The sequence below is a fragment of the Ceratosolen solmsi genome, unplaced genomic scaffold (genome assembly GCF_000503995.2).
Source record: "Ceratosolen solmsi marchali unplaced genomic scaffold, CerSol_1.0 scaffold148, whole genome shotgun sequence".
Classification (NCBI taxonomy): Eukaryota; Metazoa; Arthropoda; class Insecta; order Hymenoptera; family Agaonidae; genus Ceratosolen; species Ceratosolen solmsi.
The window spans coordinates 1,012,101-1,084,189 of record NW_011948446.1 but is presented as its reverse complement, the minus strand read 5'-3'; the positions used below and the strand labels follow the sequence as shown (position 1 = coordinate 1,084,189).

General features: G+C 23.0%; 2 protein-coding genes across 4 annotated transcripts; both read right to left on the bottom strand.

The window, feature by feature from the left end:
- Positions 1-15,625: 15,625 nt before the first annotated feature.
- On the bottom strand, positions 15,626-36,082 carry LOC105366195 (cyclic nucleotide-gated cation channel-like). 3 transcript variants are annotated; one of them, XM_011504544.1, is made up of 4 exons: positions 35,937-36,082; positions 25,287-25,454; positions 19,567-19,902; positions 15,626-15,940 (listed from the first exon to the last, which is right to left on the bottom strand). In XM_011504544.1, exons 1-4 carry the CDS (start codon positions 36,067-36,069, stop codon positions 15,675-15,677), a joined length of 903 nt encoding a protein of 300 aa, XP_011502846.1. In that variant the 5' UTR covers positions 36,070-36,082; the 3' UTR covers positions 15,626-15,674. The 3 variants fall into 3 exon arrangements, with proteins under 3 accessions (XP_011502846.1, XP_011502847.1, XP_011502848.1); XM_011504545.1 differs by having other exon boundaries at positions 15,626-15,937; XM_011504546.1 differs by having other exon boundaries at positions 35,949-36,082.
- A 1,162-nt stretch (positions 36,083-37,244) lies between these two features.
- Positions 37,245-43,464, bottom strand: LOC105366230 (cyclic nucleotide-gated cation channel alpha-3-like). The gene is made up of 3 exons (XM_011504595.1): positions 43,446-43,464; positions 42,972-43,112; positions 37,245-37,411 (listed from the first exon to the last, which is right to left on the bottom strand). The coding sequence occupies exons 1-3, from the start codon at positions 43,462-43,464 to the stop codon at positions 37,245-37,247; spliced, it is 327 nt and encodes a 108-aa protein (XP_011502897.1).
- Positions 43,465-72,089: the final 28,625 nt, after the last annotated feature.

The following is a 72,089-nucleotide window of genomic DNA, read 5'->3' as shown; positions in this document are numbered from 1 at the left end:
AACAATATGAAACATATGAAAACGTTTATGATTATTTTATAGATAACAATTATTGTATGTTTTATAAACAGCAAGTTATATTTATAAAATAATATTTTTATTAATTGTAATTAATCTATCCGACTGCGTATGTTTTCAAGTAAATTGATTTAAGTGGTAAGGGTGATTGTTATTTTATAATCCCATTTTACATTATAAATCCAATATGCAATATATCATGTATTTTTAATTTAATCTTGATGATGTATATTCTTAAGCATTATGCTTGAATTTGACTTATTGTGATTATTAATTAATAAAAATATATATTTTGAAAATATTGTCTTATTTAATGATTTCTCATACAACCATATTTATATTCATAACAACATATTTATAATACACATAATTTTAACCTCAAACTCGGAAATTAGACAAACCGTAATACATCAACAATTAATCAAATTTATTGAGTTTATAATTTATGTATTTTAAAATTCTATTTTAATATACGTGCTACTGATATTTTTTGCCAAGTATGATTTTTGTAATTCTGTGAAAATAATTAAATGTTGATTATATCGTCTTAGTACCAAATGTATTATTCATGCTCGTCAAAATACCTACACGTTAAGTTATGATTAGATACTTACAAATATGTATATTATCTACTTATATTATTTTTAATAGACTTTTATAATTAGTTATAACATTTTTCATATTCTGTATTAAAAAGCTATTAAATATTGATATAACGTTTTTTTTTTAATATAATACTATAAAAGCAGATATAAATAAATGGAAGGTTATAACATTGCGGACGTTGCGATTGAATTAGTTTTCTTTCATTCCGGAAATTCTTTATAAATTATTAATTTACTTTACAATTGGATAAATGCATTAAAATATAATTTAAAAAGAATAGGTTTCAAAATAGTAAGTTTTTTTAACTACATATTTTCTTATTGATTTATTAAAATATATATATATATATGTAATAAAATATTTTGTATATATAATATACTTATTCTTATTATTATAATAATTATTATTGTTGTTATTATTATTATTATTCTCATTACCAGTATTACAATTGTCTTTTTCTAAATTAAATTAAGTATTTATAAATATTTAAAAATTTAGCAGTTATTCTTTTTTGAGACTTATTGAACGTAGTACTTCCTTATTATATTTAATGTTTTAGAGTAATTAATTATACGTTGCATGAGAAAACCATTTACTACAATAATATTAATTTGAAAATTTATTAATTAAAATTAATGGTAAATTAATTAGTCAGATGTATAAATAAAAAAAAAATTTTACTTAACTCTCAAAATGTGCTTTAATACACACATACTACTTTATTAAATTCAATATGTAAAATAATATAAACATAATTAAACTGATTTTAATAGTGTAATGCTCAAACTTTACTGTATAAACGAATGAATATATAAATATATGCTTATATATTTCCAATTAATTATCTGTTCAAACCTTCCTTCGTATCTTCAGTAGGTAATAAGAAAAATATTTTGGTGGGAATGTGTCGATACCTATTGAAAAATGTTTTGGTATGAAGTCACCAATAGATGACGCTTGCACTGGAGTAGAACTTGAATTTTTTTTTGTTTCTACTACATTGAATAATATTAAGTTTTTTTTAAACATCAATATTGAATATGTTAAAATTATTATTGCCGATAATAAAATGCTATTTCTTATTAAACAATAACGGTTTGATGTCATTAAATATATATTAAATATAAATTTTATATTATTATGTCAGCAATAACATTTTTTTGTCATTTACAAAATTATTATAACTATTTTTTCAGTAAAGTTTTCAAACATATATAATGATTTTTTTTCTTACTTCCGTCATATAATACATTTTTAGAGTCAATATTTGGAATATCCTATAAGAATAATAAAATAATTTCATTAGATGTCATAATTAATGTTCAACTATTCTCCATACATGACATTCATATACGCATACATACATCAATTCAAAAAATCAGTGACAAATATTGTAATACACTGAGTTATCGCCAATTAAGAGTTTGGAATTCAGTTGTACTGTATTTGAAATAATAATATTTAATGTAGAGCGATTAAAGGTTGAATTACTCGTGCTATCTAGTTATATTATTTTTTTTATAAATATTATACTATTAGTCGAGATTGATCGATCTATTCTCAATTATTGGTAATCGATAATATCTTTTTATATTGCCGTTGTTTATTTTCATTGGAAATGTAAATGTAGTGTCAATTACCGCTCAATTGTGATCCTTGTCGTCATTTGCCGTGAAATTCCTTTATTTAAAGATGATATTCCATTGATTGCTTAGACATTCGGATATGAATCATTCTTGGCTTAGGCGACATCGATATTTTGAGATGTAATTCGAGATCGAAATTTTGATTTTAGCTCTTATTAACTCGTAGATCATGATAACCCGTGACAACTGATTACTTAAATGATTTTCAATGACTTTTTTCATAAATCTACGAAATACTCCTTCAATTGAATGATAAACTGATTATTTGATCGTTCTTTCATTATTTTACTTTGTAAGTTTTCCAAATTTTGTCGATCTAAATTATTTGGATTTGCTATCGTTCAAAATTTTATTTACAATATAATTTCGTACACATGACCATCCACATGGCATTTTTACACTAAAACCAAAGTATCTTTAAATCTTCGTTTTTTACGTATTGTTGTATTTTTTGTTATATTTATAATTTCATTGTTTAGTAAGAAAAAAATTTATTAATTTTATTAAACTTTACTTTGATTTGCTACACATTATTTTTTGCTGTATCTGAATATTGGCTGTATTTCATTATGTATTAATGTTTACTGTATATCATTATGTGTAATGTATTGATGTTTGCCATATTTAAAAATTTGTTTAAAATGTACGAATATTTTAAATATTAATGGTAATAGATTTAGATTTTAAATTAAAAATTTAAAAACTAATTCAATAACTTCATTTTCATGAAAGATATTAAATAATAGAATAATTATATGAATAATTGCATTGAACTACTATGATAGAAATAAGAAGATAGGTAATAAAAAGAACTCAGCAATATTCATTTAAAATGTTTCTATGTATATTTGTCAGATTTCTATTTCGTCCTATGTCGAGATATTTAATCGTACAAAGGTAGTCGCGCACACATAAACAAGACAATCATGATATATACAATATCAACACGATACCTCCTTTCTCATTCCTTTTCTATTTATTTTGTGCATAATATTTAAATTTTTTCAAGATTTTAAATCTAAATTTATAGATATCGAAAGTAAGTACTGAAATTGAGTCTGAAAGACGCATATGTATACAATTAATTTTCCTCATATTACGTTGTTTTGATGAAACTAATGTAAATAAAAGTTATAATTTATACACAAAATTTATACACACACACACACACACACACACACATTGCATATAATATTGTAATGCTGAAAAAGATGAATGTGTAAAATACATTACTACTCATATGTGCATTCAAAAACTCGTTGTTCTTCATTCTTTACAATAAAATTGAATTTTGATGTTTTCATTATATCAATTATTATTTATAAATACGATTGGTCATGCATATAATGAATTATCTATTATTCATACAAAGAATAATTCTCTCATACTTTGCATAGATTTTTTCATTATTTTGATAGTTTCCTGTGTCACTTCACTTATTACGCACATTTGCACTTTCGATGAGTATTTGTATGTAATAATATTTTTAATCACGTATTTACAAATGATTATTATTTGAAGGTAAATTATTTATTATCATTAATATTTCGAATTATTATTAATAAATTTATTCCTGAGTAGTTATTTAATACATTATATAATTAGCTATATAATTACATTATTTCATATGATTTTTTTTATGCATTTCTTTTTGTTTTAAAATTATTCTTTCACTGATTAATTATAATTCACATTTATTTTATTTTGATGTTTATTTTTTTTCATTCGTATTCCATTATTTAATATAGGTTTTACGTAAATTATATTTTTTTGCATAATATTTTACAATAAAATATCATTAAATGGATAAAATAATTACAATTTTTCTAAAAAGTAGGAAATGTACAATTAGAATACAGTATTATTCATTAGAATTTTTTTATAAATTATTTCGATTTTATTATAATTTTTATTTGTTTTATGTTTGCAACATTAATATAAATGTACATATAAATACAATAATAAGAAAAATTATAAGAATAAAACAATATATATCATACCATAAGGCTTAATATCTATGTTATAATAAATGAATAATATTTTTCATATTAAAAACCTTTAATTATTAAAATATTGATATGAAAACTACTGTATTAGCCCCTATAAGAATTATTTCTTTAAAATTCTTATAACCCTTATAACAATTTATTGCTATTGATTTTTATTTGTTATTTAAATTAATATTTTTTATACTCTCTTTTCAGTTTTTTGATTAGCTAAAATATCCATAGCAGGATAAAATAAGAAAAGATTTATTTCTTAAATAAGCATGCGTGATTATTTTTAATGATAAATATTACATCTATAAAGTTGAAATATAGTCGAGACTTTTAGATAGTTTAAAAAATTAAAATCCCAACTCGATAAAAAGGGTATTTGTTTATTTAAACTACATTTCTATTCTTCAGATGAATTAATATTTTATTAGTAAATGTACTCATCGTGTAATTTTTATAAAAATTGTTTTGCCTTTAAGGGCTTGAGTCCTTATTATTTATATTATTTTAACATTTCTAATAATCAAATGTAATAAAAAAGAAAAAGAAAATTGTTTTAAAGAAACTTTAAAGGACCTCAAAGAGAATTATATACAAGTGATGTAGTTTTAATTACTAAATTACAAAACACTAGTTATAGAATTTTTGTAACATTATTCTTCCTATCTACAATTTGTGCTAAATCATACATAAGCAGTACATTTTATACTGTAATATCTGATAAAGGTTAAATTCTTTTCATATTATTAAAAATATTAAATGTAATTAAACTTTATAATTAACAACTTTGATATACGGGAGCTTTTTATTTATATATCTTTCATGAAGTTTTTAATTTAATGTTAATCGCAAGTAATTCAGAATTGTAAGTATTACATATATTATTTCGTAATACAAATAAATATTTCAATAATATAAATAACACTTTATGATTATTCTTTATAATCAATTATAATAATTGTTTACAATATATATACAATATATTTTATAACTTGAAATTTTATAATTATGCTTCAAGATTTTATAATAAATTATATAATTACAGTAATGACTTTGATTACTTTAAATATTTTTCTATATTTCACTATTAATCAATAATATGAGTATGCAAAAGATTTAAATAAATAACTACTTTAGAGTTCTTATTATATTTATTAATGCTTATTTTATACTTCATACAGTATGTAAGTAACAATTTGAGTACTTTTATTTGAATGACAAGAATAATCATACGAAAGTGATATATTTTTAGTATATAATCAAAATGTTCCCTATGCTAATTATGAATGTACTTATATGTTTATACATGATCATACACAAATATCAGTATTTGATCACTTTATGCCATGTTTACATTTAATAATATGTTAATAAAAGTCGTATTTTAAACATGAAATTGTTTAAAAAATGATTTAATTTTTTTGATAGTTTTATTGGTTTATAATTATTATGTATTTTTAAACGTGTTTATATATAATGTGAATGTAGAATTTTATATTATATTAAATTCAACTAAAATGTTTTCACTGTAAAGGTATCTATAAATATAATAAATTATTTTATTTTATTAAAGCTAGTTTACTTTTTTATAATTAGGATAATTTGATTATTTATATTGGTAAGGTGGCTTATCTTTATATAATAGAAGTAGTTAAAACTGAGCATTAAAATTTTGAAACTATTTTTATTACGAGTAATTGCTTAAGTTATTAACGTTTAAAAGATTTTAATTTGGTGTTATTTATTATTATTATCGTGTTAACCAATAAGTTTAAGGTTATGTTATGTATTGAAGAATGCATTGGTTCTCTTGTATTACTTAGAATAAAAAATATTATAATTAAATAAAAATATTACAATAGTGTTTTTTATTTATTTTATATAAATAATACTTTATATAAAAAACATGAAAATATAATATTTCATATAAAGAACAATGCAAATACTTTATTATAAATTATCTATTTGAATGACATGTCATAGATTAGTTCTCTTATATCGACAATTGTTAGAATTTAATGCATATTTCGTAATTGTAACATTATTATTGTTATATTATTAATCATTATTATAATTTCGCCGCAGTAATTATGTCATATATATTTGATAATCATTTGTGTAAAATATAGTAAAATGATACAAGTGTAAACTTTTAATTGTAAATGTTCATCTCAGCATGCATCTGAATGGTCTTTATATCCAAATTTATATTAGTCGCTTATTATTTACTATCATATTCTCGGTTCAATAATTTATTGTGAATCTTTCATTACTAAGTGTAAAAATCTAATAGCTTTATCATAATGAAAATGTGGCACGACACGCAATGTACGCTATATAATTTTACAACAATGTGATTACTTAATTTTCGATATTATTCAACTAAAAGTGAGTTGCTAAAATAGAATGTAAGAATGCATATAATGTATACTCGCAGAGCCACAAACGTGTATATGGATACAAATGTGTATGTATTATGTTTTTATTATGATAACATACGCAACTAAGGCGTGAATTACAAAAGTATGAAGCAGTCTTTTGATCAAATTGATCAAATTTTTTTCTTTAATCACTATTACTCAGTTTTTAGTATTGTTTTAATAATTAATTCATTGATATTTATTTATTTTTTTTAATCTCATCATATTATTTGTTATTAATGGATCGCAGATGAACTTTCGATTGGCCTGCCAACAGCATATATTTTGTAAAATAAATTAGTAAATTCTTAATGTGTAAATATGGATTTGAAATAATTTCAAAATTTTTTTTTTTTAAATGTCATTTTGACTTATTTTATTTCGTTAGTCTCGTTGGTGACGACTATTCAGTATATATAAACATTATCTATGTTGTGCTTAATTTTTCGCTGTTATAAGGAATATTTCTTAAATTAAGGTGGCAGTTAAATTATACACTTATTCGGCACCTATGGCACGTCGTCATTTAAACTTCCTTTTCCTACTAATTATACATGGAATTATATGTAAAATGCATTAAACACCTATCCTTCTATCATTTATCATTTCAGTTATAAATTCTTGCAAACAGTTATTGTTTATGTGCACGGGACTTTATGAATTTATAATGTATAATATGCTGTAATTAATCGCAATTTAATTGTATATCAAAAGTTAGTTGCTTCTTTGTCCTAAGTAAAGCATCATTGATTAATACACATATTTTATCATTCGCTCTTACACGCACGTACGTTCGCGTTTTTGTTCACATACACACGATGGCAATTTTAATATTGTAATAAATATAATTATAAACATTTAGAAATTTTATAAAGTAATATCCTTTGATGATTAATTTTATTTTAAATTTCATATAAATAATAGTATAGATCAATTTTAATACTTTTATTTATTTATACTTTTTTTGTTAAGTATTTAAAATATTTAAAATTAAACTTTTAAAATCCTTATCTATTTAAAATGTATCTACTTAAATTATAAAACTATTTTTCTGAACAACAAAACACTGTTTATCTACAATTCTTGTTTGGGAAAAACATTTTATAAAGATTACGTGACGTGCGCTGAGTAGACAGAAGAATAAAATTCGATCTGTACGAGTGTTTACGTGAATTCGAAAAGAGTTAATAATATCGTGTATTCTTCCTTAAATCACAGATTCAAAGATTAAAATTTTTTACGAATTCGCGCAGAATGCTTATTATTTTATTAAATATTTATATTTTACATACTTGTGTAAATAAAATCACGATTCATAATATTGACATTCATCTGACACTTGATGTACAAATTCATGTAGTGCTTGTCAAATTGTATATTTATTTATATTTACAATGTTATTAAAGAGGAAATATCCTAAATAATATATTCATGAATAATTAATACATACGTTTTGTAAAATCTTACTTCGGATTTATATTAAATGTGAATGCCGTCTCTTGAGATGAATGCGAACATATGCGAATTATAGAATCCTTTGAAAAGTTTAGTTTCGAAGGTCAGATGGTACAGTAATATCGTAGTAAATTGCAGTTTGTTAAAAAAAAATTTATTGGGATATACTACCCAGCAATAAAATTGTAAGTATTTAATTATATTAGTATTTTTAATATGATTTTTGGATGTATATTAAAATCACTTTGCATTTGAATTGCATTTGAAGAAGAATTTTTTAATTTATTATTTAACCCTGTACCATTATCGGATTTCTAATATAAAAATTTTTATTATAAAAGTTCGTTGATCCTGTGATATTTTTGCATATTTCAAATTTTGATCATACCTATGTTGTAATCTAATTATCTACAAATTTATTTTTAAGCATTTAAATTAAGTATGTCAATTGTTCATCTAGTCGTCAATATTAATTATGTAATAATTATTTTCGAAGTCTGTACTGGTATTGGAATTTGTATTACATTTTTATTTTTCTACCGCTTTCATATCATTTATCTCATCTTGATTTTGTAATTTATTTGGTCCCGAATAGTGTGTTTTCAAAAGTTGATTATCGTATGAATATCGTGTGCACGGGACCTGAAGTTTTGCTTTGCGTTGCTACTGTAGTTTCAAATGGACACGTTTAATATTAGTGCCTCTATAAATGGAAGAGATATTTATTTTATAATTTATATTTATTTAACTTCGTATATTTACGTGTAAATATATGTATGCGTGTAATTTGTGCCTACCTTATATCAGTTGTTTCTAATATTGTTACAGTATTATCATATAATCGTGATAGTTTTATATTTCCATATATTTTGATTTATTGTAAAATAAGAAAAACATTAGTAAAAGTATAGATACTATATCTTCGTAAATGTTAAATTTTAATGCGTATCATTTCAAAATAACTTATACATTATTTTTTGTCGATAAATCAATCATCGATCATTAGTTATTAAAAATAATTATTCATTTAAGACGTATGTTAATTTAAAGAAAAAGTTGTTTTCCATTAATCGAAATAGGGTTTTTTTTTTATTTAATTTTTACAAATAATACTTTTAAGGTTTCATATCTGAAACTTATTACAATAATGTTCTTATTAGACGAAAAATCAAAATCAAGATAATTATCTAGTCCCGATTAAGAATCAATTAAAGAAATGATATTTTTTATAATATGAAGCTAAATCCTAATTATTTATCAAGTTGTTACGCGATACAATTTAATTTATTAGATAACTATACCTTCTTATCGATGCCCATTTTTATATTTTATATTTACGTAGAAAAAAACCGAAATAGTAAATTTTATTATAAGTCATTTCATTTTCCAATGGATATTTGACACAATTTATTGATTTTTATATATTGATTTTTTTTTTTTTTTTATATATATATATATCGATATCTATTATAATTAATCACAGTAATAAATGAAATTTTCAATGAAATTGAGGTATAAATTACTTTTCAACTTGGTATTTTTATTATCGACTTGAAAATTTGAAAGATAAAAACGAAAAATTCTATAATTCTATATATTTTTATCATATGACACGCGATTAATTTTTAAAAATTACATCATTATATTTTAACAATTTATAGCCTTCAACCTTTTTAAAAATAAGTATTGAAGAAAAAACTTAAAAATAAATTCTGTAGATATTGAATTGTAAGAATAATAATAAAAACAGTAAATTGATAAATTTGAGTAATTAATTTTATAAAAAAATCATCTAATTATTTTTAAAAACTAATTGTAATTTATTTAAATTTAATTTTTTAACTTCAATATTGTAAATTGTTATCAATGCTTTTGAATATTCAATAAGTTTTGGGCTAAAGATTACTACATCAGACAAGATTCTATTATAAATTCCGTTTGAACAAAAATGTTTGATTTTTACTAAAATTGTTAAATTTAAGAGATATTTTAATAAACATAAACATTCTTATTCTCAAAGTAATGTAGAATTCATCAATCGGTATCGATATTTAATGTTTACGTCTATATTAAAGCAGAGCCTACATCATAAATATTAATCTAGTATTAAGAATGAGTCTGCGACATAGCTAGAATAAATAAAAATAGTCTAAAATAATATTTTGAAATAGTATAATGAAGTAATAATAAGAAGGTAAGTTTTACATATGGTTAAAGAAAGCATTTAAAGTTTTCGCTGCTTAATATTCCAACGAATGGACAAAGAAAGGCAAATTCAAATTTCCATCGGAATGTGGTATCAAAATAGCACGAGGCGTGAATGGTTATTAGAGGTATCGGTGAAACTTCACCCGCATACAGTAGTTTAAAGGAGCATAAGAAAAAACTGTCCGTTATATTCACAGGAGTAAGACGATCATGTAATTGACGATCCGCGATTGTGGGGCGCCGTTGAACATTTTGGGCATCTCCTCCTTATTCTCACTCGGCGTCGGGTCATTCTTGATTTCAACAATGGTCGCCAGCTTAGAGGCAACTGGCACGACTGAGGCGTCGCTATCGGTTCCAGTTGCTGCCGTCGCCTTCTTCATCATCGTTGCCGTCGTCGTCGTCGTCGTCGTCGTCATCGTCGTCATCGTCGTCGTCGTCGTCGTCGTCTTCGTCGTCATCGTCGTTGTCATCCCATTCGCATCTTTCTCGATCGAACTATTATCCAGTTGTAGTCTAATAGCGATTTGCTGGGCTTCAACTAGATCAAGGATGCAACAGCAGTTGTCCGAGCCCAGGAGCTCGCCTTGGCAGCTAAAGCATATGAGGTCGCCTTCGTCCGTTTCCGAAATCTCGCAGTGTGAGCAGCGATTTCTTATCTCGATGCCACTTTCGCACTGAGGACAAGCTGACGAATCATCCGAGTCCTCGTGTTCCAACGACCGGAGACACTATGGATTAACGGAAAGAAATACACGATTGGTGCTTAGCGATTGTCAAAGCTTATGTTTTTCTCTTTATTAGATTCACGCAATGCGACTTCTTGTTTACTTTCTCTCTCTCTCTCTCTCTCTCTCTCTCTCTCTCTCTCTCTCTCTCTACTCTCAAAATTTTCAAACCTCATTATTGAGAATATAGTTGACAGCTTTTTAAGTATAATTTATCAGTGATATGATAATTGAAGATATTAAATTGAATAATACTTTTATTTTTACATTTAAAAGATTATTTGCTAATTTTCATTGTTTGAAAAACGTAGGATATTTTTTAACTGTATAGGCTTACAGGAAATTACGTTATATATTTAAGTTTATTTAATGCAACTTTAATATACAATATCACAAAAATAATATTACTATTATGTTCGATATATACTAAAGATCAATATTCGATAAGAAATATTACGTTACCATTGTCTTGATTGGATAGAACCAAGCACCAAACATCTACTTCTGTAATGTATCGAATGTACATTAAAAATGCGGTGTAAAAATATTATTCATAAGAAACAACCTTACAGAAAAATTAAAAATATTTCTAGTTTTTTAATTTTTTTACTTTTTATTTTTATATACAATTTATATTTAAAAAAAAAAACAATAAATTCAGTGTCACCCTATTAATTATCCAATATAAACTATTTATTTATATGATTTATTATTGTCAATTAGTAATCGTATAGTGAAATAAAAAATGTAAATATGATGGATGAATGTTAGTGTATATTGACATTGTTCTATAAAGTATTGTGTATTTGTTATGTAATATTTTGATAGAACTTTGTTACATGACAAAATTTTGAGTTCTATTTAATTTCTTTTTAGTTGTCTTTGCTTTAATATTTCATATATTAATGTTTCTTGCAAAATATACGCTTCTAATACCTTTTATAAGGACCAATTCTTTAGCTACAATTTATTTAAGTATTTTACTCATAAATATATTAGTAAAATAGAATTGGATAAACTTAAATTAACCAACTTTATTGTACATATTTACGCAATGAATTTTATTATATTCTATAATACATATTTATTATTATTTTATACTAGATCATATTATATTATAAATTATATATTTAACAACATACTCTCTAATATTGCATTATTGATTTTATTTTTCACGAATAAGATTGCTTTAGAGTAAGATTCAAAGTAAGGTTTAAAGCGATAGTATTTACTATAATTTGAAATTCCAAATATTCAAAATGAATAACTAAATATAAACAATCTTTACGATATTGATTAAACTAGTCGCTTCGGTCCTTCAAATTAAGCGTAAAAATTCCAATTAAGAAAAAGCAAAATAATCAGTTACCTAATGTTATGTCGCTATAAAATAATATACCGTGGTAAAATGAATCTTTATTGTGGTTAACGTATGCGATTGTACGTTGGGAATGCAAGTTTTGATGCCGCAAAAACAAGTCGACTACGTTTTCGATAACTTGACAAAACGTTTACTGATATTTATAAAGTTATTTTTTGATAAACAAATTTTTTCATTTGACCCTTTATATACAATAATAATAACTCGACAGTACAGATTATTTCGTTAATAAAATAGAATTTGTTAGGTTATTTCTCTTTTGTCTCGTATCTAAAATATTTATCGACTTTTATTCGCGTGATAATATTAAAAACGTCCGTAGTTCTGTGTAAAATAAATTTCTACTTTATTCATTCATATAATATCATTTACATACAGCCAAGAACTTCCCATATAGATTAAAATTTAACGATATAGCGGCCATCTTTGTAGAATTTTGCTATCTATATGACTTCCATTTACGCGCTTGCATTAACCTTATGCAATGAAAATCAATAACTAGAGAGGAAATTTTGCTTATAAACCTAGAATTTTAGGATTACATATTTTCCGAAGACGCGTTTTCCAATTTTGATTGAAGCAATCTTGAAGCAAGAACATTGAATGAAAAGAATAAGGATTGTCAAATGCTCGCCCATTAGAAGCTTATATCTCGAGCGTTATCTAGTGATACTCACACAGCCGTGTTGAAAGCGCTCGTTTAAGTAGTGGCTGGCCAAGGCACTCGGTGCCCTGGGCCTGACATCGCAGCCGCGATTCCTCAAGTTGCATTCGCTGCATAGCAGAGTCTGGGAGGAGTTGGAGTAGTTGCTCGAGAGCAGATCGACTCCAACTCGCCCGTTCATCTCGACGAGCTTCGGGGCCTCCCTCCGGCCCTCTTGCTCCATCCCGTCCTCATCGTCGCTTCCAAAGAGCCGCTGATTTAGGCTGCCGATGGATGCTTTGGTGTCGCTGTTCGTCACGGCCACCTCCAAGACGCTTGCCGACGTCGGCCGTTCAACCTGTTGCTACGGCATGAGCCAAATTACACTCGCAGCTCTTACTTGGTACGCTATGATATAATCGAGGCCACGAGAGAGTGAGTTAATTGCTCTGAGAGTCCAAGGTAACCAGGACCATTAACAATTTGCATATCTCCATAAAAGTAAAAAAATTTCTCAGTCCTATATTCAATTAACTATGGTTTACTCGCTTAGTAGATTATCGATAAATATAGAAATCATATTTCCAAAAACACTAAATGACCCTTATGGCAAATAATTGTTGTCATAAATTTTTTATTACGATTAGGTATTTGATTTTATTTATCCATTTAATACTTATTCGATCTACACGTGAAAATGATTGCTTATAAATAAATATATATATATATATATTGCAATTTTCATATTTCATTTAAAACATTTATTATCTATTATTAACGTTCCAAATATTTTTGTAAATTTAATTTATAATAATTGCTTTTTAAGATGCAAGATAAAATATTAATTTTAAGTTAGTTAATCTATATAATAGTATGAAATATGAGTATACTAATCGAGTATAGCCTTTAATGCTATGTAACATATCGTTAATTTAAATAAAATTTGCAATTTAAACTAAAAATTTTGATTATATTGAGTAATAATTATTTTTATTTCTATTCGGTTTTTAATTAACAAAATTTGGCATCAACATGCATATAAAACAATATTTTTTTGTTTTGCTATTTATACAAAGAGTAATATATTATGCAATTATATTCGATACCATATTTATCATTTCTCTTCGTGTAGTGTCTATTTAAAGGAAACAAATGATTATTTCCAGTATATGCGATATCGTGATATGTAATATCGTAATACAATACGTAAAATAGAATGAAATGAAGCGAAATGAAGAGAATTTCTAATTATTGTCGAAATTTGATAAGTTAATTCGTAATAATAAAAGATTTTTTATTAAATTGTATTTTTATTTAAAGCCCTAAACATACATGGTACTGAATTGAATTTCGTAACACTATAGGTAAGGAATTTTTAGGCACAAAATTCCTAAGAAATTAAAATGTATTTTATGTATGTTTAAACACTATATTCCTTGTAAAATATTTTCATTTTTATCACATTGAAATTGTATTTAATATTACAAAATATAAATACAAATGTTAATTATACAAATGCGGAGAACTTTAGAAATATTGAAAATCTAATTAAATATAATAACATCAGCAATAGTATGTAAACTAAAAAACCAATTATAAACATTGCTTTGCATATTAACAGTATGTTTTTATATCACTTGTTTTATTATATATTTCTCTACAAAATATAATATGCTATTTTTCGTATCATGTGTATATAATCAATAATTTTTTATATATTGTTTAATTTAAAACTATCATTAAGGGACTCGATGTTTATTAATTGATTTTTAAATATATTTTGATTTTATTGCATTTACAAGAGCACAGAGAGAAGTGTATAAGCAATTCATTTATTTTATTTTTATAATAATATATAATTAGTAATATCCATTGTAGTTGACGTCAATATGAAAAGCTTATTACTACAATCAACACTATTGACACGAAACAAATAATATTATATGATTTTAGAAAATTATGGTTATTAAAGCGACAATGAGTAGAGAGAATAATTTGATTTTTATAAACAAAATTTTTTATACCTAAATATCTTTAATAAATTTAAAAAATTTAAAACAAACTGTTACATACATTATTAGTTTTTTTTTTTTTAGAAAAATACTACTTGTTAGAAGATATCTGAAAAACGTTAATTTTGACTTTTTTGCCAACGAGTAGGTATCATAGTTTGAACAAACAATAATTTAGATTTTTATAAGAAATTTATCTTACTTTAGTACTTTAACCAATAATCGATTTATCATTGTATTATCAATATATGATAAATATATATTAAATTTTTTATATCCAATTGGTGTTCATAATTGTCATTAAATTTCAAATATGTGCTCAATATGTCAGTTAATAAATTAAATATATCATAACTGTAATTATACGTCAGTAAAATTTTGACAGACATTTCACTACGTATTAAATTGTGAAATATTTTGATTCGCAATTATATAGATAATATTACCAGTTTAATAAACATTAAATGCGTCCCTATCTCTTCGTCTCCACATGAACTCACCGTTTGACGGATGCGCTCGAGTCTCGAATTGCCGCGTTCCGCACGCGGCCCTGTTTCTTGTTAAATGATGCTCTCGCGATTGCGCTCGTTGTCCTCGACGCTCGAGGATGAGCTCGCCCCGCAGATCTGCATCTCGATCTCGGCTAGTCTGTGCTCCACTTCGCTCTGCTTCTGGTTCAGCTTGAGACTCATTGAAGCGTTCTCGGATTCGAGGCACACTAGCCGATCACGGAGTCGTTTGATCTCGGCAAGGAGAGGCTCGTGACCGAACAATGGTGTCGTACCTTCACTCACTAGCTGTGTCATACTGTTGCACGTCATACCTGCTGATACACACGAGCTTATTATTGAAGTGATAAAGCGATTCCCTATCGTTTGCTTAAATAGATAGTTAATTAGCTATTGTTGGATTTACTTTGACGCGCATTCAAGGCCTCCTGTATTTGACCATCAAATTTAATGGGCCATATTTACAGAATGCTGGCTTTCATGTTTTTCGAGATGGACAAAGATTTTTATATATTTGTACATTAATCTTTGAATAGATTTTCATTAGCGCACTTGAATATTAATCGGTTGCTCTAGTTACCTTTATTAAAACATGAGTCTTGGTCAGATTTTTTTTTCTTTTTCTTTTGCAACACTCTTTTGTTTTTCATAGCAATTATACGATTATGCAATTAGGTATATTGTAAAGGCCATTGAAAGGGACGATAATTTTCTATTTTAGTATGAAGTCGTCTTCTCAGAGCTCATAAAGTCACCAATAAAGTACTCGTTTACAATTATATAAAGAATTCAAAATGAATCCGGTAATGTTATTATAATGCATTTCTCAAAAAATATTCATTGAAATTCTTTTAATTTTATTGCTGCTACTAAAATCAGAATACGACATAAACCAAGTTTTTTTAACAAAGTTAAGAGTCGATTAAAGGTTTTTTGTTCTTAAATTGAATTTACATGCTAGTACAGTCTTCTACATACTATCTAGTCAGTATCTACATACTAGTACATTCTTTTTACAGATTAATTCAATTACACTTTTGATATCTAGTTTCTGATTCGATATTTTTCGTATCTAAGTAATTTAAAGTGTATATTTTTTATTTTTGACAATGTACATATAAAAACATGCTCAAATAATTATTATATAATTGTAAAGCATGTTTAAGGATGCTTTGTTATTTAGTCTCACTATTTCGTCTTACACTGGTATTTCAATCGAAATTTTTATAATTCTATCAAATATCCAACTTACTTTCAATCATTTATTTAACAATATTAAAAATATCATATGTATATGAAAAATTATTTATTTAATTATGTAAATAGTTTAGTTAAATAGTTTTGTAAAAAAATTTATAATGACATTTAAATTTACAATAACAGAATTGTACGTTACTAATGTTTATTCTATTTTTATTACTTATTCTTAATAGTTTGCCTAATTATAGTAAATTATATTAAATTATATAAAATGTGGGATTGTGAACGAAAATTTAGAGTATTAAATTTTTTTTAAATTATGTTATTGATTTTCGCGCTTGATAAATATTAATATGTAATATAATTAATATATCATAATACTTGAATTATAAATTTCAAATTGATTATCCAGCTATTTATGTTCTGTCTACATATATTTTATGTAAAAGTATATCATTTTAATTTTATGTATTTTCTTAAATTAGCTTGTAATTTGTCGTATAGCAGTAAATTTATTATAGGATATCACTTGCTATGTATTTAAATAAGCAATATAAAATATTAAATAAAAGAATATTAAATATTGATGTATTTTATATAACGAGTGAGATTTACTTTTATACGACGGTAATGTTAAGAAAGATCGGTTGTATGTTTATATCTTCTGGCATTTTACATTATTTTTAATAATTTTTTCTTATTTACCATGATTTGATAAAATGAAAAACAACAAAATTTAAAACTGTCAAATTAAACTTATGGAAGCAAATAAACCATCGATTAAATTTTACTTTATTTATGTATTTATGTAATAACATACACTATTTATATATTTCTCAATAATAATAATAATAATAACAATAATAACAACAACAACAACAACAACAATAAAGATAATAGCAATAATAATAATAATAGTAATAGTAATAATTACTAATGAGAGATTCGATATTCATTATTCAGCTGTACTTACATATGGCTTTTATTATTCATTATCTAATGATTTTTACCTCATTAGATATTAAATACTTTGAGTTATTTTAATGTTTATCTAAATATATTCATAAATATCATGTTTTACTAATTTGAACTTTTTTGCGAGCCAATTGAACTGAGAGCTACCCTCCTGTCGTGTTCTCTTTATTATTTTATATTAATCCGTTGTTTTTATAACTTTACGACAAGACAACGTATTGGTAAATTAGCGCTACTTGATCGACGGGCATAAGAAGTCAATCGTATTGACGAGGACGCAATTTCACTCGCATCGATCCCCCGGCGTTCATTGCGCTTGTCTGTCGTTGCCAACGTTCCCATAATTACATCGGACTAACGCATTGGGATTGGTATGGGATGGCCGATTGGGGTGGGGGTGAGAGTGGTTCAGTGCGTAAGCTCGTCTCACATTCAACGATATGGTTGATCCTCGGTGTACCAACGATTTCTGGAATCGCCTTGAGTACGTGACGTGGGATTGGATTTTTATGGTCACCGAATGACACGTGAGCGCGAACATTTACGGATATAAGTCACGTATCGTTGTTTTTACGGATTTCGTTAGTGTCTGGTATTGAGCGCTTCAAGACCGAACTAAGCCCATATTACAACGAAATATTCCTAAAGGGCGATTCAATGATTGCCATACCTGACTAGAATTATCGCAATTATAATCGCTTTTCCTTTCTTTCTAATATCGTTTCCTACTCAATTATTATTTTTTTTTTTTGCATTCGATTCATTTTTATTATTTGTATTTTATTTCCTTTACAGTTCTCAATGTTTAGCCACCGAAAAATTAAAAATGTATTTATCATAATTTTTAAATCTGCATTCAATTCATCACTTAATTCAATCCTAGAACCACCAATCAATACAAAGAATGAATTCAGCATGTATGTAAAGTCAATGACATTTAATTAATTTTATATTAGCACGATTATTTAGAGTGGGTTTGTATGAAATAATGATTGATTTGATTAAGCAAGATTCAATGAGCTAAAATATATTTTTGAATATTTTAAAATTTACTAGTGTATGTTACTCGTAAAATGACATTTCATATTTTTTGTATACAAATTACGGAATTTTAATTAAGTACTATACAGGTAGATATAAATCTTATATATGCTTTATGAGTTTTTGTATAAGATGGAGTAGACTAATTACTAATAAAGTAACTTTTTGCGTTGTGGCATCATAAAAGCTTATTGAAAAAAAAACCTTTTCCTATATAATAAAGATATGTTTTCAGGAATTTGATAATTTGTCAGGATTATTTTTGAGATCGACTGATTCAGCATAATAATATCATATTACTTTTGGCTCAATGAGAAACATAATTTACATTTCAATATATTATTTTGTGAAAGTTATGAACTCTTATTTGGCTTAAAATTACATTATATATTGAATAATTGATGACAATTGCGACGCCGATTTACCCGTTAAAGCTGTTTAATATTAAAAGAAAATACAATGAATGGTAATAATAATTATGATAATCAGTTTAAAAGCAAAACATTGCATTAAACAATGTTACGTATGATATCCTATATTGAATAAATGTATGAAATTTCTAGTATGTGCCTAGATCGAATTTATCAAAATGTAAATATTTGTGTGGGAAAGTGGAACGGGGGAAAACTTTCATCGTGAAGGATCAAGCTCCGAGTAAAGTGACCGGTGATTTAACAGATCAAATGGTAAATCAATCGAAATTGAGAAATAGTGTCATAGGACCGACCGGAATGAGTGGACTGTCGCCCAGTGGACGGCTGCGTCGCTCCGGACTGTGGTGCTCTAGCCATAGGGTCTTCGCTGCTGTGACCGCTGCTTGTGGCACTCGTTGGGCTATCTGCTGTTCTGGGTTGGCTGTTCCTGGGGATTCCGGAGGCTGCGTGAGTTACGGAGGTCCGAGCTGGGTCACGTGAGTCCAGGGGACTCGGGCTCGGCGAGAAAATCGAGTGACCGAGAGAGCGGGTGCCTCGCATGTCAAGCGGTGAGATCAACATTTCTTCTAGGGGTATACGTCCGTGTGACTCTACCAAGCCCGGGGTACTCTGACATCTGCCCATTGCCGCTGCAATAGTTTTTAACAACTATTATAAACACATGTATAGATATGCATATGTTACACGCGCCTACGCACACATCCCTCCTCCCCCATGCACATAAACAAACAAACATGAACTTATTGTATATTATATGTAATTTGTTGTTTTTAAAACTGCTATGCTCAATATTTCATATTCCATAATTTCCCTCAAGATTGCTCTATCAATTATACTTTAATTATCTATTCATTTATTACAGTCGATGGCTCATTTAATCAATAAATTTAATAGATTTAATTTACAAATCAATAGATTTAATCAATAAATATACATTTTAAAAAATTGAAACACCATTTATATGTACTATCAATGTTAGTTGAATTATTTTTTAATACCGATTATCATTATTTTCATGTTTGATTCAAAAACAATACTAAACATAGTAATTCTTGTAACAACATAATATAAAACAAAATTGAACTATTGATTATTTGGAAGACAATAATATATGCTTTAAATTTTGAATAGATGGTGATCATCTTGTATTTATAGTTATTTTTCTTTACTAAATATATTTTCAAACATAAAATAATGTATAAGCTTCCTTTTGTAAAAATCAAGCAGTATGGCCATGTTATTTAATTAATAATTCACGTAAAAGTTATATTTTCATAAGTACTGTATTTTAATTATATTATTACTATTTATAATTGATATATTATGCAAAAATCATAACTTTCTCTATAAACAATCATCAATAAATAAACTACTAATAATTTATATAAATAGATTTATACTATTTATTATTTCGATGTATTATTTTGATGATTTTGTTTTTGATGAAATATTTCGTTGTCATACTCATTTTATTATATATATTATTAAAAATATATATGTTATTTGTAATATACCATCGAAATATTATTAGAAATACATTTTATAGCAATATGTAATATTTTGCTAGGTTATTAAAACAAATATCTCATTTCTTATTATGGATATTAACGTAGAAATATTTCTATAATAAATTTAAATAATTAAAAATAAACTAAATATTATAATAAATATATAATAAATAGTATAATAATAATAAATAAAAGTATATTGTAAAAATTGAAATTGATAGTAAATATTATGTTCCTAAAATCAATCCATTATATCATGTATCATAATAAATATGCATATATATTACACACACACACACACACACACACACACACACATATATATATATATATATATATATATTTTTTAGATGAACATATTAATATATTAAAATCGAAAAATATATTAATTAAAATATACGTGATAATGTATAATATAAATTACTTAAAACTATTTGAATTTTTATCTTTATTGATACTTGTATGTTATTATTCTATCAATATATTCATTGAGCGTATTACAAAATAATTAATCGATATGATATTGAAAGTTTATTATGGTTTGATGATGAAAATCTAAGGGATCGTTATTTTAATTTTGAATTATTAATTAATTAAATGTGGCAAAAATGATCAAGGTCAAATTTTCAAGACAGCAATTATTATATTATTATACAATAGCTCGAATGGATTACTAGCTAATCAAAAATAAACACCAGATTTAGAAGCAAATGACAGTCGTTGGTTGTTAGCAAAATATTCGCTTTAGCTTTTACAAATATAGTTTACATTCGAGTTTTCGACGGACGTGCGTATGTAACTGATTAAACTATTTTGACATTCTGACATTAAACTAAAATAGGTTCATTCTGAAAAGTAATGAATTAATTAATTAGTATGAGAACTACCGAAGAAATACCGACTATGAGGGATTAAATACATTTGCGAATTTCGAATTTGGACTTACATTTACTTTTCTCTAGCTTATCCGACATATTGGAAAATTTGCTTCATCCAAACATAATGTCATAACTATATTTATATATATTTAGCTGCCACAATGGGTTTAAGGTCATATTAATTAATTAACTTCGTATATACCTATATATGTTTTAAAAAAATTATATTGGAAAAAAAATACTTCTATTACCAATACATTGACTTTTATTCGAATACTTTAAAAAATGAAGGGTATTAGAATATATACGATCGTGTTTCGATTGTAAAAGGCAATAGCGTCATCGAAAGTATTTATTACATATTGTGTACCTCGAGGTAATTTTTATTGAAAGTAATATAAATTAACATTATATTTACAGTTAGTTTTATAACATTCACGACTTCTAACTCGTTCTAACACAAATAATTAATGAGATCCTCTTTTCGGTTATATATCAGTACTACCGAATATTTTGCAAGGTATGTCATACATCCGGAGTAGTTTCATTTTCACTGAGTTTCCTAATACGTAGGTAATTAGGTACCTTCTACGCCTCAAATGCCAGCAGTTAATTAATTATTCTGAGCGAATGTTGAACGAGTACATACAAGTACTCATTGAATGTGCTTATGGTAAAATATAGACTGTCAAAAGCGGTTTAATTGAAGATCTTGTATGATATAAAAAATATAAAATGTTTTTATTATAAAGTGTTTATTTATTTTAATGTGTTTCATAGATACACATACATACATCATATTCAATGTCTGATTAACATAAGCAACATAACGTTGTTTATTGCATATTGTAAATAATTAAGTTTTATATAATTTACAAAAAAATAATATGACTTTTTTTATTATTAAAACTCACAGATCATTTTACTGAAACTCATAACTTATAATAACATATATTACAATCGTTTAATTCGTTTGAACATTATATTTTATGAAACTAAGTACGCATCAATATATAAACTAAAACATTACTTTTACGAATTTTTGAATAATATTTTACATTTAAATCTACAGTTTTTTTGTTCATATTATGGTTAAAAGAATCTATTTTTTCCGCAGAAGAAATTTTTATTATAAAGTCATGAATTTTACCAATTTTAACAAATAGTCATTATTTCATTAGAAACTAAATATCAATTTCAGAAGATTTAAATTCTGATGCTTTTTGAATATAATCGATTAATTCTAAAATTCACAGAATATTTTGCGTAATATTAAATAAACGGTCAGGGATCTTGAAACTAAGAGATGGGTAGTATTACCGATTTTATCCATTTCGACTGATGATCGATGTATATATTTTATACTTGGAGAATAGTGTTCACGTAAGGAATTGAAGGTTTTGCCTGTTCTCGTTATTTGGATATGGGTTTGTATGGATTTTTTATAAATACGGATGAATTGATTAATGTTATAATATAAATACAAAAGAAACAGATCCGATTTTGTATATTTTTTTTTATAATAAGTGATAATGAAATTAAAAATTAAAGAATACTTCTATTTTGCACCTAATAAATGTTCATTAATTAAAATGTTAAATATTAAAAGGAAATAAATAAATTGCTTTTAATTTTGTATGCAACGGAAACATACAAGTATCATTATACATACTTGGATGTTGTATTGATTTAGATATATTTAATTAAGTATTCTTATAGTTATGTATAAATGTTTTAGTATATATTTTTTATTAACTTAAATTTTAGTAAGATTTATTAAATTTTATTTTATTGTTTTCATTATTTGTTGAAAATTCTTATTTATATATAATTTTAGGATATTAAGATATTTTAACACTTTAAAATATTTTTAAAATGATATTGAAGCATGTTTTATATATTATAGCTATTGATTATCTATAAATGTTATGGTTTTTAAAATTTCATACAATGCGTTTCAGAAATTTCAATATTTGTTTATTAAAAAAAATCTTATAATTGCGTAATTTTATAAAAAAATGTTTCTCTAATATTTTGTATTTTTTATTTTCCTACCTGTGTTTCATTTTTATATATAATTACACTCAAACTAAAAGAGACTAAACTATCTATGTCTCTTATTATACGTTTATTGCAATTAACATTGCGTACCATACGCGTGTACGCATTCATATATATATTTTTTAATTTTTATTTTATTTATATATTCATAATAATTTAAAATCTTTTATTGAATGTAATTAACTGCGTTTTAATAACTTTTTAAATAAAAAAAATTTTTAAGTAAGTATAATAAATTATAATAAATATAGAAGCCGCTTAATTAAAGTTTTAAATAAAGATGGTTGTAAAATTGTCAGAATAACTTTTATATTAAAGTATTTAACAAGTGCGGCTGTAATAATTAAAAATAATTATTTTTAATAAAAACATATATAATTCAAATATAAATGTTACTAGTCATCTTATATTTCCTTAATATAAGCATGCTTAATGTACGCAAGTTAAGTTTAATGAGTGCAATGAGTTAATTTTGTATCAGATCGTTAAAAATTTGTTATTGCAATGTGATTGGGTGCGTGTAGATGTACTGATCAAAACCTCAAAATACCATTTAAAGTAACAGTTTCATTTAATACCAAAATGCAATTATAATTTTATGAGCAAACGGGTGCTAAAGGAATGGTTTATTCATTAACAGAAACAACATTTCATTCTTATTTAATATTTATATATGCATATATCATTCCTTGATTTATATTAACAATTTTTATCCGAAAAAATAAGAGACATAAAGCGATGTTGTTTTTAATTTAATGACATTTTAACTTGATAATATACAATGAAATTCTCGAATATAATAACAACTGCGTATCGGAGAACAGTTTTTGTTAATTTTTGATATTTTTTTTTATCGCGATATATTTGTATGTAACTGTTATTTTTAGTAATTGTGCTTTAATAGCGATAATTATACATATTATAAAAATATTATCGCGAACGGGAATAAACAAAAATTAGAAGATAATCAATTATAACTTTTAAATTAAATTTAAATATTTGTATATGCAAGTTATATTTTTTATGGATTAATTTGATTAATTAATTATGATTTAAATATTTAAATTTAGTTAATATGCACTTTATTGCTTTTATAATATTTGCAACAATATAGTATCGGTAATGATTTTGATCATATTTTTTAGCGAGGTGAAATATTTTATGTTTCGTAGCAGATCGGTTATTTTGATCATAAATACAATCATATTTTTCATTATGAAGTAATTCATATTTTTTTAGTCGAATAATCATAGAAGAAATTATATGTGCAACTATTATCTTTTATAATTCATAATGTTTGGTAGCATTTCTTTTAAGTACGTTGCAAAGTTCAATTGCCGTTGTTAAAGCGTACATTAATTATTTTAATTAGTGATATTAAAAATTAAATTTTATAAAAAAAAACGTAAATGTTGTTATTGGAATATAAGTTGTTAAAAGGTTCAAGAATGTGAAAATTGCAAAGTTTCTAAAAAGGAAAGAGGGCTAGAAAATTCGAAAGGAACAGCCCGACACAGATATAAGTGAGAAAATGAAAAATGTAGGGGAGAAAATTAATTGACTCACCCTTTTCTAGTGGAGCTCGCTTATATTTTTCAAGCCTCTTCACAGCGATTGCCTCGAGGCGTACCCTTGCAGCTGGATACTCCTTCAGCACATCCCACATGTCCTTTTTGCTGAGTACGAAGAGATCGGAGTAGCCGACCGACCTGACACTCGCTGTTCGCCGGTTACCTGCATCGATTTAGCGATTTATCGGTTATTAAAATGGTACGCGAAAGCCGTTCGCTCGTGCTACATTTGCCATCATTTCATACAGAATGAGTAATGCGCGGAAAATTGCAGCGTCTGCGTACGTAACTCTAATTCGTCTTCAATATATTTTTGTACACTGCTTACGCGGTTTCATATATTTAGTAGCTCACAATATTTTTCACTATTTTATTTCATTTCAACATTATGCTACAATTACTTTGAATAATTTGTATTTGTGTTCGTACATACGTGGTCGTTAATACTTGCACTCGTAATGTGAGATATTGCTCCTTTTATTTCTTATTTTTATAGATAGATATTTCCTACTATCTTAATAACAGGCTCCCTTACGTGTATATGATTTTTCATATATTTACACGACTGCATATCGTGCCAGATTTAAAGTTTTAATATATCAGCACTATGTAGCTGGTTTTCTGACACTTTAATTTCAAATGGAAAGAGAATGCAAGACTAAATATACATGTTCATATAATTTTCGAACATCATGATTGTTAAAAATAAAATTACGGTCGTTTTAATAAATAGTTTTTCCTTTCGTAATTCTTGTTCGAAAATATTAAAAATTTAATTTTGATATGAAAACAAATTATATTCTTTAAAAATTTCTAGATTAATTTGAATAAACGAATCGCTATAATAAAAACACATAGGTGTTTTTTTATCTAATTTTTTGTATACTTCAATCTCAAACTCAATAAACAATTATGATTTCTATACTTGTATGTATTAATATATATATAAGTAATTCTTCAAAGCAAATTTTCCCTAATTTTATTATATCTATTAGATAAAAAATATTTTAGTTTTTAGATTTGACAACCAATAAATAATTGAGTAAATTATATAATTATTGAATATTCAAAAATTAAATTTTTCATTAAAACAAGTATTTACCTTTAATTTTTATTAGGCGGTATGTAAATGATTGATTTTTTAAAAAAATAATTTTAGTTGAGTTATACATTTATATCATGTATATTTTTAAAATTATAAGTATTTACACATTTGCACGAGCTTAGACATATGAGCTTTTATCTGCTTTTATATCAGGGATAAGAACAGGAAGAGGGAAAACTCTAAAAATATCGAGGTATTATCCAAACTTTATATATTGACTTTTCGATAAGTTTCAAAATGTATTGTCGTAGCGATTGACCGCTTCAATTATCTTGCGGTTGTTATCGAAAAGCGCGTATTCTGGTTAACTTGCGAATAAAAACTTTCATAACTTTTATGCTTGATGCTCCATCTCTGCAGAACGAAATTGTGTATAATTAAAATACAGCTAAGCGAAGATTGAATTGTTGAATTTTGAATATCTTTTTCAAATAATTTAATAATATATACAGATATATATATTTTTTTTTAATTAAAAAAACGATTCCCAATATTTCTAAATATTTAATTTCATTTAATTAATTAAAGTGTGAATTTCAGAATAATTTTTATTTTCATCTAATGTACAAGTATTAATGAAATTATATATAGTAATATAGTAATATAGTAAACTAATTTGATAAAGAATTATAAGTTGTACGATGCATCTTGCAGGAATTGAAGGATGCAAAAACATTTTAAGTTTAGATTAAATATACTACATTTATAAATGAAGCATCTTATTGACAAATTTTGTATTTTGAGAATAAAAAAGTGATTGAGAATTCTCGCATATAGATAGAATTTTCATTTTGTAGAGTTTCAGATATAAATATAATTTAATATGATGATTTATTATGGTACCATTAGTTTTTTAGTAATTCTTTTCTTGATACGAGTAAATAAAGTTTATTTTATTTGAAATAAGAACCAGATACTTGATTGTTTTTTTTAGTATCATTTACTACTATAAGTTGATATGTGTTCAAAATTTGAAAAACTTATAATAACAAAATATTAACAAATTAAGGATAGATTTACCGCAAAACCATAAATAATATAATAATGCTAGTATCGACCACATAATTTTTTTTTATTTCAATTTGTAGCAAATAAAATTTTTTTGAAACTCTTTTTTTAATTATTTTTGAATTGTCAAATTGATTACCTTTTATTATTATTTTTTTTATGTGTGCCAAATTGCCAAATTAAAACAGAAAATGTATTATAGAAAATAGTACAAACTAAAATATTGTGCGAAATACTGAAACATTATATTTCTGTTTAGTAATAAAAATAATATACTGTTTTCCAATCAAAATTATGAGCATTTTAAATAAAAATAGAAAAGCTTACAATAATAACTAATTTATTAAAAAGTTTAACCAGATCTTTATCGGCTTTTAGTAAAAATTTACTTATTTGTTATATTGTATTAATCTATTGATAATAAAAAAATTTACAAATCGTAACTATTATTTCAGAAAAAAAATTCTAGAATTTTCGAAATTTACATTATATTTATAATTAATAGTACAATGTGATATAAAGTTTTATTCCATATCATTTTATACAAAATTAATCAATATTCATTAATACAAAGAAGTTCTAACTTCTGAGAATAATCGCAATGAATGTGCATGTACAATATTCTTATCATATAAAGGCGAATCAATGTGAATGTAAACGAAATTCTTCATAAGTTGCTTGAGCACGAGCGTAACGGCATATCGGTCTATTATTACATTATGCGTATATACGTATTTAAATATGCACGCACGCGCACACACATATACAGAAATACATGAGAGGTATTGTAATGAATAGAGATAAAAACAGTTATAAAATAAATAAATCCAAGGTCGGAATTCTTTTTTATTAAATACATATGTTGTATGTGGAATGCAGCAGGTAAAAATTTTCCTTGTCGTATTGTAATTATTATTATATGATTAATTAGCATTTATTTTAACGTCTTATAATTGTAATTGTAAGATGCTTATTTCCTACATGTGAGCTTGTATTAATTATAATTAAATGTGTAATTTATGTTGATATAATAAAAGTTTATAAATATGTCTTTCAGGTAACTGGTGCAACCATATGCATATACAATTATTTTGAAAGTAATTATTTTATAAAACAAATTTATATTGAGCAATATTTTGATTTTTCTTTTAATGTACATTTTCATGAAACCAATCTTATTGTCTTTAATGTTCTCTTTCTTTTAGTGTTATTAATATTATTATTTATTTGAAGTTATTTTTATGATAACTAGAAGCAAGACAATGTTTTGAAACATTATTTCATATACTTGTGAATAAAATATAATATTAATTTACTAGTTTCACTATGAAGTACAGTTTTACCTTTGCAATTACTTAGTTATAAACAAGTTCATTAAAAAGAAAACATTTTTCTTTTATGTTAATATTTCTTATGATTTATATTAATTTTTCTAATAATAATTTTTCTTTATTTAGTTATATGACACTTCTTGCTCTTCAGTGTTAGTTTACCTAAGAAATATATTAAACATTTATAAGAGTAATTTAAAATTTTGTTAACCACATTTTATTTAATTTTTTCTTAAAAATCATGTAAATTTTAAAAATTAATTTTTAATTTATAATACAATTGTTGGCACATAGATATTTCTTTTATACTATAAATACTTGTTTATCATATTATTAAAAACATAATAAAATATATGAGTAAAAGGAATATTTTTGATGATTCAAATAGTTATGTATACAAGTTAGGCACATTTGCATATTTACATTATTGCATTATTATTATTGATTCAAAGTGAAAAGTATAATTTGCTATATGAATTTATATACGTAATTCTTAATAAGCTTAAAATATTGTTGAAGCTTTAAATCAAGGATTCACCAACTTGATCTTTAGTGAATAGATAAAGATAAAATTTAGACAGTAATGTCATTTTGTTATACTGGATAATTTTTTCATATTGAATTTACAAAAATATGTATACAAAATAAAGATAAATTAAAAATAATAGAAAATTCAACACTAAAAATATTAACATAACCAAAATAATTATTTCATGAATTATATAAAAAATGATATAATGTACGCATTAAATTATGAATATTATTAAAATTATATATTATATATTAAAATTAAATATTGTCATATACTAGAATTATAATTATTTCAAAAATAAAATATCATAATTATAAACAATGCTACTATTCATAAAGTATTTGTATCAAACGAATTTATCGTAAATAACAAAAATTTTTAAATATTAAAATTTGTATAAAGTTAATTCAATTAATGAATCTTAACATTAATATGATTATATAAAATGACTATGAAAGCTTTTAAGCTTTATCTTTAGCATTAATCTAAGTTTAAATTATACAAGTGCAAAATAATAAAATAAATATAATTCCATAACTTCATTATATGTCATTAATTTTGTATTAGATAAAATAAAAGTAACGATTTGAAATATTTAATTAATTCGAATGTTCATATATTTTTAATCTTTGTAACAAAGTGCATAGTACCTGTAATTCTTATTATTGTAAAGATCCTTTAAGGTTTAAAGACCTTATTTTACTTAAAATAAAATAAACGCATTTTTAATGAGTAACGATAAAAAATATATTTTATTAAATATATATAATTTATATTTTCTCTTAGTGTTACTTTTTGACTCATGATTTTGAGAAAGATCATAGTTTTTGAGTATTTAATATAATCTGTTATTTTTATATGCTTTTATCATTATCGACCATCAGTTTATTATATGAAAATCACTTTATTTATTTTACGATTTTATAACGTTTTTCGGTTAATTTTAAAATTGGTTTAGGAATTATATACATTGCTTTGTAAGATTGCAATTATATAAATAAGAGAAAATTACATTGTTATCATGCTATCATGATAAAGTTATTAGCTTGTGAATCAATTTTTTGAACTCACAAGTATTTTTTATAAGTAATTGCGAAAATATAATAATAAATCGATACTTTTATATTATAAAAATTCCACATACATTATGTACAATATATTTTTTTATCATCTCTATAATTTATACAATACTTCTACAAGTGAAAGCTACGTAATTGAAAGATGCAAATGCTACACTGTTTGAAAGAATTTACAATAGATGTAATAAGTATCATAGGGATCGAAGCAATTTCTATAGTTAATAGACAATACCTATTACATAATATTATTTATTATACTTTAAACGAATTATATTTGGTGTAATGTGAAAATTAAAACTATATATGAATATAAAAAAATATCAAAGACAAATCTATATAAAAGAGCCTCCAGGGTTTATATTTTCAAATTAATTTTAATTGGAATAATATATTATATAATCATGCGTAATGAATTTATTTATAGATATTTAACACATATGTATTGAACTCAAAGGAGTATTTATTACGTAGTTCTCCTTATAAATAGCACTACGGATAAATTGCAGACGCATCCATAGAAATACTAGGAGTTTAAATTAAGTATATTCTACTTGGTAAATCTGTGTAGTTGGATAATAATTTTTATAAAGTATGAAATTACAAAAATTATATCATGCATTGATGATTAGGATTTTAAATATTATACAATATGTAAATTTTAATATATATTATATGTAATACATAAATAATTACTCTAAAGATAGTATATTTAATACATTAACGAAGTAGGCTTATTCAAAGTTAAATGTTAACAAATTCCTTTATGATGTATCCATTATTGAGAAAACTCTACCAGAAGCTGGTTACTTTAACTATATATAAAGAATTACAAAACATGTAACTAGGCTGTAATTATATGAAGAGATGCTTGCCAAGGAAAATGAGGTTAATAATAAGTAATATATACTACATTTTTATTTTATTATATACGTAGTAGTAGAGAATGAGTATTTTGGGACGAGCAACATCCATTGCTGGTCATAAAATGTGACAATAATTTGTTCACGCATCATAATTATATTGTGAAATTATATGAAAATTAAATACGTTCAATTATAACCTAAATAGTTACTGTCTGTACAATTTTATTTTCAAACGAAAGATTCTGCTCTTATTATATATACTACTATATAATATTTACTATTTATACTGCTGCTGAATTGAAAGCGATGAGAATAGAACATATAAAAATTTTATAATTGGCAAACATTATTTAATTTATGGTTGAGATGTTTACTAACTACATTCTAGGGCTGTGAAGAAAAGTCTATAATAGCATAAGGTGTAGCAATTAAAACTAATTTAATGCTTTCTCATTCAATTTGTTAATTAAAATATTACATATGATATTAAAATATATATTTAATTATGTACTAATCTTTTTTAAAAATATATTATTCATAGGCTTGTTTACATATTAAATATTGTAAATATTAAAATAGTAAAAACTGAACTAATATTCTACGATTTATTAGAATATTTGTGATATACATTATTTAATCTAGTTTTCCTTATTTATAAGTTTGTTTATCATCATATTTTTAATAAAAAACAGTCCATATTGAAAATTATAATTTCAAGATTTGCGACATTTTTTTGGGTTGATTGATCTAATATGCATATATATATATATATATATATATATATATGAATTAATATCATTATTCTCATGTAAATTTATAGTTAGATTATATCTTATAAAATATAAAAAAACTAAGATTTCATAATAAAAGAATATGTATAATATATGTATAATATAAGATTTGAAAATGAAAAAATATGTAGAAATGCATTAGAAGGATATAATGAACAGGTGCAATGAAAGAAAACATTATAATACTAGATAGAAGAGCCAAGCTTAAGCTGCCGATCTTGGATTGTTATTTGCAAGCAAATTTCTTCTTGGTATGAAAATAAATTAAGAATTTTAAAACGAAGTTTTTACGTACAGAAGGTAAGAAAAATATAAAAAATTTAGCCTAGTATAGGTGGATATAAGAAAAATGAGTGAAAATAAAGATTAGAGAGAAATGTGAATATTATAGTATATTGATGGATCAGTATTAGATTTTTGACCTTGAATTTGTTTACATATATAATGGGTTTCATGAAATTTTTGTTCCTGAAATTGTATTAAATATTCATTGGTAGATTGGTTTCAGTAATCTAATTTAGTAAAATTTAGCATACTGTTCTATAAAAACTGATACATATACATATATACATAGGTATATATATATATGAAAGAGTGAGAGAGAGAGAGAACGTATAATAGTTTGATTCAGAATTTATCAGTATTCCTGAAAGAAATTTTCCACTTATAATTCTCTTTCAAATTTTCATCCTATATTTTGTACAAATAATATAAATTTTGAAAAATGAAAATTCATATAAATTAACGATCATTTTAAATTATACAAACAAATTATATTTTATTACAAGATTGTAAAAAACATTTAATAAGTATTGTAAAAATAAATATTCAAATTTATAATAATATAATTACTTATGTTAACGCTAAAAATAATATTATACAAATAATTTATTTGTATCTAACAACTTATATCCAAGACAACACATTATTATTAGTATTAGTAATTTAACACATTAAGTAAAACGTTCGTTTAACTATATGAAGATTTGAACATAAAAATATATGTTATCAAATAACAATTTCTATAATTTGCAATTTATTCTTAGTTTTATTAATTACCAATTTTTTTTAAATAAGAAATTTTTTTTAGTATAAAAATATATTCTATTTTCAATTTTTAAATATCTTTAAATATATTTCATATAGAGTTTATATAGTATATTAAGAGATAATAATAATTATTATTAAAAAAACACATATTAATCATGAACTTCTATAAAATAAAATTCAGTAATATGACTTAATGAAATGTAATGATTGAAAAATGGAAAATAATCTCGTTTTATAAATAAATTTAAAAAATATATTAGGAAATAATTATAAATATTTATTATGAAAAATGCATACCATTCTGAATTTAATTACAATTATTTTATAATATAAATAAAAGAAGAATAAAAGTTGGAATTTCTTTAAATACTGTCATAATTACTGGACAATAAAAGTTGGTATTTTTATTCGTTGTGTATAAGTTTTCATAAGTTTCACGTGTATCAAAATCAAATACTCAACGTCGATTAAAACCATTACAAACAATGCTTTGAATAATTTTGAATTAAATATAAAAATGATAACGTTTTATAACTATGGTTAAAAATTAACTTATAAAATGTACAAAAACTTCGAGTTAATAAAAAAGCAAATAAAAAGTAAAACCTACTGTATGCAAAATCAACAATTATTTTATAAATGCCTTTCAAAAAGAGAAAGTATATAAATAATCAAATAAGTTTCGAAATTGATAAATGAACTTATAATTGCATAAATAAATATATAGTTAATTATAAACAGTATGTGTACAAATATCAATATTATATTAAAGTCAAGAAGTTTAAAATAACTAATAATCATTAGGTTCTGTGGATACTACAACATTCGTTATTTTTTTTATAATAATTTTTTTATTTAAGAAATTTATGGGTAAGCATTTGAATATTATTCGCAATTAGTTATAAATTTTATTTTTATTATTGTACATGTATTAGAAATTTTTTCAAATATAAATTAAAATGTTTCTTTACACATGTTAAATGTGTCTTTAAACATGTTAATTTATAAATTAAAATGTTTAAAAGAAATATCTGTTAAAAATTCTTATTGTTTCTTATTATATGTGTTAACATAATCGTATTTAAATATGTTCATATATATTGAAACAATTATAATAATACTTTTAAACAAAAAACATAGAAAAATAAATAATTCTAATGAATTAACATAACATATTATATTAGTTATATATTTCTAAGTATTGGCAAATATATTTAAAATAAGCTATACATATCAAAATTCAATGTAAACTTATTCAATATTTCAATATGCTCCTTACAATCCTGTCAATATTCATAAAAATTCTAATGTTATTCTTATTATACTGATTATTATACTGATAGGATACTGATGACAAACTAAATAATGAAATATATTTATAAATTTCAAATATTTTTAACTAAATATCCTCTCTTTATTCAGAATAATATTAACATTATATACTAGTTACCATATTACATTTTAAGTTACTATTACACTATTTTTCATAAAAATAATGTATTATTGAAATAATAAATTTTTTTATTTATTTATATCATAAACTAATAATAATAATTTAATTTAATTTTTTCATTATACATATAATTATTACTTTATCTTAAATAAAAATGAATTAAATTCGCAGAGATGATTTGTTTAAATACAATCTTTTATATTTAATGTGAAAGTAAATTAAATTTGCAATAGAAAAATGAAACATTGAAATTTGAAAGATAAAAGTTAATGTAATAAAAAAACATTGACGATAATTAAAAATGTATATACTTCAACGAAAAATATAAATGAATAAAAGTTTTTGCATCTTCTACTTAATATTATAATATGTATATATAAACATAATATTTATATATAAACATGTATAAATAATTCATATTAAATTATATCTTTACTTTTCAATAGTAATATCAAGTAATTTCTATTTTAATCAATTGACAGATACGGAGAAATCAATAATTAATTGTGTTAATGAAATTCTGTATGGAAAGTATATAAAATAAAATATAAAAAGTAAATTATTATTATGAAATAAGAAATTTGAAAATACTAATGGAAATTTTCTTGTAAAAAATTAATTGATTAAAAGTAATAAAAGGTCATAGTATACTAAGTCAAATGTCTTGATTTGAATTTGATATCGACTTCCTTAATGTAATATATTTTATGATATGTTTTAATTAATATATTTCATAATAATTTTTATAGAGGCTATTTTAATTCTATTAGTAAAAATATAAAATATAATGTTACATTCAAATTTTTATCAAAATAATTAGATATTGCTTTTTATTGGATGAATAGATTATTTTTCTATCTATTTATAATATTTATATACATGATGAATTAAAAATTCTTTTGTTATAAAAGTACTAAAGATAACAAAAAAAATGAAACGAATTTTTTATTACGTTCATCGAAGTTCTATTTGTGTTTAATTGAAATTTGTATTTAAATGGATCCATTCTTTTAATAATAATGAATTCAGATGTATATGTTGTTTTTTTTTTTAATAAAATATTGAATAAATCTTTAAATAAAAATACTTGATAGAAGAAGTGAATGCAAAAGAAAGAGTGAAAATTTTGTGATAATTAAAGTACAATTTGTGTTATTATACAAAAGCTAATAGATTGAACAAGTGATATTAGGGTAGAAGTTGATATGATACAGCTAAGAGCTGTAGATTAAATTAAAATAAGCGATCGTTAGAAAAAAATAGCATGAGAGAGAGAGAGAGAGAGAGCGAGCGGAGTGGATGTTTCTTGGCTGTTAGTGGTGTTAAGGAGGTCGCATATATTTACGGAACAATAATCTCGTAAGACTGTCTGGGGTTTTTATTGGTGGGCAGCTTGAGTTTGGATCCGCCCCCGGTTCGCTTGGAATATTTACCGCACTCTTTACCTGCGGTCCCCATATTGAGAATGCTGATTTCGCCAAAGTAAGAGCCGGCCTTGAGAGTGGCCAGCACCGTTTTCCCGTTATCCGCTACCACTTGCAGTCGGCCCCGATTCACTATGTACATCTCCTTACCAACTTCACCTGCGAATACAATATTACCGTACGAGTCTCGGACATGTATTATATGTTATTATAACAGGTTTGTGAAGAGAATAGAATTTACGTTATTGTAGGATACTTTACTGAGTGAAATTCCAAGTCGATATTAATTTAAATTAATTGCGTAAGGTAAAACTAAAAATTTAATTTCTTTTCACTAAAAAATATTTTATATTGATTAATGATTCGAACGAAATTATTTGCATACCAAAATATTTTATTATATTAATATTTAATATGTACGGAATATTCTGTAAAAACAATAAAATAAATAAATAAAAATGAAAATAAAAAGAATATAATTCTGCTAAAAAAATTTATTTAGAGATTATAATTTTGCAATGAAATAGTTATAACTTGAATTTAAAAGTTTTTTGAGTTATTAGTAAATAAATATGAATATTAAATATATGAATATACATATTTGTCGACAATGATGTATATATACGTATTTCAAAAATCTCATAAAGTTTAATTTGTTGAATATTTTTAGGTACGCAAGCGTGACTTAATAGTTCGATGTTATAGCAATTATATGAATTTAGATCGTCGTTATTTCACGTATAATTTGATGTGTATACCTACCATCAGTGAAAAAGATAGGGAAGTAAATTCTTTACAAATTTATTCAATTTTTTACATATATTCATACATGTATAAATAATATATCTAACAATAAAATGTAAAGTAAGATTATTTTGACAAATTATTTTTCAGTGTATTTGCGCTGGCACGTATGGCATGAAAGATCTTTAAAAAAAATAGAATTAAATAATAGAAAATTACTATACAAGCTAAATCTTTCAAACTAAAAATGAAACTTAGATAAAATAAGCAGATGTAATGTAAACTTTTGATATATAAATATTGTACTAGAAGAAAAAAAAATACATATATTTATTTTGGTTTTTCTAAAGAATTTGTACAGAAATATTGTTGAAGAATTGGACATTGAAGAATTTAAGATTCTTTTATGTTAAATATACAAGAATATTCGAGGGATGGATGCAACTCGAACAAGTTAGACAAGAAATTGTAATATATCATCATTGTTTAATTTAACTGTCTGTTTGTATGTAGACATTGTATTTTTTTCTTTTCGCCGAATTATCATTGATAGTTCAAACATGTAAGAATATATTAATTTCTATTACCTTTCCGACAGATATAGTCTCCGGGTGAGAAAAGAACTGGGCGTAGCCTCAGCACGAGTTCGCATAAAAAGCCAGCCTCCGTGTTTTGAAAAATTTCAACCCTTTTAAGCGTGTCCAGATGAACATTTATAGCTATTTCTGCCTTCAATTTATCTGAAAAAACAGTATATATATAGTAAATTAAATTTAACGGATCTGTTAAAAAAGCTTAAATTATGTTTTCTCATAAATATTCTTCTATCAATAATGTTTTTTTTAATTACAAATATCCAAATATTAAATATATATAAAAAACAACAAATTTTGAAAAAATTTTGAAAATCTTTCATACAATATGACTGGTTTCAAATATTCTGTTTACAAATAAGAGCAGTACCTGCTTTATATTTAGATAAATTACTATATAAATGTTTAAAAAATTGTCAGTAACATATTTTGTTTTTATAATTAATCAGTTAACCATTACATTATTAATATATAAATCTTATATGTAAATTTTAATTGAACTTCTTTTATATTTCGGAAAATATAAGTTAAGAGTTTTTCCAAATTTTGAATATATCTTTAAGATAAATTAATTTTAAAAATATATATACGGTTTGAATTTAGTAAATGGTGCTTTTACTCAAAGTTTATCCTATTTAGTAACAAAACAATTTATTATTTTACAAGAGGAAAAATGTTTCATTCATAACATTTACAATATTTCAATATTTATTAGGTAAATATTAAAAATTTAGGCATATTATTAGAATAAAAAATCGTGCAATTAAAATCTACATATTACTCTGATAGGTTCGGATAAATTTTGATTAAAACAATTTATTTGTTAACATTTAACATGTTTAGAAATCAATTCGTTTTAAATATCATCTTGATAGTGAAGTAGCAATGAAGTAGGTAAAAAATTATGTATATACATATATATATATATATTTTGCATTGGAATTGGAAAAATTTTAAAAATACCAAATGAAATTTGGTTCGGAAAAAAGCAGTCTACAGTATTTATTGAATTCCACTTATGTATTATTATAAGATAAATCTTACATATTATAATGAATAAATTATATTTGATATATAATGATATAAATGATGGAAAAGATAAAATTTGTATTCGACAGATATTTATGTCGAAGTTTGCAATACTATAATTTCAATACATTTTAATTAAATGATCGTATGTTTGCTGTGACAATAATATATGATATTAATAAATTTGCTAATGTCTAAGGAATCTTATATAAAATTTAAATAAAATTTTTGGATAATAAGGGAAACCTAATGATTATTCTAATCGAATTTATGTCTTCTCAGTCGAGAAATTTTTATTAATAAAATATTTTACATTTTGACATGATAAATTTTTTTGTATAGTAATTTAAATTAATTTATTATTGAATAAAAGGAAAAGTCACGATTTTTCTTCTTTTTAAGCCAATAAATCCATGTTGAAAATTAAGGTGCAAAAGCCAAAGAATAAAGGTTTTTCAGTGAAAAGAAGAAAAAAGATTGGACCCTGTTTACGCATGAGAAAGATAATTCATTCCATTGAGAGAATTTGACAAATTTCAGTAAATCAATCGTATATCGAAAGAACTAGAATTTCGATTATATTTACATATTTCTGAGAGTGAAGAAAAGATATGGAAAATTAAATCGATGACTATATCTTTGGTTTTTGGCACATTGTATAGCCATTGAAGATGATGAAAAAGTCAATTATTTGATTTACCAAAATTTTTAAGATTGTTAAATCGACGTATATATAGTTTTGATTCTATACGAAAAAAGAGCGTAAACAGGGAGAATGAGATAACTGAAAGCTTTTATATTAATAAAATTATTATTATTATGACTGCTATTATTATGATCGTTATTAGTTTAACATATATTATTACTGTTATTACTGTTATTATGGATATAGTCGAATATGAGAAGTATATATTATATACAAATTTTCCATATTTATCATTTTATATCATTTAAATTATTTTATATTTTTACTTAATGTATTTTAAAAGATTTTTTAATGTACTATTATAAAAAAATTGTAAGGACATTAAAATAATAGTATATTGGTAAAGTTAATATTATATTTATTAAAATATAATGTAAAGAACGGATGACTGAAAGTTGATATGTCATCTTACATAATATTTGGAATGACACTGAATAAATTTACAAGCATAGATTCTTTTATTGATATAATTGAAACCTTTTCTTTATTATACATCTAAATTCAGTAGTCTTAAATCCAAATTTCTTTTGAATTGAAAGTTTAAAATATATTAAATGCTTTTTTAAATAAAATTGTTGAAAATATTTCTTTATTATAATCAACCCAAACAAATTTAATTCGTTATTTAAAATTAGTAATAATAAATCAAGTTCTATAATGTTTAATAGAAATTTTTATAATTTTATATTTAATATTATTTAACGAAGTGTTTATATAGTATTTATGTGCCAACAATTATATATTAAAAGAACCGTTTCAGATGTACAATATTTTTCATAAATTATCGTATTTGGTTCAATGAGCACGAAATGTACAATTTTTTTCAAATTTATTTAATATATCACAAAAAGCATATAAAATAATAAATAATAAATACAATCAAAATAATTTGTAAATAAAATCATATCCAAATACAAATAATATATAAATAAAATAAAATCATATAAATTAACATATAAATATAAATAATATATAAATAATGATATAATCTATTTATTTTTATTATAAATTTTACAAAAGTTTTTGAGCGTTTTTCATTTAACGCTCCGCTTTTATCTTTACTTTCATTTGTCTTACAATTTTTCATTTTTCCTCACTTTATTTTTTTTATTTCTTTAACTTACTTTTTATTTTATTTTAATGTTTTTTCTCTCCTTGTATGTTTGGCGTATTTCTTATCTGCTTTGGGTGCGTAAAGACTCTGTTGATTTTTTAGTTATAATCATACATCATGGTAATACCTTTTTTTATAGGTAATGAGAATAATTAAAAATAATTATTGACTCTTTTAACTGTATGTTACATTTTATTCATTAATATATTGCAATTGACTGTAGAATATTTAACAAAAAAGAATAAATTAGTATTAATATTATTAAAAGATTCTTCTTATTGTAAAATACATTTATTAATAAATGACTGGTATTAATTGACAAATTACCGAAGTATTTAGAATTGAAATGTAACAGAATTCTTATTTACTTTTCATTTTTTTTTTCATATATTTTTATATAATTGAATTTTTAAAATTGAAGTTACTCGATTGATATTTTAGTAAATTGTTCGTACATGTATGCAAACGAGTTTGTACATCAGTTTATAAAGATATTTATGCGATTAATCATAATATTTTTCTAAATGTTTCGATCGTCTACTGTCTTATAAAGTATAATTTATTCTTAAATATAATATTTTTATTTATTTTATATCATATAAAAGGAGCAATTCATACAAAGCGATTAAAGATTTTTTTAAATATGTTTATTTATTATGAGCAACGCAGACAGTGACTTCAGGAATTAGCGGGAATGAGTCGAAAGTAGTTAATTGGCCTTCGATTTTTTTATTCAATCGGTATTTGATAGCAGTCGATTTCGAGTCATATTCGCTCAGCTTACAGTAATAGTAGTGCCATTCGATTGTATGTTTTCCGAGTGTATTGACATGCAATAAAAATAATATCTATTGCGTGATTGCACGTAGGATTTACCCGAGACACTGTGCTACAATGTAGTAGCTATATATGAAAATTGGTCATATAGAATTTTCGATTATGCTATGTCCAGCAGATTTTATAATTGACAAAATATAATAGATACAATAATAAGATAATAAATAATAATAATACAAAATGATATAATTAAATTTATGAAAACTTTAAACACGAACCTGAAACAATTATCTAGATATATATTTGATAGTTGAAAATATTATTTTAAACATATATCAGATTTGAGCCAAGAATACTTGAAAGATGTCAATTATAAGTTCGAGAATTCAGCGATTCAAAAGTTTTCAATATTGATTATGTTTTAAATTAACACATTAATTCATTGATTTACATAAGATCAGTTGCAAGAACTCATGTATTTCTTTTACTTGATGTTCTTCTTTTTAAGATAGAAATAGGAGAAGCAAAAAGAGTAAAAGCATGAAAATACGTATGTATACTAAAATAACTGCGATAAGCAGCATTCAGGTTCTGAGTTTAAAATTATGCATAAGTTGCAACGAGTTGCATTTGAGCTGAAAATATAGATGTATAAAGTTTATAACGAATAATTGTTTTCACAAACAAAGGTAAATGCTAAAATAAAGGAAAACAATAAATTTTGACATTTGACAAGCTAACTGACTAATGATATTTGTCAGATCCGAATTTCCATTAAAACTTCGGTTTCTAAATATAATTGGATAGCGCAAATGTAAACGATTTCATCAAAATTTAAGGAATAAAATATGAATGACATTGTCAGTTATTCTATATTACTTGTTTAGTCGCGAATTTCTCATTGAACATCAAATATTTTAAATATATTTTTTAAATCAAACCTGGCAGTATCAAAGTATTTTTAAATGACGTATTTAATTAATTTTTTTGTGGTTTGTTTATATTAAAATTTAAAAATAATTTTGTTAATAATAATGCTTAATTTTCGTAGTTATATTTTTATTTTAAAAAATAAAATAATTTTTTTGTAAAAATTGTTAGTATATTATGTTATATTATTAAAATTTTAAAACTTTTGAACATAAAATTTTATATTTTCATTTTCCCTTTAATTTATTCAGAATTTTCAGATTTTTCTAATCAAATTCTACGTTTTATGATTTTATTTTACATTATTGTAACAAATTTTAGTTGATTTTAATATTTAATATTTAAAAATATTCATATAAATGGCAGTATATAATTGTCAATTTCATGATTGATTATATTACTTGATATTACTTTTGATCTTTGCTTTACATCGATTTAAATATTTAAAAAACATATTAAATTTTTCATATAATTCTTTTTTCTCACTCTAAATACACCTTTTTTTATGATTATTACTTTAATTTTTAAATTTTGTAAATCTTAATTATTTTGCTTAATACTCTTTGTAATAAAGAGTTTCAATTAACGTGTATATAGCAATTTGAGTACAAATTGTAACATAAAATATATTCACAAAAATATGCACTAAATAAATTTATAATATTCCATAGTATAGAATTAATATAATATGAAAAAGTTTTGAAATATTTAATATTTATCTAAAAATGATAATAAACGGAAAAGTACTAGTTTAGTAGTAAAAGCTTTTAATAAATAAAAAGAAAGGTGAGTAAAGAAGACTTTAATAAATTCTTATCATTTATTGACTTTAAAGAATAGTATATATTATTTGATTGGATTTTAAAAACATTTTATTTTTAATTTTATTTAAAAATACTAAGTTATTATTTCGGAATTGAATATAATATTAGATAAAAATATAAATTTGATACGGATTTTGCAAATATTATCTAATAATAATAAGTTGATTAATGAAAAATACTTGAATAAATTGAATAATATTAGATTCGAATTAAATGAAGTTAAAATATCGAGTTTCAAATAAGTTTCCAAAATGAAACCATACAATTATTGTATTGTGACAATTTATCTACAACGTAAGAATAATATAACAGTAATGATTTATTTACCTGGTAAACAGCTGACAGCCTTTTCTTCATCGGAACATTTTTGTGTTAACCACAGGTAATCAAACCACTTTATAACTTTGACTTGCAGGTGATTTGGTACTCTTCTCATTCGCATATATGTTTTTACACCGTCTAGTTTGGCTGCAAATAGCATTAAATTTTGCTATTAATTTGAGTTGCGAAGTTTTAATAAAAATTTTATGTTTTATTGCAACGTTTAATAGTAGGATATACAATTTATTAGGTATAGTAAATTAATTAAAGAAAAAAATAATTAAAATAATAAAGTAAAATAAATTAAATTAATTAAATTAATTAAGTTTCCAAAATTTATATGTACAATGACTATTGATAGCTGACATTTTTTAAAAATTCTCCATTTTTTATTCCAAGTATATGAGAGTCAATTTATTAATTTTGTTACAGAAATAAATTGTTTTATTGTGCCATTGAATAAAATATTATTGTACATACAACAAATCAAATAAGACATTGTGTATAATGTTAACATCGAATAAATGAAGATTTTATTTTTTATATAAAGCAATTAATTCAAAGATTCAGAGTAGATTAACTTTATGTATATAAATATTTTAAAATATTGGTAAGTTATTTAATAATGTTTAGTTTCCAATTTTAATAAATGAAAACGTAAATGTGAGCAATTTAGCAAGTTTTTATAATTTTCATAACAGAACATTAATACAGATTTCAACAATTTAATGTAATATCTGAAAAACTTTTTACAGGTGCATTTAATTATATTTTCACCAATCAAATACATATTTAAGTTGCATATTATTTATGTTCTATTGTCAAAATATGAAATTTTGATAAACATAATTAAAAACAAATAAATAATACCATAATTATTTTTTATAATTTATTTGAAACAATAAGTACAAATAAATTTTTATATATAAAAAAAATTGGACATAAATTAATTGATGGAAAAAGTTAATGCTTTACAATAGTATAATTCCATGCATTTTAAGGATATTTATAACTAAGTATACTTTTGTAAATGTATAAGAAATAGGTACCTGAAATATAAAAGCTTGGAAGGAAATGTTTTTAGATATTAGATAGAACATATATTAGAAACATATATCGAGGAGTAATTATAACATTCATACTTTTATTATCTTAAAAGAATCAGAATTCTTCCATCGTTAATAAGCAATTATTATATAGACTTTTAATTTTTTACCTAACTTAAATATATAATTTAGGTGAATTATATATAAAAGTATTTGATCACATTTATTTTATTTAAACTACAATTATACTAGAGATTGGAGAGAAATATATTATAAAGCTAATTTTAAAATAATTCAAGAAGATAGTGGACAAAATATTAATTTTATTATCTATATAAAAAGTTGTAACGAATTGAAATAATGTTATGCATCAAAAGCATTTAAAGCGTATATGAAATATTATTAGTAATTATTTAATATTAGGAATTATTGTTATTAGGATTAGGATAATTATTGTTATTATTAATATTAGGAATTTATGAGAAAGACTACTGCGCGCGTATGAGAATATGCGATAAAATTTTAGGGAGGATTCTCTTACTATACTAACTCCGTGATGAAATCTTTTACTTGACAAAAGTATGCAAGGATACATCCTTTCTTACATGTGTGCATGTATACATCAGTGAAAACAAATATTAACCAATTTGTAGATTAAAAGTTATCTACTAATATGAATTATTAGAAATACTTTTTTATTTTCAAACATTATTTTATTAAATGAAATTGTTTTCTTGTACACGCTTTATTTTATTTTTTATTGTAACTCAATTCTCTTATAAAATCATTTAATTTTTTTTTTACTGCTCTAAAAAGTCTGACACTTAGGCTGATATACGACAATTTATCAATAGTAATCTGTTATCGTTTGAATAAAAACCACATTACCTCACATTACTCAGCTAAGTATTATTATTTTAAAAGCATTGAGTTTGATAAATTGTCGAAAATACAAGGGATATAATTTAAATTATTTAAATAAATTATTTTTGTTAGCATATGTTATATGTTTATATTGACTCAAGATTAAATTATTTATTAGTATTGCAGAAAAGAATATCAATTAAAAAAACTTTTAAAAACCTTTAAAAAATTTTATGGGTATTAAAACAGGACGAAAAAGAAATATTAATTATGAATAATAAAATAGATGAATGGAATATTAAAATATTTTAATATTACAGATAGTAATTTATAGCTTATGTAAAACTTTTATCTGTAAGCTAATATTGTAAAATTTTGTAATCAATTTACACTGTTTTGAAATATAACGTTCATAAAATATAAGTAATATATTCCTATTAATTATAATTTATTTAATATTAATACATTAGTTGTTTTAAGAAAATAAAAATGTTCAATTTATACATTTTCATCATGATTTGTGCACTGGTTTGGTATCATTTGGTATGTGACATCATTTGGTAAATGACGATATTATATAATTAAAAGTTTGATTATTTACATAAGCGCTTTTTACTGTATATAAAATTTATAAATATATAAATAAAGTAGGACAAGTGAGATCACATCACCGTATTTTAATGTTACAAATGATTTTAGTAATTAATGTTTCATACAAGAAATCAATTATATTATGTTAGATTGTCTACATAATTTTAAATTAATTCTTCTCCGTATACAATAACAAATAATAAATGCAATTTTATAACGATTTTGCAATGATAAATATTATTTTACTATAATCCTGTGGTACATAATATTGGTGTGTTTCAAAATAGAATAAATTGTTAAAAAATTGCAGTATAATCAAATAAGAAGAATTATTATAAGAATCCTATATATATATATTTCTTTTATTTTTAAGTGTAATTTTATAATCTAGTAAGATACATATCAAACATTGTATTTATAGTTTAATTAGGGCCAATTAAATTGTTTGTTTTGTTCTGAAATGATGAAATCGTGAACTGAGAAAAATTGATAATAGTTAGGAAGTTCTGATTGCAGAAATACCACTCATCAACCACTCATTTTTTTTGTGCATATTTATGTATCTAGATTTCTGATTTAACTCTTAAATATTATGACTACTCTTCATAAAATGTATTTATAATTTATGTTATTCTTGTTTAACATTCTTATATATATATATATATATATATATATATATATATATATATATATATATAAATATATATATGTGTGTGTCTTTATTTAAGTTTTATATATTATTTTTTTTTAATATTTTATTACATTAAGGATTTTACGTAGCTAAATTTATCATATTATTATTAATATAGTATTTATGGAATAGAATTGTCATTGACAAGAAGTCATTTGCAGTGGTAAATAGAGGATGGCTACAAAATAAAAAAATATAGTTCAGCTGCTTTTGATGATTTTATCTGCAACTTTGGTAAATTTCTGAATATAACTTCTGATAATATTATTACGTACCGTATTCAAGAATAATTTTCTTGCTCTTTTGAGTGACAATAATATTGAATAATCAACGTTTAATGTGTTAACAACTAATGGAAAATATTTTTTCCTTTGATTTTTTATTTTATGAGATCTATATAGTTGAAATAACAGTTCAAAAGATTGGAAGTTATGTACACTTATTGTTATCTAGTTTATATATTTAGTACTTATTGTTACCTAGTATTTATTTCAAAACATCAAACAAGTACTTTCTTCCACTGTTATTTGTTATTTTGCTAATGTATCATTAATTTTAATATTCAATTCATAAATTCACACATTGTATTATTACAAATAAAAATTATTATAATATTAAGTAAAAATTATATTTAATAATTATAAATTTTTTTACTTTTGTACTTATTATATATTTATACAGATTATGTCAGTGACAAAAATCTTTCAAATCCCATTAATAATAGTAATAATAATATTTATATGATTGTATTAAATTGTTTATTTCTGCATGTGCTTTTTAAAAAGGTATACACAAGTAAAATATTTTAAAATACTTTTTTTTGAAGATTGAACGTTTAAAATATGAAAAATAAAGGAATATCATAATAATTGAAAATTGCCATAATTATACCAAATATAAATATTGTAAGTAAGTACTAAATAATTATAAAAGAATTAGTATTTACAATAATACTAATTGTCTTCCAAAAGAATAATTTGAAAATTAGGTAAAACAATAAATGTACACTGTAACTGAGATAAAATTTTTTACTTGAATATTTCATTGAGGAATATTGACATGAAATGAATTATGATAGAGCTTTCATAAATTACTTTTTATACATGTAATCATTATTGTAGTAACTTCAAGGGAAAAAATGCTAATTTAATGATAACAATAAGTTTAGGCATTGAATTTTTTACAATGATTAGAAAATAATTGTAAACAAGGAAAAACTTTCATAATAAACTTTGCACTTTTGACACTTTTGCACAATTGATAAACAATTTAAATATAATCCAGTTAGTTAATTTCCTATGTAATTCTAGATTAAAAATGCATTAATAATGATGTATTTATAAATTGTTTATCTTCCGTATATTAGTATACCATTAAAAGGATTGGTTTATGATCATTAAAAAAAAATAAAGTTAGGAATTAAATCGAATTAAATATATTATTTAATATTATGAATAATTAAAATTTTATTATTTTAAATTCTGTATGTTTCAGTTAAAATATTCTAATTACATTTTTGGATGGTTATTCAGTATTTATCGTATAAAATAAATCACTAGAATTAATTATCATATTTAAAATTATTTATATTAGAAATAATTTAAAACGTGATGTAACAGGACTGATTTTCTATAAACTTAATTATACAAACTGTTATTCTATGAAATATACACCAGTTACTTATAATTTTGCATATATTTTTTAGTAGATAAAGTAAAAATTTAAAGCAATGATTTCTCAGCTGACTGTAATAAATTGTGCTCCGCATAAAACTTATGTGAGTGCACTTAACATTAGCAGGTAAAACATCACATCTTCTCTCATCATCATACAGACAATAAACTTTATTGTGAATGCCACGTAGTATAGATATAAATCGTCGTTTGGGCAGTAATACCAATTTAATGGTTTAAATGGAATGTGACTTCGAATTTCCGAGAAGAGCGCAGTTGTGCAGAATAAAGTTATTGTCAGCAGTTTAATATGCTACACACGTATCGTAGTGCAACTTAAGCTATTTTTCTTTAATTACGGTATTCTATCGACACTATTTTCAAAGAATCCATTGGATAAAATGTTATGTCAGTGAAATTTGTCTAATCGCCTATTAAAGTAAGTGTGCTCATACTCACATTGCATTTTAATTTTATATTAAATATATAAAAATAAAAATTGTTACATATAAATTTATACATATAATTATTTGTACTTTTTCATATCAATTATTAAAGTTAAATATTTTATTTTTACAATATTAATGTGTGTATTTTTTATTAAATTTATTATTTACTTGTTCAAATATCTTATTTTTTTAGATGTGTTAGTATACTTATTAATGAGTTATATCGAATGACATATGTATTAATGAATATATTATGAATTAAATAATTATTATGTAATTAAACAATATTATACAAGATTTATCAAGTATAATTCCACTTGTTTCATAGAGTTTTGTCAAAAGCAGATTTTTGTGCAAAGGAAACTAAAATGTATTTATTAATTATGTATTTCACTACGTGAGATATAAGTAAATTTACAGCCGTAAATATATTCGATAATTCAGTTTTATTTAAAATAAATAATAGTATTTTTATATACTGTCGTGCAAGGTAATATTTTTACAATTTCATAAATTATATGTGTTAGTATTCTAACAGAATTTATCAAAATCATAATACAATTTTTGCTTTATACATATATTCAATATTTTATCATACCTTCCTTTTAGGAGTTTAAACACTTATAAAAATCCTTTTTACCAATTATGTATAAGATCTCTATTTTTCTCTTATAATAGAGTATAATTTATTATGATTACCATTTTATAATTTATTAATCTAATATATATTTTCTTCAATTTAAAAACTAACCATCGTTGACAAAATGATATGTAAGTACATTTAATAATTTGAATATGTTTTTATTGTCGATAAATAAAATATTTATCACAAATATATTGTTAAAATAGAATATTGAATTTTTAAATTTAAATTTATAAAGCTAAATATTAAGTATATTTTTTAAATAAAAAAAAAAAATTCACGTCAAGACTTAATTTTCTTCTCGTTTTCACCCTCAGCTATAGAATAAAATCAGTTATTAAAAGAGTTATTTAAATATTTCAAATAAATTTTTCGCTTTTATATAAATATAAATTAAAATTTCATATTAGTACTTTCAAATTAATCATTTGTGTAGTATATCTTAAGACTAATTAGGCAAAATCGTACAATGTATAAGTATTTCAAATATTTTTTTGCTAAGATTTTACATTTATATGTTCAATATATTGTTCGAAGAAAAGTTACATATATAAAATCACTCAATATTAAAACACATAATTGAAACTTTAAAAACAGTGTAAAAATAAAGAAAGCATAACAGTGAACGAGAATTCATAGATGATAGCTTTTATGCAGAAAATTGAGTTGCTAATGAATGACTTAATCAAATGTTCATCAATTGTAATATACATTTTTAATTAAATATAAAATCAAACAGTCTATGGTATATTTTTTGTATAATAATATTTGCATTGAATCATTTCATTTAAAAATTGTAATCAGTTTGAACTGCGTGGAAATTATTTATATCAATTTAACAATACATAACAAGATTTAATACCCTAAATAAATTATTTTTGATATTAACTATAAATTTAACAAGTATGAACAATATTTATTTTAACGAAATTTCAATAACTTTCATCAATTTAATCTAGTTTTTAAAGATCTATATATCTTTTTTTATATATATATTAATTAATGTATATGTATATTAATTAATTGTAATTATGTATGTATAATAATAATTATGTATATTAATATATTAATGAATAGAATTTGAATTTGAAAAAATAAAAAAAAATTGAGCATATAAAATAATTTGTATATTTACAGTTTTCAAAGTTTCTTGTAAATCCAGTTTTATATATGTATGTACTTACGTACACACATATATATATATATATATATATATATAATTGAAAGTAATATTTGATATTCTTAGAGCAAACCTTGTATCTGAAATCTCTAATCAAATCACGTTTATTTCAATTTATTTTAATAAATAAATGGATTGTTTCTTCTATATAATTCAAAATCTTTTATAAATTTAAATTTTTAAAATATCGTCTTTAATAAAAAAAATTTGTATTTATATTCATTTAAATTGTAATAAAATAAAAACATCTAGAAAACTTCCAATGTTATAATGAATTGCAAGAAGTGTGTATATCGTCTGAGTAAATAAACGTTTATGTAACTGTTCGAAAAAAATTACACTTGAAGGAAATAATAGAAGAAGAGAAATATAAGACTGAGCCGTTCCTAATTGACGGAAGAACTTGTATCCGAATTATAGGTCTATATAAATAACTATATAAAAGAAAAATCGATAATTTAATATTGCGGTGAATATTTATTTATTGTACTTGTTATCGGCGAAATATGGCGTTACAATTGTTTAGGCATTTGGCTTCTATCAACGACAATATTAAATCTGTTCTAATTATTTGTTCGCTATTGAATACTTTTTAATATTTTAACATAATTAGTAATAGCGACTTTCCACCTATATCTGTATTTTATTAGTATATTCATGTCATATTGCAATTTTGGTTATATTCCTGAGCAATTGGAGCCAAAGGGCGAACTGTATTTATTGTCATGTAATTTTAATGAAAATAGGAGTACGAGCAAACGTACTTTGCCTCATAACAAGATATGTAGTCATAAGAGATCTTCGACCCAAAGGATGGTTGGACGAGATCGATGTTCCTGATTGAATCAATACATAATAATTCTATTTTTCCATTAAGAAAGATATAACTTTTTTTTAGATACACATATATACATATATAATATGATTGCAGTGCGCAGAGTGTTAAAATATGGAGAAAATTAATGAGTTAAGTGTAATGATAAATATAGCAATTTATATTCTTGATACGATTATATAACTTATTTAATTCTCTTTAAAAAGTTTCTAATTAATTTTTAAAAATATTGATTTGATACAATTAACAAAATAGTACTTTTTTTACTAAAATAAATTTGTTACGAACTATGCTACAAGTTATTCTATTTAGTTTTTGCAATCTAATTTTTATTGATTTTAACATATATTAAAAAATACCAAATAGACACTAAATAAATATTATAATTGAAAATAGTAAAATAGCAAAATTCAGAAATTCGTTTAGACTTATTAAGTACATGTTAAAAAAATCTTTTTTATATTTGGATTTAATTATATTTTCTGTGTGATACGCACCATAAGTCTTTTTTTAATACACAAAAATAAATAATAATATTTTTTATGTCCCCGAAATTTGATATAAAGCTTTATTTTAATTATGGATATAAGCAAGAACGCATAAATATATTACATAGCTTTTTTTAACTTTACAGAGTATTAAAATGAAGAATAAATATTTATTATTAAAATAGTTTTAGTAATAATGTGTCTTACTTTCATTAACATAATGTTTATAGATATATACAGAACATCCTTTTGTTTTTAATTCTATAAATTTTATTGATTTTATTTTTCAAATCATATTACTATGAAATCTACAAAATTGTCTGGAATTAATAATAGAACTGTTTTATCGCAATATTGCATGATTATTATGAGCTTACTCCTAATATACGCAATAATATTTTATTTTAATTTTTAATATATAAATCCTACTAAGTATTGTTATATTATATCCTACTAAGTAATTAAGAACTTCGTTAAGCTACGTTAAGCTAAGCTATAGAACAGTGATTTCAATACAATAATCTTTCTAATTCTAGTGTATAATAGGGTATTTAGAAATTAGTTAGATTTTTAAATATTATAAACATTTTTACTTTGTAATATTTATATGTATACTAAGAAGTTATGTCATAAATAATCTTCAAAAAATTAATAATTTAATATCCGAAATACACACTTTTATATTCATTAGCGGAATATTATAATTATTTATAAATATATAATTGCGGTTGTTCCAAATATTGCATTTTACAAGTTACTCATAGATGTACTTTGTAAGTGTACCAATTAATCTGACTATACATTTTTTATTTTTGGAATCAAGTTGTATTTTTATAAAAGGAGTTGTAATTTTTTTAAAAGAAAATCAATACAATTGTAATAATTTTACATAATATATATATATATATATATATATATATATTTATATATTTTATAATTATTTTAAGAGACTTATTACATTCAATCTACACAAATTAAAATTAGAATGTTTTATTAAAAGTATTTATATTAATATAATTTTTCGAATCAACATAAAAAACTATTGAATACTTTCTGTAGTATATTTATTACTTTTATAAGAGTAATAATATATTTTTACGTGTCTTGCATTTAACTTCAAACAAAGCAACCACATACACTCATGTTAAGAGTTGAACTTGATTCATATAATTAATAATTTCATTCATTTTTATATAATTCTTTGTATAAAATATTTTATTAAATTTAATATTAATAGACAATTATTATTAAATGTTATCATTAAAATACATCAATAAATTAGGTAACATATAGTGTTATATACCGTTTAATTTTTTAATGATAAAAATTGGAGCAAGACGTAAAAAAAGTCTTCTACAACTATATTTAACGATTTCCAAGTAAACAATGGATATATTTTTCAATAAACTATCGATGATTATTATTTTATTAAAGATTTTCATTAGATATAACATTTTTACGCGGATTAAGTTTTATTATATTGATTAATAATTTAATTAAGAAATTTATATGTTGTGTCAATTTTTTTTCATATTTTTAATAATAGATTAACATTGCGAAGATATTAATTAGGTGGGATTTACAATTTTTAATAATATAATTCTTAAGTATTATGGCAATTGAAAATTAAGTACAGTGTATATATTTAATTATAACACGTACAAAATTGGAGAAACTAAAATAGTGGTAGCGTCTTTGGAAGATAGCGTCTTTACTGCTAAAAGTACGGTACTTAGCATTTAATCAAAACTAATAACATAATCTTTTTAAGTTCGTAATTCATATTTTTATAAAAAAAAATTTTCTATATAATATAGGTAGAAAAGATACTTTTCCCTTATAATTATTTATATTACTAATAAAAATGGTTTTTCACAATGAATTTATTAGAGATAATTTGTCAATATTTCTTAGTAAATGTTAATTTCATAGGTAAAATCAATTACCGAGTGAATTTTATGTGTAATGGATTGAATTTGCAGTTTTTAATAATTAATAAATTTATTTAATAATCATAATTTTACTGACATGAACTTAATATAATTTTGCGATATATTTGTAAGTTGTATTATAAAGAATAAATGTGCAATAAACTGTCAAAAGTTTTATCGTTTATTTATTTGAATATTTCAAAAGAATAAATCTTATGATGAGCTAAAATCTTAAGATAAGGTATAATTTAATACATGACTACTCACTTGAAGAATAATTCATTTTAAATTTTATAATACATAACGAATTAATAATTATTATATTTACAAGTAAAAAAACTTAAAATATATAAATTAAAAACTTTTACATTATAAATGAATAATTAATTAATTTATAAATCATGGATATACAATTAAAGGATTACTAATCGAATCATTAAATACAAGTGACACTATATTTATATAATCTGATTTAATATCTATTTATATATTTATATCTACATATATACACACATGCAGAGATAACATTGTACTATAGATTTTAGAATGCAGCAATGGTAGTTAAATTTTTTTTTTCAAAACGATGATTTTTTTTTTTACAATAAATAAAAATAATATAATAGTTATAATATTTAAATGAAAAATTAGGAAATATTATCCATCAAGGCGATATATTGTAAGTTAGTAAAATATTAAACAGAAATACTTACTTCAAAAATTTTTTAATATTCATATGCTAATCAGTTTGCTTATACTTTTATTTCAAAATATGAGTATACATTGATCTTTGTATTTGTATGACACGAACATACTTGTATACTGAAAAAAGATACTTTTTCTTATCACTAGTATTTCTAAAAAAATGAAATATACATATGAAAAAAATTTTGTCTATAGTTATGCTATTAAACAGTAAAAATTTGTATGAAGTTAAAAAATTATAACTAATTTTTTTTAAAACTCTGGTTCAAAATATTATGAATAAGTAAAACTATTTGGTTTCCAAATAATTGTATATTTAAGATAATTAACATTAATACTTAAAATCGGAAAATTATAAATATCTAAAAAAAAATTTATTCTAAATGTACTACAAACAATTCTTATATATATATATATATATACGCGCGCGGGCGCGCGTGTGTGTGTGCCTTTAATTATTACGTTTGGTAAAATAATATCTACATTTACTTACTATAAATGTATTGGCATATAATTATATTAAAATAATAACTAATTATTTTTCATTTTCATTATATCAATTGTAGTTTCAACTATCCAACAAGATGAAAAAATTAATTGTCTTATTATTAAATATATCAAGCGAATAAAATTAATCATTGTGCACTGTTCTCAAATTGTAAAAAAGAAGAAAATTGAAATGCTTTAAGAAAAATATTGATTGAGTGTAGGGACAAAAGCTGGATTCATAAATCCCATAAATTTGCTAGGAAAATTGGATTTATATTCAAAACACGATAAAGCAGGCAAGATGTGGAAATCTATAGAAGATTAGATGCACGAGACAGAGTTATTTTGACAAGAAAGGGATGTGACGTATTGTATTTAGAACTAGAACTACGTTAACATAACCAAATAGACATTGTAGTCATACAATATCAAATTTGCGAATAGATTGTACGGGAATTATCAATTAATAGAAATCAATAATTAATACGAACGGAAAATTAATTGATAATTGATAAATGCTTTGCTGTTCGAGATAATTCTTTTTATCCTAGGACATAATAGATTTGTCTTTTTCGGTAATTATTATTTATTCCATGATTAATATTATAATATTAATTAATATTATTAATATTAAGTCAAAGTTATTTAACTAAAATTAAATTGTCACGTAAGTAAAACAATCTTACAATTTTATAAATTAGTCTTGCAATTTTTTTAGTATAAAAGAGTATTTTGTTATTTATATAACAAGAATTTTGATAAAATAAATATTCCAAGAGTAACGAGTAAAATGTTTAGTTTATTTATTTTGTATATATTTTTTATAAATAAATTTTATTTCACACACATATATTTACATATTTATTTATTTATTCTTGAATTTACATCTTTCGGTCGTTATTTTTATTTACTTAAGCAAATGAGACAATTTTTTTTTTTAAAGAACATTTTATTTTAAATTACAAAATTTTTATTATGTTATCACGAGACTGTTATTTCTTAAGTTATACTAACCATATTAATTTTCTTGCAATCCATTTATTATATTAGGTTGTACGAGGTTTAAATTTTTTTTGTTAATTTATAGTGAAAAATTTGCTGCTTATGTGTATTACTATTAAATTTTACTATTACTATTAAAAAAATTCTATTGAAATTCATCATAAATTACGGACACAATTAAAAGAATCTAAATAATAAAAAACAAATAAAACGTCTGCAAAGATCGATTATTCAAGAGTTTGAAACTATGATCTCCTAGACGGAGTTAGTCATTGATAACAATTTAATTACAATACATTAGCAAACGTTAGCAATTCCAAAAAGTTAGTTGATAAAGTAAGATGGACCATGGCTTTCGTAATAGAACAACTTTCCCTCTAGGATTTCCACGAATTCGTATAAGACGGTATCATGAATCCACTTATCTTTTCTCTGTTGCACAAACCTAACTTCAGAAAATTCGATAATGAAATACTATTCTATTCTCCAGATGTCTTTTTTTTCTCGGTATATAAATTTATACTACCAAAATTTTCTTACTTTTAATGTTTGCATAGTGTTGTTAGAGTCACGTATCGGATTATTTTTTAAATATACATTTAAAAATATAAATTTCATATTGTACGTTTTTAAAATACTAATTATCATCTAAGAAATATTTCATTAATAAAAAATACTACAAAATATAGTAGAAATTTTTTTTTGCGTCTATCATTATAAATTAATTATTTATGTTAAGTAATAACATATTTTACTAGACATTATTTATCAATGATGTAATTTAATCCATTTTATTTTTGGTATGAATTTATAAATCTAATGAAAATTTTCAACCACTAACAAATAATTAATTATTATTATCAAATACGTTCATATGTACTATTATTTAAATATGCAATTGAGCCTTAGCAGTTCACTATCAAAAGTTAATAAATTTAAATGTACTACACATTAAATGTCAATACATTTACATTTTATTTTCCATTATCCATTTTATTATTTTGAAAAAATTTATAATATTTAATAAAATATTCCTTTGTAGTGTCATTTCAATTTAAAATAATAATTTAGAACTTTTGTGGTATTAGAAAAAATTTTAATGAAAATCCATTCCTTTTCATTTAATATTATATAAGGAAAATAGAATTATCAAATTAACATATTACATTTCAAATTATGTCTTCATTTTGTTTTTTAATATATTAATTAAACTTATATTATGTACATGAAAGTAATTTATACTACACAACGATTTTCAAATTGACACTTTAAAGCTTTATCGAAATAATATCTAAGTAAATTCCCTTAAAAATTTAGTCTTAATGTTTAACACTTAGCTAAATGAATATTAGTTAGATTTGCAAAATAAAGTACCGAAACAAGCGCAATTATTTTAAAACCAAATATAATATTGTTCAAGAATGTAGAAACTCCCAGCTCATTAAACATCTGGAAAATTCAAGATAAGAGTTCCGAAAAAGGCGAACTCTCGACTACTCGAGAAATAACATTCAAAACGCGCCTCGGATTAACTAAATCTAAACAATTCAGCAAAACGTCGAATATCTAAAGAAAATACAATTCATAAACACATCTAGCGAGAACAAAGGTCCAAGTATCCAGCAAAAAACCATCATAAAACTAATACTACGAGACATTTGACACGGCCTCGCCACAAAGCATCTATTGATGACAGGTCATAATACTTCTGGTATAATCAAGTCATAAAAATAGAAGCAAAAACCAACTCGTCTTACATCCGAAAATGGGATAATAAAGGCAACACTGCACGCATACGCTGTTGTCAAACCCAGCTACACGTGGCTCGGATAGTGAAGCGAGCGTGCCAAAGAAGTCCCCCTCTCATGGTGGGGATGCAAGTAAGAATCAATTCGTTTGGTGACGCCCAGAAGCAGGAAATTCGTAAAGACCACGCGGTGGCCGAGAATGCTTTTAAGAAAGACGCCGGCAAGGCGCAACTGCTTCTCACAAAAGAAGCAGGCAAGGCTACTTCTCAAAAGGAACGCCAAAGAACAAGGATGTTGACATAGACGGTAAAGGCCGATTAAGAGGCAAAGTATAGTCATATCCAACTCATGACAAGTGCAAGATAAGTGCAAATTCAAATCATACACTCGCAGCAGTGCAAGACAAGGAAAAAGGAACAAGTAAACAGTGGTGCACAGAGCACAACATAATCATAACTTATAAGGAGACGCTCGAAGGTAAATTCAGCAAACAATACGCGAGGTATAGCCAGAAAAACACAAAACATAAACTAGAAGCTGCCGCACGAGGCACAACCTGCAGACATCACGAGCTGCCATCAAAAGCACAAAATCTGCAGAACTCACAAGGTAAAAGTTCCATTCTTTAATAATGATAATAATACACAATATGCCTCACAAGGTAAGGAACTGTAGAGCGACCAAGCTCACACAATCTGCAAACGCATAAGGGACAAGTTTAGTTCCCACAAGATAGACTTAGGAGGCGCCGTACGCAGCAATATCTGCAGACTAAGATGAAGTGCCACCAAAAGCGCACCTGCAGAGCCTTCAACGTAAGTAATAAGACAATACCAAGGCAAATTCAAGCTACTGCCACGTGCCACTGCACAAGGAAGCACGGGGGTTTACGACCTTGTTCTTCTACGTGTATAACACCACCACCAAGTGCATTACATATAGAGGACCAGAAGGCTACGCCCTTCTACGTGTACATGCAACACACATTACAGCTCTGTGGCAATAGCAATACAAAACTCAAGAAACGAAGGCATTCAAGCATAAACTAAAATCATTATAATACAACTAATACAATTATCGCAATAAACTAAAACAAATACCAAATCTATTTATTATTGAATACATGCACTAACTATCCTGTCCACTTGCCCGCAATCCTCCCTTCCACCATCTGGGAGTTTACACCTAACTCTAGATATGTGGCCCTCCTAGCCAGGTACTCTATTTTTAAACAAATATTAATAGTTTGACGTATCTAATAAATTTACGAGTAAGTTTAAAAAAATATATAAATAATTTACTCAAGCTGTGGATATAAATAATTATTTAATATTTTTTTGTAAGCACAAAAAAATTATATTGTTAATTTTGTACTAAGTATTAATATTTTTCATATTCTGAAAATATTATTTTTAGAAGTTCAAAATCAAAATGTAAAATTGAACATTTAAGACATATATATTGTAATTTATAATTAAAAATTTTTTTTTACGTAAATATTCTACAAATGCAGATCATATATATATATATATATATATATAAATCATATACTTATGACGGATTAAAATATTTTGTTATGAAGAAGATTATATAAAATAAGTAAATTCTAAAAATGATCATAATTCTAAACTTTAAAATTTAATTACAAAAGATTTTAAAAGATTTTAGATATATGTTGAATATTAATGCTATGCTTTATTCAATAAATTTATTCTTAGAAAAACCTATTAAAAATATTGTTAATAAAGTATTGCTTACATATTATTCTTATGAATTTCTTATGAATTATGAATATTTGTTATAAACAGATAAGTAACGTAGATACCAAGAAAATACATAAAGGAATAAAAGCTGTACTAGACTGTTTATGAAGTACGTATTTTAATGTTTTTATATAATTAAAAAAAAATCCAATAAACAATAATTATTAGCTTACTAACACAATTAATTAATAAATAAAGTATTCCTATTTTAATTCACTTAATAACTTTAAATTTAATAATATTCATAATATTGATATATAAATATTATTACAAATTTAATAAACTAATGGATTTATGTTCACCAAGTATTTAAAAACATTATTCTACGTTATTTACTAATATGATCCGTCGCACTTGTGCCATCGGTTCGTACTTAACAATACTAAAAGGGAAAAAAATTAGAAGAAAAATGGTAAACTAGATACTCGGTGTTTTGTCGAAAGAATAAATCCGACCTACCAAATCATAGTGAGGAAACAAGTTTGTTGAACTGAAGCATTGGAACATTAAAATATCTTAAAACCGATTTAAATTGTCCTGTGCAAGCCGAAAACTTCTAAAGTTGACATCGAAATATATTCTTGAATCACATAGTTATTTAATATTATAAATTAATTAAAATGATAAATGGAAAAATATTAAATATAATTAATGTACTTTAAAAAATGTAATACTGATGAAGTTTATTAAATGTCTCTTAGTTATTTCATTGAATATTAAAGAAACTAAAAGATACTTTTTATTCTCGATAATTTTTCACAAAACTTTTTATTATAAATTTTATATGAATTAGAAGTTTCATGTCTCCACTCGATAATTTATATTGTGAATCGATTAGTGAGTGAATTCTCAAAGTATTCAAAGTTATCAGCTTTCAACTGAAAACGTAATTAAATGGTTAATTAACAGTAACGATTGCACTCCGATATATCTATATTATATACTTTGTTTCTTAATTTAATTTTCAAGTATTAAATGATTAAAGTAAAAAATAAAGTGTTAAAATATTTTTCGTTTGAAAGACTAAAATTTCAAAATTATTGAATTACATTACATAAATATATAATTGAAAGTTCTTTTAAATTTTAAAAATAAATAAATTCTGGAGCTATGATATTTTTAAATGATACATATACATTGATACGTATTCAAGATTTATATATTTAAATATTTTATTGGAAATAAAAATCATATTTATTTCTAATATTGCTTATAATATATGAAAATACATCATAAAGTAAAAGTGAAAATTGCCTTCTCTATTATATTACGAATTCAAAAATAATTAACTTCAAGAGTTTTCCTACGAGTAATAATACTTCCTTTTTCATATTTTTTGCAAATTTCAATTAAAGTGTAATAAAATAATTAATAAAAAATTATTTACAATAATATCTTAGTACAATAGTTTGAATATTTTTAATTACATAATATTATTATGGTAAAAATCAAATTTAAATTATTTTTAACTTTAATTTAATGTAACTTTGATTAAATTGGTAGTTTAAATTTTGTATGTTACTTTTTAATACCGATACTTCAAATAGAAAGTAGAATGTGATTAAAGTGATTTCAATAGATTATAATTCTATATAATTTTCAAAATTGATTGATTATAATCGCTTTTCAATACAAATAACTAATTATAAATATATACAACTTACAAAAAGAAAAAACATTTTAGTTTTGTTGTCAATTTTCATAAATTATTTTGTTTTTAGTATTTTGATAGTTTCAAAAATTGAAATATATTGAATTAAATATGGTATATGAAATATGGTACTGAAACTTTTCCTTGTTTATAGATATTGCTTATATCAGTTCATGTGTTACGTGAAATCGGAAGCGCTAATAGAAACATCTTAATTAGACGTAACTTCTGTATTCTATAATTTTACACATTCGACAGTTACAACTAATTAGGTGTAATCTATTTGAGATATAGATGTGATAAAATAAATTGAAATTTTATCGGAACAATAAGATAATATATTTATATATATATATTAAAATTCTAATAATGAAAAATAATCAATGTTTTTATAATGTATTGTAGTATTTTTATAGAATTATCTATATATTCCAATTCTTTTGTGTAAAAAAGTTTGATTTCTTTATAGATTTTTTTTATATTTTAAAGTAACTGAATAGAATGTACTATTCATTTAAAAAATCAGCATATTAAATATTATTAGTATTTATACTATTATATAGAATATTATATTTGTATTATTAATTTTATATAAAATATAAAAAATAATTAAAGATTTTTTATTTTATATTTGTTTTTATTTTGATATACTTATAAATAAGATATTTTTTTTCGTGATAATATTCCTTTTGTAAATTTCTTTTTATATAACATTTAATAACAACAAGCAAAAACGATTGGAAATCAATAAATAATTGTTTGATGTTTTGATTCTAATGCATTTTCTTTTTATATATGTTTAAAATGATTCTCAATTCGTGTTATGGAGGAAGCTTGCTTTATTTATTAATGCATTAATGAAAATTACATACTTTCAAATGATTAGAGTATGATAACATAACTCTCTTCAATTATGATAAATTGATAGTTCCAACTTGAATTAATTAAGAAAGTTTCTCTTTGTCTGTTGACATTTATTATTGTATATTATCTCATTGTATCCTATTTATATTTTTCAGTTGAGATCCTTGTACATCTTTGAACTCCAACTTCTTTCTTTCTTTTTTTCATTTACTATTTCTCTTTTTATCTTAAATGTATATTGTTTATAACTTTATGTGTGTATGATGAAAAATACAGATAATACTTAGATACAGACATTGCAATAAAAAAAGAAATCAATATGTGATATTTTTATTTTCTCTTTTGTCTTTCCTTTTTCTCCATTACAGAAGTATCTGCATGCATATGGGTGTACACACCCATACGACACATGCATATTTATAGATATTTACTTTATCCTATGCGTAACTATTTATTAATTTTGAGATTTTTAGTTTTGTTATTACTTTTTATTAGCAAATTTTCAATATTATATGCTTTAAGTTAAAATACGTTTTATACTATATTCATTGAAGAATTTGAATAATACAAAATATTTAATAATTATATTTACTATTTATCATCCCTTTGTATATTCATCTATAGTTATTTCGTCTTTAAAAAATGAAAAAGTAGAATGAAAATCGATGAAATTTCAAAGAAAATACAGATTCAATTATATTGCAATCTACAAAATCAAGATTATACAGCAATTTAGTTTTTTGATAAGTTTTTTAAAAATATTTTTATAATTTAAATTTAAATTTTATTTCTCTAGTTAAATTATGCTTCCATTTATGTATGTTCAAAGCATTTGCAATCCAAGTAGTCATGAATAAATTTTTAAATCTTTTAAAAGTAAAAATACAAATATAAAGGTTTAATAGAAATTAAAGATTATTTGTAAATTAAAACTTTAAATATCTAACAGGCTTCTAAATAAAAAAAAAAAGTCATTTAAAGATAATATTTGCACTAGAAATCTCGTTATTTACTTCAATTTTTTATAGTTAGGAATCCTTTATGAGTGACAATAGTAATAAATTGAAATATTTCATATTTTCAGATTTAGTCACAGAACAAGGGCGATATCATTTCATATTATTTGGATAGTATACAGTAGTATGAAAACAAACGAATGAATTACTTATTTCTGCACAAAAGAGCAGTTTACTACGTATTTGAGTAACAAAACCATTGTGTAAACTGCAGTAATTTTTATTTTATTAATATAAAAATCTTTAAAGAATTCCTTTAAAGAAGAAAGTTTATTTCTATATAAGATGAATATTTCTTTGAAGATTTCTTCTTTTGGTTATAACAACGTATGATATTGATTTATTATAGCATTTTATTTTTTCTTTTATAGCATTTTAGTCTAATTTTTATACCACTTATTGAAATATGTTTTAAATATAGATTATATTCAATATAAATAAAAGAAATCAATTCTAGTAATAATGGAACTGAGAAGAGAAGATTCGTTACATAATTCTACATCTATATATCAGTATTGACACGCAAGATTGATTTCTTATTAATTTTGTCAAAGTTGTACTAAAAATCGTTGCTACATAGGTTCTTTTAATGTCAAGTATAAATTAACTTCTTTCTTTGAATTAATTTACATTAAATAGATTTTTGTATTGAATATACATTAATATTTAATATCAATATTAAGCATAATAAAAATGTAAAATTAGCATATGAAGTTGAACATCCTTATTCTGCAGAGTCAGTATAAAAAATCTAATATTACATTTTTAAAGTAGCAAATAACAAGTCAAATTTTTTATTATAATTATGTATCAAATATGGATACATTGTCATTAAATATTAAAATTTTATTATCATTTAAACTTCTAGTATTTAATAAATTTTCTTGTAGAATTCAAATGAAATATTAACCAAATAACAAAGAGAGTTATTGTTACAAAAAAATCATAATACATAGATAACATAATATTATAATGGTAATATTACAATGGTAAATACAAAATATGAAATATTCACAAAAATAAGAATAATAAAAGAATATTATAAGGACCATACAGATGTAAAATATAAATGTGTTTGGAATGCAGAAAATTTAAAGACAGAAAATTGACTGCTGTAACTGTATTTTGGATGGTATATAAATGGCATGCTAATATCTTCTAATGTCTCCCTCTCTCTCTCTCTCTCTCTCTCTCTCTCTATATATATATATATATATATATATATATATATAGATTATTGACGTTTTTTCGTAGTCATAATCTCTTGATGTATGACGTATGTAGCACATTAGAATCACATTAAAATAGATTTTGATGTTATTCAATCAAATGAGTATATTTTTAGTGGCTTTGCAACGATTGTATAAAAAATTCTTATAATCTATAGTGTGCATATCATAATTTTTCTTTTCTTTTTTGGATATCAGGACATAGCACGTATATTTATTATTATACTGTTTTAAGAGAAACTTATAAATTTTAAGAAACATCGAAGTAAAATTATAAATTATTATTGAGATGATTTATAAAAATTTCTATTATATATAGTTTTTCAAAATTGGTTTATGTATTTAATTATATTGAAGAATTTAATCTGTAAGTAAAATATAACCCTTTTACTGAATTATTTTTTATTATAATGTTTATTATAGCTTTAAAAAAATATTTAAGAATAATTTAATATATTATATATAAAAATATAAGAAATAGAATTTACAATGATTCATTGTTATACTTTCTAATAACATATATATAATATATATATATATATATATATATTTCTTTTATCAATTATTATGTACCTTAAATAATATGTGTATTTTATATATTTTATATATTATTTTATATATTATTAAGCTTTTAGTTAATTTTATGTAAAAATTTATATTTATATTATTGTGTGAGTGTTTTGATTTATATATATTCGCTGGTTGCTTTATATTATGTTTTTGCTTTACTTAATGCAAAAACCATGTTTTCTGATAATGCAATCAATATCCATTCAGAACGTTGAAATTGCGTTGTTCAGTTCTTTAACTTTTGCATTAGTAACAAATGATCAGGAATTCAAAGTTCAATAGCTTTCAACTTTCTTTGATTATCATTTTATATTTAACTTTTTAAATATTACTGTAAATCAGCAAACGTAGTTAAATACTTGGTTTGTATTAAATATTTTTCTTATTACATTATGCTGTTTTTCAAAGAAATAAGAATTTTATTTATAAGCAATTAAATTTTATTATTTTACGTGTTTAAGATATAAAATTAAATTGAATAAATTAAATTTATTAACTTATTAAAATTATTTTGTTACAATAAAACTTTTCTTCAATACCAATTTTACTTAATTTTTTACAAATGAAGTTTATTTGATTGAGTCGGTACATATACAAAATATATCGGTTTATGCCTAATAGTGCAATTTTATTTTATCTAAAATTTAGTCACATAAAGATTAAGTTTATAAATAAATGAACGATGTATAGAAAAGTTAAATTAAATTTTGTGCTCTTGATTTATCTTTTCATTTCTAATCTTTTCAATTCAATTCTTTAATTATTCGATTAAATTATGTTTATTAATGAAACAGTAAATTTAGTAGCTTAATATTTTTATTTATGAAGATTGCAGTAATTAATATTAAACAAGTAATAAATATAGAAGCGAGTATAAAATTAAAAAAAAAATTGTTATAATCAACGTAATCGATAACGATACAAACGCAATTACCATCAGTTATATTACCATGCTATATTACATATAACATCTAAATCAGTAGTGATTTTGTTTACTTTTCATTAAACTACGATAAATTAGTTTGAATAAATGCGATGCAATTCCATTCATAAAAGAAAGAACTTTACTTCGACTTTCCTTCTTCTATTTTATAATAGTAAAAGAACAAAGTTAATACATTATTTACAGTTAACACAATATCAAATATAATATATTTAATTTTGTAAATGTTTGTTGTAATAATAATTACCATAAATCTATTTGAAAAGGAATTATGTACGTATAAAACCTTTATTAATCTGAATAAAATGTAAAATCTCTTAGACCTTTTATATATTTTTTATAATTAATAAGTTTTATATTTCATAAGATACGTGACGAAAAGTAGTTTAGTTTTAGATAACTAAAAATTATTAAATAAAGGTTAAGAGTTTATAGTTAATTTAATTATAAAGATATTAAATTGTTGACCTAATGTTCAAAATTGAAAAAATTAACCAACTAGCTTTTATGATGTTATTGTAAGTTTAAAAAATATAATTGAATTTGATATTGATAAGTGATATTACATTATTTCATATTTTTTTCAGAATTAACAGATTCTGAATAAAAGCTGTTTAAATTAAAATAAGTTTCTTATTAAATATATCGTTCATTTATATTAAATTTATACAGATATAAATATACTTACGTATATCTAAAATTTAATTTTCTCTTTATCAATAAAGACAGCAAATTAATGTTTTTTTCATTTGAATCAATTAAAAATTGTCTTGATATGATTAATCCTTATAAATCAAATAATAATTTTCAAAATTGTATAATTGATTTTCATTATTATTAATATATCAAATACTTATATGATTTAAAACCAATTACATTATTATAACTTTATTAATTTATCTAACTATTACATAATAAAAACTCTATTTGTAATATTTATATTTAAATATTTTTTACATCTATACATGCACGGAAACTAAATTAACAAAAAACTACGAAATTTAAATACATATTATATATTTCCATTATAAGCAAGTACATTGTACTATTTTGTGAAGTATATTTTGTATTTCTAATGTTATTGAATAAGTTCTACAAAGTTCAATAAAAATTTACATCCTAAAAGTACATTAAGTAAATTATTACATTGCAATATTGTTCTTTTAGATTCAATTGTAGGAATTAAAATGGTCTTTGTGTTTACAATCAAATTCGTTTAATTAATATTTTTAATATATACTTTAGATAATTTAGATACTAAACTAGTATTAATATATTTTTTATAAAGGACGAAAATATATTATTATTAATAACATGTAATAATATATGTATAAACAATGAAAATGTATACATATTTTTAATCTAGACAATGTGTTTACTATTTAGTAATATCTATTTGCATGCTATTGAAAATATCACGAAATGTCGAGAGAATTATTGTTAACGATTGTAAAGGAATTATTGAAAATGCAAATACAAAGCGAAAACTGCGTCGATAGATGACTACATTTTAGGCTTGACGACAGATATAATTAAAAAAGGATCAATGCTTCGGAAATTGGCATTTGGGATCTATTCTTCGTTTATGGTCTTTATAGTCCTATCATGTTATTTTTATGTATTTTTTATTTATTCACCTGGAAGTATATCAGGTTGAAAGATCGTAATATCGTACACACTTATACGGGTGGATACGTGTGTAAGGGATATGCAAGAATGCGCAACTGAAACGTAATCGCGTCACGTCAGGGGCCATTTGATGGGCCAGCCCATTACGGAAAATTGAACAGTGTTGAAAGATGAGCATGAAAGCGCGTTGAAGGGATGATAAGACTATCTGTTAAAGCTATGCATTCGTGCGATGTCCGTTAATGTGTAAGTAGATATGTGTGGGAGTGACCGAAAGATCTGAGCTGGATATGTGAATAAAAAATGAATATTGACGTACAGGAAGTTAATGAATATGACTTCTGGTGCATTCACGCTCTTGTAACAGTTCATATTATTATTATATATTTTATAACATGAAAATGACGTATGAACATCGATGTTCATTTTTTATTTAAAAAGTATGATGTTTTAAATTTATTGCGAATGTACTGAAATTTATGTATTAATAATTTTAATTTACATTTTTAATTATGGTTTCTGTAATAAAGAAGCTAAAATAAAATAATATACTTCTATATTTATTTTAATTACGTATTAAATTGTATACAATAAAGATTTCCTTATTTAACACTAGCAAGTTATTTAGTTTATTTAAACATGAATATTCATTATTTCAAATATGTTTTTAAAGAAATTATAATGATATATGATAAATTATAAGATTATAATGATACAATTGTACACTTAATACATTAGTAAATCTGATTAAGAATATTTTTTGATGTATTTAACAAGAACAACGGCAACAGCAATAGCCATAGCAACAGTAGTAGTAGCAAGAATAATATTTTGTTCAATTAGGCTAAGAACAAAAATATGTATAGTATTCATTATAGTTTTTTTGTTTGTAAAGAAATTAAATATAAAATTTTAAAAAAATTCATAATTATAAGATTGTTGAACACAATTTTGCTATTACATTTAAGAAGTAATATTTCCAATAAATAATGCAATAAAAAAAAGCTTGTTAATACAAAATAAAATAAAATATAGTCACTTTGTTATTTCAAGTGAGAATTTTATCTACCAAGATTGTTAACTAAGATTAAAAACTTAGATTAAAAAAATTACTAAGATTAAAAACTAAGTTGACACGTTATAAAATGATCTGAGAATTGCTAAAGAAAAACTGTACATTACTCGGTATAGTGAAAGTGAGAGCAAGAGGTTTTTTTTTGCATTCTGGATGGCATATATTGCATTTTACTGGGTGGGGGTCTAAGCTGTGATGGCCTACCACATCGAACGTGCTGCAAGCTCCAGGAGCCGAAACGATTTATGCGCTGGTAAAGTTCACCCGGAAGATATACGGCAAACTCAACAAATTTACCTCGACAATGTCCAAAGGAGATTCCGCGTAGTATTCTCGAAACCTATGAAAGTACTTTAATACTTCCATTCTCCAACGTTCTCTCGCAACTTCAAAGCTGCCTTCGGTGACAACGTGAGTAGGCTATACGGTTATGACGTGCATTAAATACTTAAATTATTTGAGGTTACCTTTGATTTTCGCTAAATATTTCGTTATTTGTAAAGATTATCGGCAACTCCTGTAAATGAAACTTAATAAAATAAGGACTTAGCACACTTTTACTATGAAAAATCTTTCTTTTACATTTTTTATAAAAGATCGCATTTAAAAAGCTATTTTTAATTTCAAATACTTAGCAATTAAAAACGCTACATTAAACATTTGATGTTTTGTATATTTTTGGTTTAAAAAGTGAAATGTATTATATATATATATATATATATATATATATATATATATATATATATGTATATATTCAAATATTATATCCTATCCTATCCAATATATAATTATATTATATATTATATACAAATATATACAAATATATACAAATAAACACAATATATATATATATATATATTTTTTTTGTTAACAGTATTGAAGTTTTATGTAACTCTATCAAAGTAAACCAGTGTTGAAACATTTGTAAAAAATAAATAAATGTGTAAAAATGAGATTACTGAAATCGTTCAAGGAATGCTAAAGGTTTGCACATATCTAGATCAATACTTGCATGATGAATACATATCTGTACGAGACTACTCCAAAATTAAAATAATACAACAGAAGGGCAAATAATAAAATTGCAGCTCATTGATTTTTTTATTTAGATACTCTTTAATGTACTGCAAAGATATATGTAAATGTTTTACTTAAAAAAAAAATTCGTTACATTAAATATATAATACATATTCCAATAAATATTGAGCTGAAAATGTATAGTAATAATATTAATTTTGTTGAAGTAATTATATATTATTTATTAGGTATAGAATTACTACTTTCTTTTAATTAAGTTTTATACAAAATTTTATTGCAAAGATACTTACTTTTATTAATCCTTCTAAGAATTTCTTAATAAAATAATTACAATAAGTCTGAAAAAAGTTAATATTATTTTAAAAGACGTTTTGATAAATATTTATTAAAAATTCATACATGTATTAAAGGAAATGTTAAATGTTCTATAAATTATCTAATTATGTTTTAATTAAAAAATTACAATTAAAATTTTTGATAAAAATATGTCTTTCGTTTTGCTTGTTATGTTTATACGGAATATTGAAATCTATTAAATTTTATATTTAGTTTTAATCTCAATATAGCTAGATTTATCAAGCTAATGTTAAGTTAATTTCTAATAAAGTAAAAAATTTTAATTGATTTCAAAATAATCGTTTGCAAAGTATTACTGTCATTATATTTATAGTATTTATCTACAGCTTTTAACCATATTATGAGTTAGATTCTAATAGCAATAGTGTCGTGATTATATGATGCATCTATATATAAATCACGAGTTTTTCTAGAAAGTTCGTGAATTTACGTTGTATAACAGTGTTGTCAAATGTCAGCCATTTTACATGTACTATTTTTTAAGTCTTTTTTTATCATTTTGACTTTCTGATTGTACACAGTACAATGTTGTATACAAAATTTATTCGAAACACGGTCATAATTCAATTTTTAAAATAAATTATATCAACCAGTAAACACGATTTTTCAAGCATTTTTATGTATTAAAATATTATTCGTGGTCAATTGATTAATAAAATTGTATTGTTTTAGAGTATTAGGCTATTTTTATTGAAATGTGATATTTCACAATTTTTAGTTATTTTTTGTGTTACCAAGATTCAATAAACATCTATGAAATAAAATTAATTTGAGCAATTATATTAGTATAAAAAATAAAATTTTATATTTGTATATGACTTAGGTATATCATAATAAAATATAGTCAATAACAAGTTTATTTCATTTATTATAATTTATTATGTATCAGAAAATTTGTGAAAATTACATTTTAAATTTCATTTCATTTCATTTAAGTAAAAATTATGTTTTACCATGATTTGCTAAATAATGATTTTTTTAAGTAAAAATTATGTTTTACCATGATTTGCTAAATAATGATAATGTTTATTTAATGTTAAATTTAATGTTTATTTATCGCACATATATATATAGTTTAATAATGAATATGAATATCCATCTGTTTGATATTCAAAAAATTTTTAAATCATATGAAAGAGATTTTTACAAAATTTAAAAATTATTTAGTTATGAAAATATTGAGTAGTTGCAGGAATATAAAATAATTTTAAAACAGTTTTATAAGATATTTCATACATTTCGTTCATTATTACGTTGTAAGATAAAATTTCCTAAAAGTTGGAAAAGTATTAATATATATAATGTTTATTTCTAATTAATTATATTTACAAAAAAAATTAAAATGTTTGAATGAATAGTTATTTACATAGAATTTGTAGGCTATGTATATAATTTAAGACTTTGATAAAATACAGCTATAGCTATAATTTTTTTCATTTTTAAAATTATTCGGAGTACAATATAAAATTCTGTATAAAGTAGATACGAAATATTGAGAATTTTTCTACAAAATTTTGCCAAAAAAGTAGAAAGTATAAATTAAAATAAAAATAATTAGAATATATGTTAAAATATGTATTATGTCATTTTATCAAATAACATATCAAACGTGAATTGTGCATTTTATATAATTTTTAATATTATGCCATATATTGCACAAATATTATTGTAAAATAAATTATATTTATTTTGATAAATATAATTTTAAAATATATTTATATATTCATAATATATTGAAAATAATAGTACTAATTAAAATTTGTGTAATAGAATATATATATATATATATATATATATATGGTTCTAAATTTAAATAATAGTAAAAAGATAGATTATCTTGAATATTGTTATTAATTTTTACAATTTCTCAAACCGATAAATTAATCATAACTTTCCACTGCATACTACAAAATTAATAAAAATTTAAAGGAATGTAAAATTGATCCAAATTTAATTATTATTCTTAAATTTAATTTTTTCCTGATATTTTTAAAAGTAATATGTATTTGTTTACTATAGGAAAGTATTAATAAGAATAAGTTCTTTAGAAACCATCTAATAGCTGTAGTTGATTTTTTTATTTGCACTCTATTTGAAATTTATATTTTTACAACTCGTATCCATTTTCTTTTATTTATGTATTTTAGCTTTATGTAATAATATATTAAAATTATGTAGTAATACGTAAGTGTTTATTTAGATCCAATGTTTACCAAAAATAAAAAATTAAAGTATGTTTATAAAGTGTTCATAATATATATATTTTAATCTATACACATGCAACCATACCTTATGCAAATATTATTATAGTTTATTCGTATAAATAAATAAAGTATAGATGGTTATTTATTAATTGTATAATATTGTTCAAGAGTGAAAAGAAAATCTCGAATTATATTCATTGGGAAATTTTAACAGCTATTATGAAAAGGGAATTATCAAAAGGACATAAAAATCTAAGAAAGTCTCGCCAAGGTTGCTGAAGGCTCAAAAAGGTCAATATATCTGGAACATACTAGTAAACAGCCACATCATTGCCCTTCGTACTACAGACGTAGTAATTGTTTTGAATGCAATGAAGACCTTTGCGACTTACCATCAAAAGCCGGCTAGTTTGTTTACAAGAGTATATTTTGAGGATTAAAATATTTCAAAAC

Coding starts and splice junctions, on each gene's coding strand:
- LOC105366195 (XM_011504544.1), bottom strand. CDS start 36,069: ATGTACATAGTGAATCGGGGCCGACTGCAAGTGGTAGCGGATAACGGG. Junction 25,455..35,936: donor GACCGCAGGTAAAGAGTGCG/GTAAATATTCCA, acceptor AAATCGATGCAG/GTAACCGGCGAACAGCGAGT. Junction 19,903..25,286: donor GCGAGCTCCACTAGAAAAGG/GTGAGTCAATTA, acceptor AAACTATTGCAG/CGGCAATGGGCAGATGTCAG.
- LOC105366230 (XM_011504595.1), bottom strand. Junction 37,412..42,971: donor GGCTGTCAGCTGTTTACCAG/GTAAATAAATCA, acceptor CTGTTTTTTCAG/ATAAATTGAAGGCAGAAATA.